Source organism: Megascapheus bottae, chromosome 10 (assembly GCF_031878675.1).
Source record: "Megascapheus bottae isolate mThoBot1 chromosome 10, mThoBot2.hap1, whole genome shotgun sequence".
NCBI lineage: Eukaryota > Metazoa > Chordata > Mammalia > Rodentia > Geomyidae > Megascapheus > Megascapheus bottae.
The window spans coordinates 58,351,380-58,421,958 of record NC_143518.1 but is presented as its reverse complement, the minus strand read 5'-3'; the positions used below and the strand labels follow the sequence as shown (position 1 = coordinate 58,421,958).

Below are 70,579 nucleotides of genomic sequence, written 5' to 3'. Positions count from 1 at the left end.
GGGAGCTGAGGGCGCCCCTCAAACAGAGGCCAAAGTGACCAAATGGGATCCTTGGCTGTGGCAGGGGGTGGGGGACTCTGGATCTCGGGGGAAAGGCCTTCCTCCCTCTGTCCCCTTCGTGCGGGAGAGAGGACGTGCCACAGGATAGAAGGCTGGAGTGTTTGGAGAAAGTCCATATAACAAGCCCACTTCCACAGGCAAGAAACACCGTCCATCTCCAAGACCTCAGCTCCTCCTTAAACGAAAGCCCCAGCTTGTCTACCGGTTTGGCTTCAGACGCTTACCTTGTTCAGTCCTGAGTCTCCTCACAGATGGTAGAGTGTGGGGACTGAGCTGAGGGCAGGCTATGAAAACTGTGGCCGAAGGCAACTGGCCAGTAAAAATAGAACAGCCGGGGCCCCTCTACGGCCCCTCCTCCCTGTGCCCTCCCCTCACACCCTTCCCAGGGCAGTGGGGCACTGCACACACACACGCACGCACACACATGCACACTCCTGTGCACACAGGCCACCAGCACCCACCTGGGGTGAAGGGGGGTGAACAGCCAGACCGGGTCATGAGGACTAAGCAGAGATGGGACACACAGGACGATGAAGGGAGCCTGGAGGAGCCCGTGGGGGTTGGGGTAATGAAGGGGTCGGGCTGACTCTGCCTCTCACGAGGAGACACAGAAATCAGGCTCCAAAACGTTCCAGAGGCAAAAGACTTCCCAGGATGACTTGTGGCTCTGGTGTTCAGAGGACAGAAGGAGGCTTAGGAACATATCCCACAGCCAGCAATCCAACAGGGCCACAGTCTGAGAAGCTGGAGGCACTCTACACCCCCTCCAGGTGGGCCTCCTGGAATCCAGGTTCCGCATCAGCCCATGTCTGGAACTCAGAGAGACTTAACTCACCTCTCCCTGCCTAATCTTCCTCTCTCGCCAAAGGCCAGCTGACTGCAGGAGGCTGGGGCCACACCTGTTTGCTGAGTATTTTTAGGACTGTTGATGAACACATAATACCCAGCCTATAGTCAGAGAAAGACAATGCCTGCTATGTTAATCCTGTGGCTATTATAGTCGGTCATGTCATGGGCCAGGATCCCAGGCTGGAGCAGGCCAGGCAGAACACTGACCCCTCCGGGAGGTCAGGAAGGGGCCTCACAAGCCTCAGGACATGAGGAACACTGACCACACTCTCTGGTGGGGAGGGAGAGAGCTAGTAGACGGGGTGACACATCCCCAGTGCCCACAGAGGGAAAAAGACCAGATGGACATTGCCGTTCTACTGCCTAGTAGAGGTGGCTCCAATCCCGTTCTGGTCTTGGTGCCTGGAGACTGCCAGGGAAAAGGATGGGGTCCAGGAAGAACCTGGGGTCAAAGGAGGAATCTGGGGGCTGAGGGATATGTCTACTGGAGTTTACTACATTGGCTTTGTAGGGTTATACTATATATAGTAACTTTCTTATAAGACTTTAACATATTCCTAGGACAAATTGCCTATATGAATTGTCCTTTTTGAAAAGGAAAAGAAATTATATTGGTAAATAAAAGCTCAAAAAAGTCAAGGCAGCTGGGTGCTGATGGCTCATGCCTGTAATCATAGCTACTCAGGAGACTGAGATCTGAGAATCACAGTTGGAAGACTGGCCAGGCAAGCAAGCCCATGAGACTCTTATCTAATTAACCACCCAAAAGCCAGAAGTAGAGCCGTGGGTCAAGTAGTAAAGTGCTAATCTTGAGCAAAAGAACTCAGGGACAGTACCCAAGCACTGAGTTCAAACTCCATCACAAAAAAAAATAATTTAAATACACACACACACACACACACACACACACACACACACACACACTGGTGTGAGAACTCAGTAAGAAAAAAAAGCAACTCAGGAGGCTTAATATCTGAGGATCATGGTTCAAAGCTAGTCCAGGCACTAAAAAGTCCGTGAGACGCTTATCTCCAATTAATCACCAGAAAACCAGAAGCGACACTGTGGCTCAAGGAGTAGGGACAACGCCCAGGCTCAGAGTTCAAGTCCCATGACCAACAAAAAAAAAAAAAGAGGAGGCGGGGGGGGGGGGGGGAGGAAGGAACGAACGAAGGAACAAAGGGTCAAAGGAGACCTAAAAATTAGGTGACCAATGTTCACAACTTCATTTGGAAAGCAGTCCACCCAGGGGACCCTACTCTCTGCAGAAACCGTGAGGCCTTGAACTTCAAGGTGAGGCTCATCCTCAGATTGAGCAGAGTGAAGCCTGGATCCCTTGTCCTGGGCTCCACAGTGTCCTGGTTCCACACTCCTTCAAAAGCCCAGCTCCCCACCTTCCAATCTATTTAGACTCGTGCTTCTAGTTAAGCGCAGCGGAAAGGATGGCTTTGCCACAGGTATGCTGACTTCTCCAAAACCTCTGTTCAGCTGATGCTTAGAGCGGCCTTCAAAAATAGTACGATCACACCCTGTTACCTTAAACCCATGCATTCCCCACTTCCCCTGTGTCTGTGGAGAAAGTAAAGCGCCTCCAGAGCCATCTGCAGGCCCTGTGGTCTCTGGATCCAGCCGAGGGCCACCACTGGATGGTTTTACTCCTCAACCATGCTCACTCTTCCTCCTCAGTGTGCCTCTGGGCAATTTCTCCTGTCTTTCCTCCTCCTGTGGGCACATCTGTCCAGTCACCAGGTCATCACATTCCATTCTGTCTGCAGAGCAGGGGCAGCTGTCCTGGAGCTCTGAAGCTATGTCTGCACATAAGCCAAGGAGGACCTTTCAAAGACATGGAGCCAGAAGCAATGTTCATGCCTCTGTTAGGGGCCCAGAAAGAAACCTTTGTGGTCAGTGGATGATGGACCCCCAAAGATGCCCAGATCCTGAGGAAACTAGTGACTATGGAGTCTTGTGTAGCTCAAGAAGCCATGGTAGAGATGATTAAATTAAGGAGGAAGGACTTCCCTGGATTATCTGGATGGGCCCAATTGAATCCCAAGAGCTGTTGTAAAACTAAAGTAGGAGTTCAATGTGGGTAGAAGATCTGGAGAAGGAAGCAGAGATCAAAGAGGAGAGAAAATGCTGTGATACTGGCCTTCAAGGTGGAATAAGGAACAAGGAATACAGACAGCCTCTAAGAGCTGGGGGGTGGGGGGCAAGGAAAGATCTCCTCCACCAGGCCTACCTATGCCTCATCTTTCAGCCTTAACCCTCCAGAACTATAAGATAATAAACTTGCATGGTTTTGAAGTGCTGAGTGTGTAGTGTCTGTTACAGCAGCAATAAGAAACAAATCCTCTCTCCAATGCCTTCCTGGGCCCCAGACCTCAAGCCAAGAAATCAGTCGGCATGACAAGGCAGAGCCCACACTTTCCGATGAGACTCCCAGCTTGCCAGAGTATGAAGATCCTCCATTCGCTCCTAGTTGTGTGCCCAGGGGATGAGGCTGCAAAGTAAGTGTCTCAAGTGTCCCCGCCCTGGGTCTGCCATGCTGCCCCGAAGCCAACATTTCCCTGACTTTTATGTTAGTCTACTTCTAATTCCCTCCTATCCCTCTTTCTAATCCTAACATAACCTTGTCCCTGCTTTTAACCCTAATAGAGACACTGAGGCTGGCAGGCGACATTGCAAATCTCAGAGGACAGCGCCCCCTGCTGGTGGGCTCAGCCCTTTAGACGCAAGGCAGCCCCTTCCCTGCACTGTAGGGAAATGGACCGTGCACTCACCCAAAACCCTGTGCTAACCTAGAACCTTCAGCTTTCTGACCTCTACCATCCCTCTCTCTGTTATCCTGAGGTGTTTTCCCTCTTTCAGTTCTCTTTTCACACCACACACAAAATACTAAATAAAACGGATCTTTAAGACGGGCAAGGTGGCTCACGCCTGTAATCCTAGCTACTCAGCGTTAGGTCCACCTGGAAGAAATGACTTCTTCCCTTGGCTCTCTCCCCCTGCACCCTGGAAATCCCTGCCCAGCACCTGTAACCCTGGCAACTGGCATGCCTGGGGGCAGTGGGAGGTCCCCCAAACTGAGGCATTTCCCCGTCCTCAGAGATCACATCCACTTCTGCTGTGGCCCCACCCTTCCCCCTATATAATCTCTCACTTTCTGCCTTAAGCTCTCTTGCTCCGCCCAACTCCATCTCCAGTGGCAGGAGGTCTGCTGTTTCCTCACACTATAAACTCTCTTCTCCTGAACTGCGTGGAGTTTCCTTTCGGCAGACCTTACACTCAGGAGGCTGAGATCTGAGGATTGCAGTTCAAAGCCAGCGTAGTCATGAAAGTCTGTGAGACTCTTATCTCCAGTTAACCGCCAGAAAACTGGAAGCATTGCTGTGGCTCAAGTGGTAGAGTGATAGCTTTGTGCTGAAGACCTGAGGGACAGCATCCAGGCCCAGAGTTCAAGCCCCATGAACAAACAATCAAACAAAAAACTGCTCTTGTTCTAATGTCTAATCCAGGTTTATCACCATTCCCCCTGTTCTATTCTGAACCAGTAAGCCAAAGCCTAGTTCATCTCTGCCTCCAACCCCTGTACCAGCATTATCCCTGACCCCAGTGCAGACGTAGGTCCTCACCTAAATGCAGCTGCACAGCAAAATGGATGCAGCTCTGCCACATCTTCTGGGAACACGGGCTTCTTTTGTAAGTAGGGTTAAGATGTGACCCAAGGCTGAGTCTGGCCTCAAAGGGGCAAAGTGGTAGGCTACTCTCATCCTCTTTCTAAAGGTCTACAGAGATCTAGGTGTCGGTGACTCACTCTTGTACTCCGAGCTACACAGGAGGCTGATATCTGAGGATCACAGTTCAAAGCCAGCCCAGGCAAGAAAATCCATGCAACTCTTATCACCAATTAATCACCAAAAAGCTGAAAGTGGAGGTTGGCTCGTTATACATTTAAGCAACAGGTCGAGAATTTGGCCTAGTGGTAGAGTGCTTGCCTAGCATGCATGAAGACCCAGGTTCGATTCCTCGGTACCACATACATAGAAAAAAGCTGGAAATGGTGCTATAGCTCAAGTGGTAGAGCGTTAGCCTTGAGAAAGCCCAAGACAGCACTCAGGCCCTGAGTTCAAGACCCAAGACTGGCAAAAAAAAAAAAAGCTCACAAACAGCATTCAGACCCTTAATTCAAGCCAAGGGCTGGTGTGCATGCACGTGTACACACACTCAAAAGTCCAGGGAGAATCAGAGGTAGGTTTGACCAGATGTTGGGTCAAGGAGCGACCTCTCTGTTGGAGCTTCTGTGTCTGCCCAGCTCCAAGGGAAATTATGGGCCCGTTTCCAAAAAGAAAGCATCAGCATGAGCGGGGGTCACCCAGGACCGCCATATGCCAATCCAATCCCAGGGGAAGGGGCAAGTCTAGGATGTCAGGATGGAATTGGTCCTGTCACTGGCCGTTTGTGTCGCCCTTGTCCCTCTCAGGATTTGAAAGGCCACAGGACCCAAGAAAGAAGTCTGTGGCCAGAAGAGTTAAGCCTTGTAAGGCCATAAATTGTGGAGCCAGGACAGTCACTTCAGTGGCTGCCACCTGTCAGGCCTGACATTATTTGGGAAGCAGAGAGGCCCAAATTAGCAAGTGACAAGGCCCAGTCCATCAGACACTCCAGGCCATCGCCCAGTGCGCTGCCTCAGTGACACAAGCCCCTCGCATCTCTCCCCCATCCCTGCATCAAGCCCATGGATTGTTCCAGGGCCATTTGTCTATGGCTGCCCCAAAGGAAGAGGGGAGGGAAGAGACAGAAGAGGCTAGGACAGAGGAAGCTAAAACCTTGGATTTTCTGCCACAAATCAACCTGGCCACAAAGGTCAGGGGAGTGGAGACACAGCCCAGTGCACTGAGTCAATGCTCACTCTTAGAAGCCGGCAACTCTGCCATCTACTAGGAGCGTGCTCTGGTGTCACCTGAGCAGTTGGATCCATTCAAGACTCCATTTCCTGGTCTGTGAAATGGAGATAATACTAGTGCATAGCTCAGAGAGTGCTGAGTCTTCCGGTGTACGAAAGGCTTGGTGGAGGTCTGGCTGGTGGCAAATGCGTTACATCACATGTTGTCATTGGAGTCATGGGGTCAGTCTAAGGAAAGCCCTGCAGCACCTCATTCATCAAAGTGGGATTGGGGCTCCCCAACACCCCGCAGCAAGATGAGGCACCTGGGTCCCTGGTGATAGCCTAAGCGTAGCACATAGCAAGTGTTCAAAAAGTGTGTTATGTTTATTACTTAAATATTGTCATCTTCAGCTTCTACCAGGAATTCAGTATGGACCAGACTTAGGTCTCCAAAGCTCCATCATTCCAAAATGTGTACGTATGTGTATGTGTGTGTGTGTGCCCACAAGTACTAGGGCTTGAGCTCGTGGCCTGGGCACTTGGCCCTTAGCCTTTTCTCTCAAGGATGGTACTTTACCACTTGAGCCATGGCTCCGCGTGTAGCTTTTTGGTGAGTATTTAGAGATAAGAGTCTCGCGGACTGGCTCCATCTTCAGATCTCAGCCTCCTGAGTGGCTAGGGCAGAGGCGTGAACCACGGGCATCTGAATCTTAGCCACTGTTTTCAGCAGTGAGAAAGTAGGAGGCCCTTCCTCAGCCTTCTGGAGACCTGGAGAAGAGAAAGGAGGCCAGCACCCCCTGCCCTGGCCCGGCAGGGCCCATGGCCTTCAGCCCCACTCGCTGCTCGGCCTTCCACTCCCACGCCTCTTCCCACTCCCACTTCCCAAACCTGCTCTTGCTCCTCAGCAGTTCCCTGCTCTGAAGTCGGCCCCCCTCACTACCCCCCCAATCCTCCTCCAGCCCCTCTGTGGGCTTTTTCCCCCCAGAAGTATCCTGCCATGGATAGGGGCACCCAAGGACAACCCCTCTTCCCCAGCTCTCCCTGCCCCCCCCCCCAGACTTCCATGCCAAGCCTGAGGCTAGGCCAGCCACGCCTCCACACATCCCTGCAGAACCAGCCGCCTCAGCCAGAAGCCTCCAGCAGTAGGTGAGGTCTGGGGCTGCCCCTGGGACCCCAGAGGGGACATGTGGGACACAGAGATGGAGAGAGCTAGCAAATCAGGCAGACCTCACCCTAAATCAACAAGAAGTTTGCATGCCTGGGAACTGGCACACCCAGCCATTGACTACCATTGGTGATGGATCCTACCCACTTCCCTGCCCACTGCACCCCAAGTCCTCTCCTGTCCTACCCTCTACCCTGGCCCCATGATTCTACTGACTCATGTGTGTGTGTTTGGTGCTGGGGCTTGAACTTAGGCCCCCCTACCCTCCTTTGCCTTTTTCCTTCAAGGCTAATGCTTTAGCACTCAAGCCACCTCCACTCCTGGCTTTTTGATGGTTAATTGGAGGTAACTTTCCTGGCTTTGAACCACAATCTCAGCTCTCAATCTCGGGCAGAGGGAGGTTTGCAGGCTGTAATCCCATTATCAGAGTTGAGTTCTTGCTAGGAGGAGCTAGATAGTGAGCAGGAGCAGAGGAGGGTCCCAGCCTGCTGTCCCATCCTGCTTCTCCTGCTTGAGCCACACCAGCACCTACCCCTGCTCTGAGCCACGGCCACCATCTTTGTTCAGACTCCCAAGCCCCCTCCCCGACCTCCATCCCACAGCCTGCGGCCTGAACTATCTCCAGAAAAAGACTATAATAGCAAAGACACAATTCAGTTTTCAAGGCTTGCTGAGCCTCCAGCCCCAGAAAGGACCCGGGCCTTTCTTCAGGGTCCTGGGATAGCTTCCCATTCAGAGCCAAGGGCAGAAGGAAAGGCAGACTGGGAAGCCATCTTGGTACCAACTGTGCCCTCCTGTGGGGGGAGCAGCAGTCCCAACCTCTTTCTGCCCTTGACATAGAGGATGACCCCATCTCCCCTCCAACAATGTGCCTGGGCAAACAAAGAAACAACAGCTGGCAGCTAGGCCTTTGTTAAACTTAGCTCCTCAACAATGACACCCCCCCCACCCCAGGCAAGCCTGGCCAAGCAGGGGTCAGCCAACAAGGAGCAAGTGCCAGGGAGGTGAAGATCCCTGGCTTGTGGCTACTGACCACTCAGCCTCTCTCCCATCTCCTGCTCCCTCCCCTGATCCCCTCCAAACCAGAGGACCCCAAAGATCTCAGTCCTTTTCTGAGCCTCTGGCCCAGCTCCATGAAGGAACTGCAGGGGCCTTGGGAAAAAGACTGGCCGGAGGAGCTTCCTTGGTAGGTGGGGCTAACAAAGTTCCTTCTCAAGACCCCAGCCGGCATGGGAGAGCCTCTCCTGAACCCCAAATCTCCTCCAAGGGGGGTCCCACACTTTCCAAGCAATGCAGAGTGGGGAGGAAGCTGATAACACTCTTCACAGCTCAAGATAAAAGAGGCCATGGCCCTTTCCTCCTACAGACCCCGCCACACCCTCCCCAACGGCTCACCTCCTCTCCCCACAGCCCCTGAGCTGCTGAGAACTGCCTGCTGTCAGTGGCTGATGCAGACAGAATACACGCATCCAGGTCACTGCTAGAACAAAGGCAAGAAAGAGGGGCTAGGATGGTGAAATTAATTCTCCTAGCCAAGATGGGCATGGAGTCAGTGTTGGGTCTGTTCCCCAGCAGTCCAGGGCAGCGCTCCTGCTGGTGTGTAAGACTTGCTTTTGCTGGAGTTGGGCCTGATGTGGTGCAAACCATGGGGGAATTTTCACTCAGCAAGGCAGTGGTGTCTAAGAAGGCTAGAAACTGCTGTGTTCTTCCTCTGCAGGAAAGCCAGTTCTCCTTAAGAGAGTTGCTGTCTCCAATCAAGTTTACGGAAGCCTTGAGGCACACCGGCTCACAGCTGTCTTCCATCACCAAGTTTTGTTGTGACTTGGAGAACCTTCCACACTGGGAAAGATCTTCTCCCAAGCTAGCAAGCTTAAGGCCAGCACTTTGAAGAACGCAGGTGAGAAGATGTGTTGCCCATTATCAAATGCAAGCTTCCAATCCAAACTTGGAATCTTGGGAAACTTTTTATCAGCCAATGTAAGCCAGACTGAAGTCAGTGGGGATGTGAAGGTGTGGGGTTTCGTTTTGCTGTTTTCTTGTGATGCTGGAAGTGCAACAAACCCAGAGCCTTGCACATGCTAGATAAGTGCTCTACTTCTGAGCTTCATTCCTAGCCCCAAGGATGGGACTGTTAAAATTGCTGTGTAATATATGAAATCATATTCAGAAGATCGAAGGGACTCAGAATCTCCTATCTTCCAAATGACCCATTCAAAATGTTATGGAGTCACTGCTGGGTTAAATATCCACTCAAAGTGCAAACACAAACTAATGGAATTTTATGTAACAGATGATGAAAAATTCCACTCCTATGTTTTAAGGTTGTGTATGGTAGTTCACCTTTTAGAACTACCCATGGAAGCTGGGTACTGGCGGCTAACACCTGCAATCCTAGCAACTCAGGGGGCTGAGACCTGAAGACCAAGGTCTGATGACAAATCCATGAGACTCTTATTTCTAATTAACCAACAAAAAGCCAGAAATGAGGTATGGCTCAAGTGGTTAAGTACCAGCCTTGGACAGAAAAATCCCTGCGGGCGTAAGAAGTTCGTGCTTAAGTGAGAAGCCCTGAGTTCAAGCCCACTAATGGCATAAAAGAGAAACACCCGTGGGTGAATTTCAGTGTAGCGCCTAACAACAGCCATGCTTTTCTGAAGTGGCTGTTAAAATACCTCTCTCTTTTCCAATTATATTTCTGTATAACACTGGGTATTCTTTTGTGAATTTCAGCAAAATTATAGTGCAACAAACAGACTGCAGAGCAGACATGAGAATCCAACTGTCTTCTTCAAAATCAGATTAAAAGGGTTGGAAAAATATAAAAACCATGCTTCCTCCCTCCGTAGGTATTTTGGAGTGTTTTTCAAAGAGGAGTTTGTTTCTTTGGTTTGGGATGGGTTTTTTGGTTGGGGGGAGCTCTGGAGCTTGGACTCCTTGGAGAGGGACTTTTTGAGGAGAGGATTTAAAAAGGAAACAAAGTCTCATCATACAGCCAAGGCTGGCCTTGAACTCTCAGTCCTCCTGCTTAAAATTCTTAACTGTTGAGATTACAAGTGTATACCACCATACCCAGCATGGTATATTCATTTTGTAATTTCTTGCCACCAGAGGGAGCACTGGAGGAGACACACCAGAACAGGGGGATATAGAGACAAAGTGTCAGAGAGAATGCCTGTCACCTGTGACCTGCTGACTGTGTATTGAGTTCATGCAACCAAAAACTTTCAGAATGGCCATCCACATGAGAATGTCCTATCTCCCATGCCAACCCTTCCTCCTCCTCCTCCTCCTCCTCCTCCTCCTCCTCCTCCTCCTCCTCCTCCTCCTCTTTCGCCTCCTCCTCTCCCTGCTCCTCCTCCTCCTTTTCCAGAAAACAAGCACGGCCTCTGATCCACCATCACTCTCTGAGATTTCCTTGTTCACAACTAGGTCACCTGGGTCCACACCAGGTCAAAAGCTTGGAGTGGAACCGATGCAGGTCCTCAGACAGAGGCAGCTGCAATGTGTATCTGATCACCCCAAGCTAGCCACTTGGAAAACGTTTATCTTTCCAATCCAGGAGTTCCCTTGAGGCACTAGTGACCATGCAGTAACTATTGGAGAGAAGACTAAAACTTGCTTGGAAACGTTGGAAATCCATGAACATTCACGTGCATCATTTTTTGACAGGCATGAGCCTCAAATTCCAGGGGGCTCAGAGATCCTCTGAGACCCATTCAAGGACATTCATGGGGGCATTATTATGTGTGCAGCTGTCATCAAGGGCTGAGAAGGCCTTTATCTGGAAAAAGAGACACCTACAGCAGCCCCTGCAGATACAGGGTGATTCTGAAGAATGGCGCTGAAGAACCAAGCGCTTGTAGAGAATACTGCAGACAGTAGAGGGCAGTGTCGAGCAGGGAGGGAGTGGACAGTTTCCTGACTCCTTAGCAGCAGCGTTCTGAACCGAGTTCTTGCTACTGTTTCCAAAACTTAAGGATATGGAAGCTCCCAGAGGAGCTGTGGAATCCAGAGCACCAAGGGTTTCACAACCTGTAACAAAATAGCAACCACTCTCACCATCATCTACGCCTCCAGATACAGTCACCTCCAAATAATTCCAGCCATTCAGCCTGGAGTGAAATTCACCTCCTATTCCTTCCCCCAACTGTGACAAATGCTACTTCTTTGTGAGTCAGAATAAAATCTAGGTGAAAGAGAAGCTGCTGCTTTGCCATCCACAGGACTGTACAAGTTTTCCCAAGCATCTATAATACATGCAATAGCCTATGTGCTTTACTGTATTCTTAAGAAGGAAGTGATAGCTGGGTGCAGATATGAACACCTGTCATCCCTGACCCTGGTAGGCTGAGATGGGAAGATCTTGAGTTGGAAGCCAGCCTGGGCTATGAAGCACTGCCTTTAAAAACACAAGGCTGAAGCTGGATGCCAGTGGCTCATGCCTGTAGTCCTACCTATTTGTGAGACTGAGATCTGAGGATCACGGTTCAAAGTCAGTCCAGGCAGGAAAGCCCATGAGACTTTGTGTCCAATAAACTACTTAGCAAAAGCCGGAAGTGATGCTGTGGCTCAAGTGGTAGAACACAGCTGTGAGCACAAAGAGGCTCAAGGACAGTGCCCAGGCCCTAAGTTCAAGCCCCAGGACTGGCTAAATAACTAAGTAAATGGAAAATAAAATCCAGGCCCTGGTGGCTGATGCTTATAGTCCTAGCTACTCAAGAGGCTGAAATCTGAGCATCACGGTTTGAAGCCAGCCCAGGAAAGTCTATGAGACTATTATTTCCACATAACTACCCAAAAGCTGAACTGGAGCTGTGGCTTTAGTAGCTTTTAATGGAAATGCTAAGGGACAGCACCCAGGTCTTGAGTTCAAGCCCCAGTACCAACACACACAGACACAGACACACACACACACACACACACACACACACGTACGCACACGCACACACAATCAAGGCTGAGATTGTAAACTTAGTGATAAAGCAACTGCCTAACATATGCAAAGCCCTGGGTTCAATACCCAGCACTGGAGTGGGAAAGGAGGAATTTTTTTTAAGGAAACAAATTTTCTAAGAGGGAACACACTAGACACTTCATAGAGAACACATTCTTACACTAGGTCTTGTAAGAACTAAAAGAGTTTGTCAGGCAAGCAAGAAAAAAGGGTCCCATAGATCCAAGGAACTGACAGTGGCACGAGAAAGCCCAGGACATGGCGGAATGCAGGTGGCTTGCTCTTAATAGAGTGTGAAGGACTAGCCTGAGGACAAGAAGCAGGTGAGAAAGCTGAGAGTGCTATAGAGGTAGTGGTGGTTATGGTCTTCATGCCAGGTGTCACAGACCCTGGACCTCTGCTTTTATTTGGGGTCCACTATAGACTGGTCAGCCAGTGACATTGTCAGACATGAATTTTAGGCAGTTCATGTAGTCGGGCTGGATTAGTGGGTGCAAGAATTAGAAACTACAGGATCAGTAAAGACAATTCAACACAGACTTTGTCCATTTTGTTCTGATGGAACAGAATGCCTAGGCCTGAGTGTTTATTCTGCTTATTTACTGCATTCAACCAGTTGACCTTTCAGAGCAGGGCTTTCCTGTCCCAATCACCCCCTAAAGATGCCACTTGTTCCGTTACACATTGGCAATGACACTTTAGCCTGGCATGGGAGGGGACATTCCAGCCATCCTTATCAAATACAATGAAAATGTGTTAGGCATAGCATACATGCATAATAAAAATAATAATGGGGTGGGGGGAGGGAAATGGGGGCAAAAACATGAGAAGGGGGTATCAATGCGTGAGAAATAATACACCTTCTATCTGGTGAATATAATTGTAACTCCTCTATTAATTACAATAAAGGTAATAAAAAAATTAAAAATAACAATAAAGGGTGGCCAGGGCCAAGGATGTAGCTCTGTAGTAAAGCACTTGCCGAGTGTACACGAGGCCTGGGTTTTCTTCCCAAGTTTCTGAAAGAATGTTGGCGAAGTACTCGCTAAATATACCCAAATTACTGAAAATGATCGACTAACATACAGCATGTACATGTTAAGACTATAGAGATATAGATAGACTTTTAAGATTGAAAAAATTGGTCTAAAACTACAAGTTTGGCCTGGTGCTGGTGGCTCATGCCTATGATCCTACTATTCAAGAGGCTGAGATCTGAGGATCATGGTTCAAAGCCAGACTGGGAAAGAAAATCTATGAGACTCTTTATCTCCAATTAATCACAGAAAACTGGAAATGGTGCTGTGGCTAGAATCATAGAGCGCTAGCCTGGAGCAAAAGAGCTCAGGGACGGTGCCCAGGCCTTGAGTTTAAGCTCTGTGACCAACAAAACAAAGCAGTAGCAACACCAACAACAAAAACTTCAAGTTTGATTCTTATTTCAGCTTCTGGGATAATACTGTATAAGGTGCCGTGATTAGCATTCACATTTCTTAGAGAAGGCAGATTAAGCTAGAATTTTAGTTGTGAATTGCATTATGTTCTGTTGTACAAAGGAGTTACCATTCAACAGAGCAGTTTGTGAGTAGAGAGCATCTTGACCAATATTGCTCCTTTCAACATTCTCCCCCCTCCCACATCACCCCTTCACTTGCTTTTCTTAATCTTTAGGATATGTACCAAGCTTTTTGCCATTTAACAAAGCAGTTTATGTGTACAATGTATCTTGATCCGTGTCTTCCCGTCAACATCTTCACCCCGGTAAGATATAACTTTTAAATAGAGATAATTTACTAAGGCCTCTTCTTTGGCAATCAAGAGGAAGATTGAGATTAGGAAGAGAAGGGGAAGTAGAAGGGAGAGGGGGAGAGGGAGAAGCAGAGGAGGAAGAAAAGGAAGAGCAGGAGGAGGAGAAAGAGAGGAAGTAGAGGAAGAGGAGAAGAAAGAAAAGGAGAGGAGGAAAGGAAGAAGGGAAGGTAGAGGAGGAGAAGAGAAGAGGAAGAGGAGGAGAAGGGATAGGAGAGAAAGGAGGAAGAAGAAAAGGAGAAGGAGAAGAGAGAGGGGAGGGGAGGGGAGAGGGAGGGGAGAAGAAAGGAGGAAGAAGGAGAGAAGGAAGAGGAGGAGAAGGAGGAGGATGAGGAGGAGGAGGAGGAGGAGACAAAGGGAAGATTAGCTTCGATGGGGAAAGGGATGTAGTGCTGGAGAAGGGAAGGAGGGAAACAATATTCATGGGAATCAGAAATGAGGGGCATTCATGTCCCAAAGCCTGGGCTTTCTGGGAAAGGAAACAGTTGCCATACTGGCTGACATGGAAGTGAAGAGGGCTGAGTAGAAATGGGGTGTTAGGCTGTGCCCCAAACTCCTCCCAGGCCTAACTTGGGGCTCCTCTGGCTTAGGGTCATGAGGAGATTATGGGGAAAGGCAGGATTCCTATCCTGCTCTTTTCAACGTATTTAAATTTTGACAGTTCTGGGCTTTAGGTCTTGCTAAACAGGTGCTCTACCTCTGAGCCACGCCTCCAGCAGAGTGGGGTATGGGGAAGTATTTGGGTCATGAGTCCAGAAGCCTTGTACATGGGATTGAGACCTTTAGAAGAAGACATGAGAAATTTGATTTTTCTCTTCCCTGTGTGAGTGTACAACCAGGAAGCAGGCACCTGAACAGTAGAAAGTGAACCCTCGCCACGCCTGGAATCAGGGAGCCATAGATCTTGGGATTTTTACTTCCAGACAGGTTTGTGTTTTAAACCTCCCATGTTATGGGGTGGCTTGGGGGAGGTTGGGGTTTTCTTTGTTTTGTTTTTTCATTGGTGCCAGTACTAGAGTTTCAGCTCAGGGCCTGGCACCATTCCTTAATTTTTTTTTGCTCATGGTTGATGTTCTACCACTTGGCTCACAGCTCCACTTCTGTTTGTTTATTTGTTTTTTATTTATTTTTTTGTTTTGGCGGTTAATTGGTGATAAGGGATTCATGGACTTTCTAGCAAAAGTTGGTTTTGAACCATGATCCACAGATTTCAGTCTCCTGAGTAGCTCGAATTGCAGTACAAACCTCTTGCACAGAGATTTATGAGTTGTGATAGCTGTCTGACAGAAAGAACAGGAACAAAAATGTAGAGAGGAAAGAGGAGCAGCCAGGGAGGGAGTTCTGGGACAGTGTTGGACAGCCAACGTTTAAGGGACTGGTAGGATGGAGCAAGCAGGTGGAGCAGGCTGGGGTTATGGGAGAGAGACTTTGAATACTGGAAAAGCAGTGTGGGCCCCTCCCATGAGCAAAGGCATCCTCTGATTGCTCTTCTGGGATGCAGAATCCTGGGATGTGATTTGTAGGAGAGCAGGAACTTCTGGCTGCCCACACAGACAGAAGACAGGAGAGGTCAGGGTGGTTCACAGCCCGCTGCCTGAGCCCTGGCTCTGGGCAGAGGCAGAAGCTGAGAAGTGGGTGGTGAGATAGTTATCACTCACCTGCTCTCAGCCAATTTCCTTGAGGACCTCAATGCACTCATTCACATTAAGCTGTGAATGACAAGATCTCACTCTTCGCATCCCCAGAGCATTTCTGTTTTACCCTGGAAGAGCCTCCTGGTAGAAATCCAGTGGGACTGGAAGCTTCCTGGCTCATTCCTAGGCCTCTGTGAACTTCAGGCTCATCCTGAAAATGGGAGCCAGGGTGTCGGCTCCACACAATCGTGGGGAAGATCTAATGAGATCATGGCAGTGGAGAGAGCCTTTGTGAGTCACAAAGAGCTGCGGCTTTGAATGAAACCAAATGAATGAAGTGTTGATGGTTAAAATCCAGGGCAGGAGTGGCAAAGCCTAGGCAGATGATGCTTCTAGGGGTGCACCCTGGGAGACCCCACCTCCATGATGGAGGTCTCCAGAGAAAGAGAGGTGCACACATGCATTGGGAGAGGTAATAATCCCAGCATATGGAGTCATCATTGACATGTTCAAGCTTTACAGAAAGGCTATGAGTAGAGCGGGCGAGTCTTGCTGTCCACCACGGTGACATTCTACAGTTACCCTGAACACAGAATGAGCAAATACGGGCCGATTGCCCCTTAGGGAAATGCAAGGTTGAGTTCCCATGAGCCTCTGATCCCAATCTGCCAGTCAACTAATGGATTTATGACCTCGTATTGGGTGTATTTCTGCTTAAAGACTGCTAACTGTGTATTGGTGATTTATATGACAACTCACTCGTACATGAAAATTATCTCACATATACACTTTTTCATAAGACATATTAAACTGTCTGATACTTAGGAATCCAAGACAGTGCTTTTACTCTATACTTGGTGACAATTTGTAAAAATGCTAGCAAAAAGCACAAATATAAAAAATGGGAAGAGAAGGAAGGAAAGAAGGAAGGAAGGAAAAAGAAATGTGGCCAGGCCTTGGTGACTCATACCTATGATCTTAGCTACTCAGGAGAATGAAATCTAAGAGTCATGGTTCAAAACCTGGCAGGAAAGTCTTATGAAACTCTTATTTCCAATTAACCATCCAGATTCTGGAAGTAGAGCTGTGATTCAAGTGCTAGAGTGCTAACCTTGTGCAAAAAAAAAAAAAAAAAAAAAAGCTTAGGAACAGTGCCCAGACCTGAGCTCAAACCCCAAGACCAGCACAAAATAAAATAACAGCAAAAAAGTGACACTAACTAAAAAGAAAAGAAAGAAAGAAAGAAAGAAAGAAAGAAAGAAAGAAAGAAAGAAAGAAGAGAGGGAGGGAAGGAAGAAAGGAAATAAGGAAGGAAAAGATGCTACTTACACAGAATAAGAGCAGCAATGAGAGGTTAAAGCCTTACCTTATTTGACCTCAACTACTATGTATATTGAACAACTCCAAATTTTTCAAACATCCCCCATGGCATTTGCAAACAACCCCAGGCCCCATGAGAATTTATCTGAAGGGTTACAACAAATTTGTGCATAAGAAATAACAAGGCTCAACTATAGTTTTATTGCTACTTTGCACTGTAAAAAGGCTAAGCTTGGGGCCAGGAGTTTGGCCTAGTGGTAGAGTGCTTGCCAACCATGCACGAAGGCCCGGGTTCAATTCCTCGGTACCACATAAATAGAAAAAAGCTGGAAGTGGTGCTAAGGCTCAAGTGGTAGAGCTCTAGCCTTGAGAAAGTCCAAGGACAGGGCTCAGGCCCTGAGCTCAAGCCCAGGACTGGCAAAAAAAAAAAAAAATAGATTAAGCTTGTCTGGTCAACAGCTAGTCCCCAGCTAGTAAGTGGCATAGCCAGGATGCATACGTCATCAGAGAGGATGCCATGGGAAGAATCGTGATATTACACACTGTTCTCCAAACCATGTTTGTCATTTTATAGATAAGACCCTGGGCGTCAAAAGTAACATAGGTATTGGGGTAGTTCATGGGCAAACCCCAGGCTCTGGACAGATGGGCTATCTCTTTTTTTCCAGAACAGCATTTTAGAAGCCTGATCTGCTTTGCTGTATTGTGTATGCCTTCTTGGCTTCTATAATATTTCTCTCCAGCTTCTACCCAGAACCTCTGAGGGATTATGGAAGACAAGAGTCAGGTGGGGTATGCTAAGAGCAGAAGGGCATTTGCAGATTAAGCCACCAGGGGACGCTCCTCCCTCTCCTCCCACCCACCCCCTAAAACTCAAAGAGTGGTCCAGGAAAAGGCAAAAGAAACAATGGGGTGATTGATGCAAATGCACCATGAAAGACAAATTGTTCTGATGAAGCACATTCCGGGTTCCTGCCAAACGCCCAGGGTGTGTGGAATTTCAAGGAAAAGCTGAGTAGATTGGGGCAGCCCTGTGGGCCTCTGGGCCTCCCTCACCCAGCTTCCCGCACCTCCCTTCCCTGGAATGTTGCAGGCTTGGCCTGGGCTCCCAGAGGCCTGCCCTGGCAGAAGCCAGAGAAAGGCAATGGGTGACAAGGTGGAGTAATAGGCAGAAGGCTCTGCTGCAGAATAAGATTCCCCGACTCTCACCACAGAACAGGCCCTGGCTCCCTGGCTGCCTGGGGCTTCAGAAACCACAGAGCCCAGTACACCCGGATTCCCAGTGCTGTGTGATCCTGCAGCCTCCTCCCACTCCCCAGAGAAAGCCTTCCATGCTTCTACATCTGCGTTTCCATCTGTGAAGTGGGAGTGATCATCTTTTAAATGTGTCTGCCACCCTTGGTTGTGTGAGGAACAAATGAGAAAGTTCTGAAAACCTCAGCATCTCTGCTCCTTTCTTTCCCAAGAAGGCCACCAACCCCTACCCATCTCCCCCAGACTGCAGAAACAAAATCCATGCTACCTGCCACACCCTGGGCTCCCTGGAGACGTCCAGGAAGGCAATCCCAGCTCCAGTGCCTCCCTCCTCCCTCCCACACCAGGGCCTGAACTTCCTACTAAGGCCAGAGAGGGTGGGGCAGGATCTGAAGCTGAGGTCTGCATAAGGGCCCCCTTGTCTTGCTGGAAAGCCTGGCACTGGCTGTCCCCATCCTGAGGAGGCTCTCTGGGACTATTGTCATTGTCTTGTGTCTGGGGGAGGGAGAACATGGCACCACTGGGTGGGACCAGGCCCACTGGCTCATGCCCAGCCATCTCCTGGTGGGCTGAGACCTTAGGTTTTTATTTTTCCAGTATGGGATGAATGGAACTCAAGATGGTGCAAGTGCTCTGCCACTCAGTCCTGCCTGTAAGTCTTAACTCCCCCCTTCTCCAGGTGGGACAGTGATTTGCCCAGATATCGGCCAGATTTGTTCTGCATGTACCACTGTTGATCAAAATGCCTTTGTACAGCTCACAGCCTCTCGCCCTCCTTCTTTTACTGCCCCAGAATGGTAATTATTAGTAATTCGTGCTGTCGTGCCCAGCATTACCAGCTCCCAGGTAATATTCAATAACATTCTATTACTGCCTGGCTACACCCTAAGCCACACACTGCAGGAATTAAAACCCCTAAGCCTGCAGGGCGCCAGTGGCTCATGCCTGTAATCCTAGCTTCTCAGGAGACTGAGATCAGAGGGTTATGGTTCAAAGCCAGACCAGGCAGCAAAGTCCATGAGATTCTTTTCTCCAACTAACCACTAAAAAGCTGGAAGTGGAGCTGTGGTTCATGTGGTAGAGTACCAGCCTTGAGTGAAAAAGCTCAGGGACAGAACTCAGACTCTGAGTTCAAGCCCTAGCACGGGCACAAAGCAACATAGTAATGTACATACCCAAAAGCAAGTTTTTGTTCTGGGTCCCACATTCTGGCTTTTGTCCTCCTTCCCTCCCACCGGCTCTGCTTCAACATAATAGGTGATTAAGGAAGGTACAGAACTTCTCTGTACTTTTACCTTCTTTCTCCACCAAGAAAGGTTCACCTGCACTCCAACTGGTGGGAAGATCAGACAAGACAATGGTCAGAGAAACCTCATAAAAACGTCTTAGCAGGCACATGGCAGGGAGGTGAGGAGAATGGCTTCCCCCTCTTCCAGCTTCTTGGAGACTCTAATAGTAATTCCCCTGCGATGCACCATGTCCTAACTTTGCAGTGTGTTTTCTAACCCTTGGAACCATTAGACTTTTCTAAGACAGATCGGATAGCAGAAGAGGTATAAAGGGAGAGTAAGGAGTGGGGATGTTCTGTGTAAGTCTGGCTCCTCCCTGGGATCTCAGTACTTGGGAGAAAGTAGGATTGAGAATCTTCCATCAGCCTGACTGCATAGTAAGTTCCAGGCCATACTGAGACTACATAGAAAGACATTGTTTGGAAAAGGAGGAAGAAGGAAAGGAAAGGAGGGGGGGGGAGGGAGGATAATTTTGGACAGCTGGAACAATCTAGCATCCACCAAATCATTTATAGAGTACTATCTTCCAAAGATAAGCAAGGTCCTTGCCCCACCAAAGAGGAGAGGAGACCCCAGACTGGGATGCTCTGGCTCTGAACAAAGTCCTTCTGGATGCTAAGGATGACCACAGAGGAACACAGATCCCAGGCCTGGCCAGCTACCGCAGGGGTGACCACACCCAGCCCTTCCTGACATCTCCTCAATAAACAACCTAGGGCCATTGGCCACCACATGAGTAGAAATCATTGTGTCCCAAAAGGGCTTCACCCCATCCCTGCTCAAGGGAGGTGGGCCCAGGGCCTGGAAGGGCTCAGAGCCTGGATGTGCCTGGGATCCAGCTGTTTCCATGGACAGCGGGAGATTGACAGCACTTCAGGGAGACCCAGCCTGGACTGGTGGGGAAAGATGTGTCTCTTCCTCTCTCTCTCTAGGGACAGGGATAAAAAAGAGTCCTTGCTCTGAGACCAGACTCCCCTGTCCCATGGCCAGGGCCTCCCACGCTGGCGCCAGTGGAAAGGAGGGGGCAGGGCAGAGGAGCCAGGAGCCAGGAAACGGCAGCCCTGACTCCAGACACCAAGTGGTCAAGGCTGGCTGGCCCTGTCAGCTTCTTGTCACGTGCGATCAATGCTGGTGGCGGCAAAGGGAGTCTGGGAGTTGCAGCTTTAGACTTCAGAGGAAAAGATGGTGTCGGCTCAGTGCCAGTAGCTCATGCTTGTACTCTTAACTGCACATGAGGCTGAGATCTGAGGATCACAGTTGGAGCCAGACTAGGCAGGAAAGTCCTTGAGACCACCAAATTAACCACCAAAAAAGGCTGGAAGTGGAGCTGTGGCTTAAGTGGTGAGTGCCCATGCCCCGAGTTCAATCAAGTCCCAGTACATACACACACACACACACACACACACACACACACACACACACACACACTCCAGCAGACAAGATGACAAGATGATATGTATTTCTGTGTCTCCCTCTTATGTATTTCTGTCTCTCCCTCTGACTACCCTTTGGGCCCTGAAGCATTCATGTTCTGGAGCCTGGAAATGTTCCCACATAGAGCCCAGACTTTCCATGTAAGGACCTGTGATGGTGAGAAGATTCCGGATGACCCAGAAGGGCTGTGAGCATGGAGGCAGGTCAAGGAGTGCCAAGCAGCCACCAGGAGGCTGAGAGGCAATGTGGCTTCTACCTAAGGAGGGAGGAGACAAGTAAGGGCACCTTTAAGGTGCCAGCTGGAGTGAGTTCTCATCTGTTGCTGGTAAATTTTTCACCCTCAGCTCTCTGCCAAGGAGACTTTCCTTCCATGGCATTTGCCTCACCAAAAATGAGCAAGGCAGGGTGTCCAAATGAGCCTCGTGGGAGTGGCGATCCTGGACTCTCACTGAGGAGGTGGCATCCACTCTACTCTGGTTAGAAGGAAGTCACCAAGCCAGAAGGAAGGAACTCCGTCATCCCAGGCAGAGCTGGCAGGAGCAGAGCTGGCAGGAGGAGGCAGGGCCAAATGTTGCCTGCCACCTGGAGTCCAGACCCCATGGAATCTTGGAGCCACAGTTGGGAGGAGCCCAGGTGAAGGGGTAGACAGAGGCTGAGGGAGAGTGTGGAGATCCATGATGCATGAAACATAGGAAACACCAGGCAGAAAGGGTTGCTAGGACAGAGCCGGGCTGCAGAGATCACGGGCGATACGCCTGTGTGCAGCTGGCAGTAGTCTCCTTCATAAGATGATGCACTACATGCAGTTCTATGTATGGTGTGGAGGTGAATGGGTGGGGACTGTACTTTCTATCCTTCATGTGTGAAAACGGAGGTCCAAAAGAGTTTGACCGAGACCAGGGTCCTATTGTCCCGGAAGCCTCCCTTCTCCAGGAGGTATTTAGACACTGGCAGGACCTGAGCAAGTAACGCAAAAGGTGAACCACATTGCAAGGAAGACAGAGCAAAGAAAGGAATGAGATTATTCTTGTTACCAGATGGCACAACTAGGCCCCAGCACAGAAAACCAAATGGATGGAATAAAATCCATTCAATAAACTGCAGCAAGCACGTGGGCCCATACCCCAGAGCCCAGTAGCTCAGCCTTGATGTTTCTGTGCCCAGAGCTCTTGATGAAAGTCACTGACTACCAGAGTCCTTGAGCTGACAACTCAGATAGCTGGGGGTCCCTGGGTTCTAGATCCATAACTAGTGCTCTGCTTCTGTTTTGGGTGAGGAAGTCAGGTCGGCATAAAGCCTTCTACTAGGTCAGAGATGGGTGATGGTGCAGCCTCAAGAAGGACCCAGAAAGGCAGCCTCCAGTTCCAGATGAGCAGCTTAGCCCCTCTGGTGTCAAGTGTGGCTCACCTGAAATATGTACCTGCCCAACTTCTTCCAGGGTCTACTTGTTTGAAGTGTGCAAGGAACAAGTGCAGACACACATACACACACCTACACAGTCCATGTGCATAGTTCTTTTCTGAGCACTTACCACCTGCCTACCAGCCTAGCCACGAGCTGGAGAAACCAGCAGAGAGAACAATTAGGAGACACTGGGCCCTCATCCAAAGTGCTTGCCATTCAGGGACCAACCAGGGGCTTCCAGCCCACTGCAGCAGTGGGCTCTGCCCAGGCCAAGCACAGCTGCTGTTGGAGAGGTGCTACGACCACCAAGGCTCTGCCACGGCCTCCTGTGTCCTCTCAGGCATCTCTAGACCGACCTCAGTGCCTGTTGAACATGTCTCAGTGTGGGCAGTGAGTACATAAGCCCCCCAAACCCCACAGAGGCCCAGGGGAAAGAGCTAGAGCCATCTCCTGCAGATCTCCTAGGTGGCAGGGGGGTCATCCAGGCCACACAGCCGACAGCAGAGGCCCTGGATGGGGACACTTGCCTTTGTGATTCCAGACTGGACATTGGGTTATGGACACTATGACCCAACCAGAGTGAGGATACAACACTCCCTGAATATGAGGTTGTATTGGATTGTCAGTCATGAGACTTGAACACAGGGCTTTTTAGCTCAAGGTTGGCACTCTACCACTTTGAGACATGGATCCACTTCCAGTTTTCCTGCCTGGGCTGGCTTTGAATCACAATCCTCAGATCTCAGCCTCCTGAGTAGCTAGGATTATAGGCATGAGCCACCAATACCAGGCTTGAACAGGCTTGTGGTTTACATGGCCACAAGTAAGGCCACCATAGGGCTCTGTGACAATATGACCAGGGGACATCTGAAGGGACTCAGACTCTGAGCCCTGGTAGAGGTCCAGGTGCAATGAAGATAATATGATAAAGAAGGAGGTTCATACCTACAACCCTATTTACTCAGGAGGCTGAGATCTAAGGATCACAGTTTGAAGCCAGCTCAGGCAGAAAACTCCATGAGCCATGAGACCTTTTTTTTCTTTGCCAGTCCCAGGGCTTGAACTCAGGGCCTGAGCACTATCCTTGGGCTTTTTAAGGTTAGAACTCTACCACTTGAATCACAACACCATTTCTGGCTTTTTTTCTGTGTATGTGGTACCAAGAAATCGAACCCGGGTCATTGTACATGCTAGTCAAGCAGTCTTATCAGTAGGCCAAACTCCCAGTTCCCCCGTGAGACTCCATTTAACCAGCAAAACAGAAAACCAGAAGTAGAGCTGTGGCTCAAGTGGTCGAGTACCAACCTTGAACAAAGAAAAAGTGAAGCACAAAGGAACATAGGCTCAATGGTTTCCCTCATTTGTCATAATCAGTAGAAATCTTGGGTTCTCCTAGCAGAGATTTACAATAGAACAAAACCTAGATACATAAGGCCATATAGTATGACGCTAAATGTAAGGACCTCCAGGATAGTGAAACAAAAGCCATATCATGAGTGATTGTTGTCCTTGATGTACTATGTTATCATCTCTTTTGCTGTCCCTTGGCTATCTCATATTGTTACAGTATTTCACCTGGTTATCTGATATATTGTATATATGTGTATTTGGTTATTTGAAGTTGGATAGGGAAAGGAAGAAAACAAGATGAGGGGTGGGGGTGGGGGGAAGGAAATGGGGACCAAGACATGAGAAAGGGTATCAATGTTTGTGAAGTAATGCACCTTCTATCTGGTGAATATGATGTAACCCTTCTATTAATTACAATAAAAAATATATGAATAAAAGAGAAGGAAACAATAAGTTGGGCCTTCCTGAGACCTTGCTGGGAGAGGCCCGTGTCTCCTCCCACTGGAGCAATCCACTGGTGGAACTTGCGTGGGTTCCACACAGACATCGGACAGGGCTAGTGGCCACGTGATTCGAAGTGGGGTGAGCACAGAGTGCCTTGAAATGCCCTCTGCATAAGGAACTGGAAACTCCAAGCCAGCCCTGACCACACCCGGTGAAGATAATTCATGCGTGCGGGCAGTGCCACCAGTCTGCTGGGCTCACAGCCCTTCTGTCTGTTCTGGCTTGGTCAGCAAGGGCCCTCATCCCTCACCACAAGGAGCCAGCCAAGGCTTCCCACGGCTGACCCCAGCCCTTCTCCTCCTGGCTTGGTCTGAGACGTGCCTTGGGAACTCAGACAGGTCATGGGTCTTGCCACCTCTTCCCTGGCAGGGGGACCAGAGTGGGGCATGCTTGATGTGTGTAAATGGCACAGCTGGTACGGGATAATGACAGTGCAGCCCAACCTGCTGACAAAGGGACCTGGATAGAGCCATGCCTGTTCTCTGCCCTCAACTCTAATAAGGAAGCTGGAACACTAGGAGGGAGGCATAGGACCCTGAGCCAGGAGGCCTGAGTCCACTGTGAGCCACTGCCGGGGCCGGAAGATCCTCTCATCAGCCTCCTTATCCACAGGAGGGTCAGCTTGAAGGGTAGGAAGTCCAGCACAGAGTCTGACACTTAGAACCACAGTCCATGGAGGCTTAAGCATTGATAGTAGGTAAATGCACTCAGCAAGTGTTGCTAATTTAGGTTGTTAATTACCTGCCTTTTTAAAAAGTGGATATTAGGCAAAGCATCGTTGCTAGGAGGATTATTACGCTCCTATAAAAACAAACATGCAGTGTGTGTGTTATCTGGGTGCTTTATCTACTGACAGGCATCCTCTCAATTACTTCTCACAGTGATCCTAGAAAGTACAGCTGCTCACCACTGCTTTCAGCGAGGGCCAAGTCACCACTGCCTGAGCCCCAGGGCTAAGGTGAGACTGGGGGAAGATTCACAGAAACACTGCTGGGTGCGATGTACCAGCCCACAGTGGACTTTGACAAACCATCCTTGGTCTTACCATGGTCCTACACCTTCCTTTTCCACTCCCGGGTCTTCAAACCCACATCACCTCAACTCCTGCCTTTCCTGCTGCCAGCACCTCCTTCTCTGTCCTAATGGACCCAACTGAGCTCCATCCTGAGCACAACGTTCAGCTCATGCCTCCAGCCTTCTCTCCTAACACCACCAGAGACTTACATACATCTCAACCTGACATGCCATGTTGACAAATTAAGAGGACATGAGGCCCAGAGAAGAAGGCCAGGCTTGTGGGGCTAAAGAAGAGTAAATAGCATAGAGGCCAATAAAGAAGTGTTTTCATATTAAGTGAAGTAAGCCAGACTCAAAGGAACTTAGGCTCAATGGTTTCCCTCATTCGTCATATTCAGTAGAAACCTTGGGCTCTACTAGCAGAGATCTGCAATAGAGCAAAACCTTGATACATACGGCCATATAATGTGAAGCTAATTGAAAGGACCTCCAGGATATTGAAACAAAAGCCATATAATGAATGATTGTTGTCCTTAATGTACTATGTTGTCTCTCATCTCCTTTGCTGTCCCTTGGTTATCTCATATTGGTATAGTATCTCACTTTGTTATCTGATATATTGAATTTATTTGTATTTGGATATTTGAAATTTGATAGGGAAGGGGGGAAAACCAAGACGGGTGGGGGGTGTAGGGGGGGGAAATGGGTACCAAGACATGTGAAAGGGTATCAATGTATGTGAATTAATGCACCTTCTATCTGGCAAATATCATGTAACCCTTTTACTAATTACAATAAAAAATATATAAAAAATAAAAAAAATAAAAAAATAAAAAAGAAGTGTTTTCACAGCTGAAGTCCTATTCACTCTGCTATGTCCTCCTCCCTAGGTATTTTCCTATTCTTAGGAACATTTCCTTGTTCAAGTGTTGTTCTGTTTGGTCTTCCTGAGGGTTTTGTTTTGCTTTGTTTTGTTTTTGGTAGTAGCTGTGGTAGTATGGGTTTTGAACTCAGCACCTTGTGTTTACTAGACACATGCTCTACCACTGAGCCATGCCTCCAGGCCCCTTGGGTTTTTTTATACTGGTTATTTTAAGATATGGTCTTGCTTTTGCCAGGACCCACAGCTGGTTCACAGTCCTCCTACTTTAGGCTTCCTGTGGCAGCTGGGATGGCAGGCATGGTATTACAGCTTTTCCTGTTGAGATGGAGTCTCACAGACTTTACTGCCCAAGCTGGCCTGGAACCTTGATTGTCTTTATCTCAGCTAAGATTATAGGCATGCGTCACTAGCACCTGGCTTGATTTGGTCTTTTGAGACAAATTCATTACCTACCCTAGGCTGACCTCAAACTCTCCATCCTCTTGCCTCTGCTACTTTCTGCTGAGATGATCAGTTTTTACCATCATGCCTGACTAGACCTCACCCTTCTTTGGAGGCCCGTTTTCAGTCACCTTCGCCATGAGATTCTTGTCCACAGATGTCCTTTTCTCTGCCCTAATGCATTACCTTCTCCCCAGTGCCTAGTCTTGTTGTCTAGCCACTGGATTCTTTTTCCGCAGCCAATTGTAGAATCTTTTATTCATCCATTCATTTGCTCATGCAACAAGGCAATCTATTTGATGTAGAATCTCACTGTGACCATATTGATTCCGAGCTCCACCTCTTACTAGCAGCTATGTGACTCTAAGCAAGTCACTTCTCTGAGCCTCATTTTCTTAATGTAAGATATGAGCTATAATGATAGCCCCTACTTCATAGAGTTGGAGAGTCACTTGGTTTAACACTGTACACCTTATTGTCTAGCTCTTGGATGGATGCCGAACAGAGTAAATACACAAACAATATGAAGTATGCAAATACACCACACATTTATAGTTTATCACTATTGTTATTAAAAATCCTGTGTGGCCTGTAATCCTAGTTACTCAGAAGGCTGAGATCTGAGGATTATAGTTCAAAGTCAGCCTGGGCACTAAAGTCCGTGAGACTCATCTCCAATTAACCACCAGAAAACTGGAAGTGGTGCTGTGGCTTAAGTGGTAGAGTGCTGGCCTTGAGCTGAAGAGCTCAGTGACAGAGCCCAGGCCCAGAGTTCAAGCCCCATAACCAACCAAAAAAAAAAAAATCCTCTGTGTGCCAGGTTTTCTGAGCATAAGAAATCCAAGAACTGATCAATCTAATGCCAATTTCATGGCACAGGCAGATACATAAACCAGCAATTGCCATGCAGTGTGACTAATGGAGGTGTGGCCACACACAAGAAAGGAGAGAGTGATTATTATGGCTGCTCTGCAGTCAGCGCAGGCAGGACAGGCCTCTGGGAAGTAGTGACAGGAGAGAGTTGAGCCAATGAAACCAAAATGTGCAGGAGAGGAGGTAGAAAGCCTGGAGATGTGTGTCCGCCTTCGCCAAGGCTGGCACATGCCCTGGCTGTGAGGACAGGCTGCAGGGCCTCACCCGCAGCAATGGAGAAGTGGCCGATGGTGTCGGCAGAATGCACTGCATTCTGATCAGACTGCTTTGATGGACTACAGTAGGCAGACAGGAGGAGACTGGAGGAGGCCCACTGTCTGTGAAGCCTCAGGGCAGCATGGCATCTAGCCAGCTGATCTTCCAGTATCTTTGGGTCCTAGCCTTGGTGGAATAGCTGCCCACGATGCCTTAAACATCTGCTCCAGATTCTCAACTGACAGTCCATCATGCCCTATAGATCCACCCTCACTCCTTCCTGCTGCAGTTCCTGCTCTGGATTCTCACTGTCTCATCTCAGTTCTCTCCCTGGCAACAGACTCGCTCTTGCCAAAGCCTTAGCTCGGAGCCCAGCTGGCTGCGACCAGCATGAGCCCATCCCTTTCTCTTCAGCCTCCCCACCCCACCTCTCGGGACTCCAGTTGCTTGGCTGAGACTTGCCCTGTCCCATTTTCCCATCGATGACTCATGGATCGGGCGGGGGCGAGGCCAGGGCTGCCAGGACCAGGGCAATCAGTGATGAGGGCCCCTCCCTGGCCACACAGCGTCCTCTGGCACAACTGAACAAAGTTTTTCCATCTCATGCACGCTGCTGCCACTGTCTGGGCCTGTCGGTGACCCCAAAAGGACCCTGGCCTTACTCTGCAGTCCAGCCACGCATTCCAGCGGCAAGGGCCTTTGTTCCTTCAAGACCCAGAGTCACAAAATTCAGAAAAGGGGGGGGGGGTACCCCTGACTCCAGAAAGCAGACTACTCCCCTTATCCATCAAAGAGGCAAAGATGTCCCAATTTTCCCCCTGGTCTGGGTGCCCCAGGCCTCTGTGCAAGTGGGTGCTGAGAATCCTCATGCAGCCATCAACTCAAACATATGACAGCTGGCAGTGGGCACCAGTGGCTCATGCCTGTAATCCTACCTCCTCAGGGGGGCTGAGATCTGAAGGCAAAGGTTCAAAGCCAGCCCAGGCAGGAAAATATGAGTTTCCAATTAATCGCCAAAAAACTGAAATGGTGGCTCAATTGGTAGGAGTGCCAACCTTGAGTGAAAAAGTCACAAGAGGTTCTGAGTTCAAGTTCCACTATTGGCACAACAGATAGATGATAGACAGATTTTTGCACCAACTACTGCCAGGGTCTCTATTACAGCAGTGTTTTGGATTTCTATTAGAGAGCTTTGGTCGCTTTTAGCAAGGGGAAAGAAAACCTGGCTTTGGGCAAGAACCAAAGCTTACATGGATCTAATGGTGCTGAGTGATCCACAAAAGTCAGGAATGCCAGAAACCAGAGCCTGCCTCCAATCTCCCTCTCCACCTGCCCTCTGCCTTGAACTCTCCACTGGCGGTGCCCAGCTGCCCTGCTGAGGGCCACACAGCACTGGATGCAGCACCGTCTGCTTCCCTGGACCCTGTGGCCCGCTCCACTGGCAGCAGCTGGGATGGGTTGCGCTCTACACTAGGGTCAGATGAGATCATGTCTCTATTTTCCCAGGAGGAGAGCCTGTGCCCTAAGAGGCACTACTCAGTTTGTGAATGATTGTACCAAATCACATCTGCTCAAACACACCCTCATTTCGGAGGGCCTGGTTGCCTCTCTTCTGAGTTCCCATCAGTCACTCTCCCATTTGCTTGCAATAGCAAGGATCCTGTTCTAGAATGCCTTATAGAAGGATGGAGAAGCCAGCTGTTGCCATTAACATAGCTTGCATCAAGGAAGGGGTGGAAGCCACCTTTCCTCCATCCCCCACCCTGTGTAAGCAATGCCATTCTCCCCACCTTGGCTCCCAAAGCCCACGGCAGACATCACCAATTGAACACAGCACTCTGGTTTAGCCCAGTTCGTTCTCAGTACTGATCCAGGTCCACACAGAAGATGATGCTTATTTGCTGGGGTGGAATAAAGCTATCTATAGGATGGTCAAGTACATCCTTAATGAGACAAGACACAAGAACTCTAAGAGATCCTTTGTGAATTAGAAATTCATGTCCAACAATGAAGTGCAGTTCACATCTCAGTGAAAAATATTTGAGGACACAGAGGCAGGGAACTCTTGATTAGAAGGCAAAAAAAAAATCCGAAGGGGTAAACTGAGAGAGATTATTAGATTTCAAATTGTTTGATGGGCCCCTTGGCCTCTACTCTTGGTGACTGAAGAAGTCCACTGTCCTGTAGCAGGCAAGGTCCACCACGGCAAGTGACAGAGAAAAGAAGAGTGAATTGCCAGCTAGCATCAGGCAGGGTCCCAGGTACCCAGTCAAGTTTCAGTCTAACTCAGGACTGTATTTCAGTTTCTCCCATGATTCATTTTCAACCATCAGGAAAGATTTACTCTCTCAAGATAGGCCTGAGGATATAAGTAACACAGATAAGACTCTTCCCAGAAGACTGGGCCACCTCTATCATGGCAGGGGTAAAGTCACTTTCTACAGAAGAGGTATCCATGGGGCCTGAATGACCACTGTGGTCTTCTTATCCCATTGAGGTCCCAGTCAACTGGCCCTGCAGGACTTCCCCTTAACAGGCTAGAAATTTCAGAATAGAGAATGGACCAGAAACCCTTGGCCATAATGGACAAAGAAATTCAGTCAGCACAGAGTGTGATTACCGCCCTATGCCAGGCATCTTCATTTGGGAAATAGGCATGAAATGGTAATGGCCAACCCCCCTCCCCACCCCCACCACCTCCAGGCCCTGCACCACTGTGGGGAAAGATGGGTAGAGGTGGGGGAAGAAGTGTGCAAAGAGAGGGCCTGGATCAGTGGGGGTCCCAAAAGGACATAAGCAGCAGGAGACCCCCACCGCAAGTGTGGGCCTCAGGCCTAGTAGCTCCCCCTCCTCAAGCTGAGTCCAAAAGCTGTTCAAGGACGTTTGTTCTCTGGATGCCAGGCTGCCCTCCTGAATCTTGAGGCATTGGCTTGGCACCCCACAAGGGACAAGGCACAAAGCTGGGGGTTAACAGCAGTGTACAGGACCGACAGAGAACTACCAGAGAGGAGCTCTGATGACAGCTCTCCGCCATGGTGTATGATATCTAGGGTCCACCACTGGGAGCCCCAGAGCTGGGGACACGAGTCTTGAATGTCCAGAAGCTGAATCTTCATCCTCAGCCTCTCAAGGTCTTCCTCCCTTTTCTCCTTCAGCTCCCACGCCTCGTCCATGGCCACAGCTGCGCCCGACACATGGACCAGTCAGGTCCCCACCAGCCCAAGTGGGCACAGAAACTAAGGAGAAAGAAGAGCAATTAGGCAGGGGTATCACTGAATATCAGCTAGGGCCTGGGGGCATCACAAGGGACTTCCCCCAGGACAACAAGGAAAAAATAATACAGCCATCTGTCATTATCACAGAGACTGGTGTCGGGATGGTCCCACAGCCACCCAAATCTCGATGCACAGGCATTTTATATAAAGTGGCACAGTCCCAGGCATTGGTGACTCACACCTGTAATCCTAGCTACCCAGGAGGCTGAGATCTGAAGACCGAGGTTCAAAGTCAGCTTGAGCTGGCTTACCTCCAATTAACCAATAACAAAAAAAGCCAGAAGTGAAGGTATGGCTCAACTGGTAGAGCACCAGCCTCAAGCAAAAGAGACAAGCAAGAACACAAGCAAACACACACACACACACACACATACACACACACGAATTAGAAATATATGTCTATATTATACATATACAGTCTTTGCATATAACCTATGCATGCCTTCCATATCAATCATCTCTTTATTACTCGTTATACTTAATGTAATGTAAATGGCATGTAAATAGTTGCCCTATGAAAGAGGTCTGCACATGTTTATTCTAACCTTTTTTTTTTTTTCTAACCCTTTTCAGTCTCCAGAGTTGTTGGTTGAATCCACAGATGCAGAACTGGGAACACAGAAAGCCAAGGGTATTTGTGCACCTTGCTCTGGTCAGTAGCAACTGCTTCCTCCCAGCCCCCACTCCCCAGACCTCCAGGGAATCAAGGGAGATCCACTCAGCTAGAGGGTCTGCTCTACACCCTGCCTCTTGGCCAAGCCTCACCACCGTGTGGGAGGAAATGACAGGAGGATCAAAGGGACTGGGTATTAACTGGGCCCCAGGCTCAACAGGACTCTAGTTGTTGGGGCAAGAAAGTGCAAGGTAAGGCGCTCCAGGTGCTGTGGGAGTGGAGTGAGGGTGCGGGGGTTGCAGGAGTCTGCTGCAGCAGTGGTATCAAGTCTTCCTCAACCCAGCTCCTAGTTCCCACGGGGAGGGAATGGCATCTAGGGAAGAGGGCACAGGGCTGGTGCCAGAGCCTCTATGTCCTTCCTCTGAGCTGCCCTGACTACAAATTGACCCCCACCCTCTGCCCTGCTGCTCAAGGAGGATTAAGAAAGACATCACAGATACCAACACATGATCCCCATCCTGTCCTCATGCACCCAGCAGGCCCCACACCCTCTTCCAGCTTTTCCTCTGGTCCCTGGGACTTAGGGGCCACGCCTGGGCAGGCAGACAGGCCCATTCCCCTTGGTACTGGTGTCCTGGTCACAGTCTGCCTGGTGCAGTCCCAGCTCTCCTGCCTTCCCAACAACGCATCCCAACAGCCTCACTCCACAATAGCAGTGGCTTTCCAGGCCAGTCCAGACCTCCACTGAGCCCTACCCTAGGGCTGGGGCTCCCTCACCAACTGAAGGATACTTGTTGTATTCTTTCTGCCTCAGTTCAATGCTCAAACTCCATGGTGAACGGTCACCCTAGCCAATGGAAGGCAGGTTAATCTCCCAGCCTGGGCTCTCCCCAGATCCCACAAAGCCACAGTCCAGGCCGGGGGCGGGAGGGTGCCAAGAGGCCCAGGGCCTGAGGAACATGCGCTGCCTAGCTGCCTCCGTCTCACTCCAGAGTCATATTCAGGACCCTTCTGCCCGGGCCCCGGAAAAAGGCCAGCTAGGCTGTGGTGGCTACCAGCCTCAAGGGCTCCTATTCTACTGGCCCCAGAACTTTCCCTGGGATTGTCTGGCTTTAAGAGGAAGGTTGGTCCCTGGTTCTGTCCGTAGGGGAGGGACAAGAAGGAGGGGAGACAGAGGGCTTACCTGCCATGACCTCTTGGCACCTCATTGGTGAGGAGCATGAAGGTGAGGTGGGATCCTGGTGGTTTAGGACACGAGGGTCCCGGTCCCCAGGCTCTGCCGGGCCCGCACGGTCTGGATGGCCTGTTGGTTCTTGAACTTGACCAGGCCCAGAGTGATCTGGGCATTCCAGCCGGGGTCTTCGAGGGGGCAACGGAAGTCGATCTCACCGCCGCCCTCGGTGACCAGGGTGAAGTAGATGTGGCGCCCGGTGCTCTCCACGCACTCCACGGCCTTGATGCGGGCGAAGCTGAGCTCCTTGGGCCGCCCGCCGGCGCCCTTGGCCTCGAAGAGCTGCAGCCCGCGCTCGGTGAGCACGCAGCGCTTGCGTTTCCACAGCTGCAGCAGCCCGCCGCTGCGCTTCTCCAGCACGCCCTCCTTCAGCACCGCCGCCGCCGTCATGGGCGCCCGCGGGTCCGAGGAAGCCGGAGGCTGCGGCGGGGGCGGCGCCCCTCCCGGCTCGGCGGCGCGGGACTCCGGCCCCCCAAAGCCCAAGCCGGCTGGCTGTGAGCCCCAATGGCCCTGCGCGCTCCACCTGCGCCCCCGATGGCCGCGCGCGCTCCACCTGCGCCCCCGATGGCCCTGCGCGCTCCACCTGCGCCCCGATGGCCCTGCGCGCTCTCGGGACACCGCTGCCCGGGCAGTGCCCTCCCGGTGACCACCGCTTACTTCACTTCGATCGCTGTCCTCCCCGCCGAGCCTCCTGGGTCCTCGCGCCCCGCCTTCCGCGGGCTCGATCGCTTCCCGGGGCTCGGCGTGCGCGCAGGGCCGCAGCTCGCGGGATATGTCCTTACATGTTCCGCCGCCCGCCCGCCCTCCCGCCGCGCATTCCAGCCTCCGGGCCCTCCCCCCCCCCCGGAGCCGGCACGGCCGGGGCAGGGCCCCGGGGGCGGGGCGCAGCGGGGCCGGGCCCAGAGGGGGTGCTTATCCTACAGCCCAGCCTTTGGCCCCCACACTCCGCCCCCCCCCAGCCTCCCCTCCGGTCCTGAATGAAAGAGTGGGGGAGCGGGGAGGGGCGCGAGGTCGCTGCTGGCGGGGGCGGGGCGGCGCGGAGGTCGCCACGGCACCCGGTGCCTGGTGGGCGGAAGACAGCTGCTGGCTGCTTCCTGGGCCTCACGGCCGTGTTGGATTCCCCATCGACAGATTTTTCTGTGCCTGGACCTAGAGAGGCTGTCCACAGCTGTCTACAGCCTGCACAACCCACCCCCCTACCCTTCTTACCCCATCCACTGCAGTGGAGAGGGCAGCCGGTGGGCACGGAGGAGAGATGGGTCTGGTGTCACTAAGGGCCGCCCTCAGCAGCGGGGAGAAAGGACTTCAGCCAGGACCTAGGAGGCCCATATGCCCCAGTCCTCTCCTGGCATGCCTGTGGCTTCCTTTCTGTGGATTCTCTTTGCCCCTATGCAGTGAATGGGCTTTTTTCCCCTCTGGGCACCAAGCTGAAAAGAAGGGAAAGACTTCTCTTTACTGACCAAAGAGCTCTGTGTGGCACCCAGGGCCTGGCAGGGGCTCCAGCCGCACTCCCACCTTGATTGCCTCCATTTCCTTATCTGTCATGGAGATGCCGTGGTGAATAAGGTAGAGAACACATAAGAAATGCTCAGGAGAAGGCCTGGCAATTCCCTGGGCAGATTCTCCAGGCCAAGGTTCCATAAAACTCTGTTCATTGTCAGGTTGTTGTTTTTTTTTTTTTGGGGGGGGGAGGCAGTACTAGGACTCGAACTCAGGGCCTGGCTCTTGCAAGGCAGGCACTGTACTGCTGAGCCAAGCCTCCAGCACTTATTTAATTCTGGTTATTTTTGAGATAGGGTCTGGCTTCCAGCACTGGGCTGGGAGATGGTGATCTCCTCTTTTAGGGTCCCCATAGCACCTGGGGTGACATGTGTGTTCCACCATGCTTAGTTCCTTCCATTGAGATGGCGTCTGAAAGACTTTTCTGTGCAAGCTAGCCTCTAACCATGATCCTTCCTATCTCAGCCTCTCAAGGTATAGAATTACAGGCCTGAGCCACGTGTGTTACTGACATGTTAAGAATAGATTTTTCTGGGCATAATAAGTCCTAATGACAGTAAGACGCTTTCTTTTCACTTACAATCTGTGTTTCCGTCCTTGATGAGCAGAAAGTAACGGGATATCTAGGTGTTGGCCAAGGGCTGCCTTCCCCAAAAGCACAAGGCCCAGGGGTGGAGGAAGGCAGCCATGGGTTTCCCATACTTGATGCTTCCCTTGAACATACACACACATACATAGCTAACTCCATGCTCCCAGAATGCCCCTCTAGGAAAGAGGTACACAGAACCATAATGGAGAAGAAACAAGCAAGATGGGTGTCTGTCTTAGAAGCCCCAGTCATGCCCTGTTGTGGCGCACACAGCCCCATCTTTCCATGGGAATCTCCTGCATATATCACGTGGCAGAGTCCTGTCAGGACCCACTTTCCCTCCTTGAGAACGTGGGCTATAGGCCAGGTGCTGGTGGCTCACACCTATAATTCTAGAGACCCCAAAGGTGGAAATCTGAGGTGAGGATGGCGGTTCAGAGCCAGGACAGGCAGGAAAGTCTGAGACTCTTATCTCTAATTAATCACCAGAAAATGAGAAATAGTACTGTGGCTCAAAGCAGTAGAGCATTAGCCTTGAGCTCGGGGATAGCACCCAGGCACTGAGTTCAAGCCCCTAAACAAAAACAAACAAATAAATAAATAAAAATAAAGGAAGTGTACCATAGGCCAGCCCTGTCCCCTCCCCCATAATCCTAGTGTCTATCTCTGCCTCCTCTCCCCACACTCTCCCCACACAGCCTCATTCATGTCTCCCCAGTTCTGTGTTAATTCACAGGTTCAAAGGTTTCCAGAACCCTCTCATATTTTAGATTGCCACGATGGATGGATATTAATTATTTTGCTCCTTTTTCTGATCAGAAAGAGTGAGACAGGAGGACAGGTAACCAGAGTGGAGCTGCAGAGTGAAAGCTTTGTAGATGAGAAGCCTAGGCTGAGAATGAGGGGCTCAGAGGACCCATCTTATGTAGACGCTTTCATTTCTATCTAACCCTCTCAGCGCCTCAGAGGTGACCCAGCCGCTGTGCTCTTCAACTACTGAGGGCTGAAGGATCTTGGACCCAGAGGACTGGGGAAAGGCAGTGGAGCACTGGTATATGGGCAAAGAGGGGGCACTGGTGGAACCCCAGCAGGGCATACTCTACTGCTGGGAGGATTGTTGCCAACTAGATATTTGGTTTCCAGCACCACCACGTCTTCCTAGTAGCCTGGGTTGGTCCCTGGAACCTGAGAGTCCTGTCCTCCAGTCTCATGACCTCCTGGGCCTAGAGGAGATGACTCATTGCCCACAATTGGCATCTTGTCTAATAGCTCCATGTGGGAGACACTGGGCTCAGGTTGGATTATTTGGGTATCTGGGGAAGTAGGAGGAGAGAGTGTCCAGGAGCCGGTGCCTGCACCCCTCCCGAGAAACAAAAGCTCTAACCGGGCCTACTTGGATCACCTGGCTGGGGAGGTGTTGGGCTCTGGAGATTCTTACCCCGTTCTTATTGACTTGTTGATTCTGTTAGACAGATGGACAGAATGTTCTCTGTTTGCTGCCGAGAGTTGGCTCCTCCCTCTTTGCACTCGGAAGGGAAAGCTGATCTACCCTGTCAGTCAGTCAGAGACAACTGGAACTGACTGGCAAGGCTCTAAAATGGCACCAGGGAAGACTGAGCTGGGTGGGAATGGCTCTGGCTAGGGTAGATCACCTCACCCTGTAGGAGGAAGAAGGGGACCACCTGAAGAAGGGTTCAAGTGGAAGAAAAATGGGAAAAGGTGGGGTGACCCAGAAAAACAAAGCTTCTGTATTCTGCAATATAAAATCTTAATGTAAATTATGTTTCAGAGTAATAACATCGATTGACAAGCAAAAGAAAAAGCACTGGAGCCTTGAAATGAACCAGAGAGTAAGGTGGGAGAGAGCCACTGTGCCAGACAATGCGAAGGCAAGTGCAAAGGCCCCGAAGGAGGAAGTTGGCAGGTCAAGGGTTGGTGAGAAGTATGTGTGAGCAGGGCAGGGAGGGGAGAGTGGAGGACATGGGAAGTAAGGGCCTCTATTGGAAGGCCCTGCAGATGACATAACTGATATTTGATTTACTCAGAATGCTGTGAGAAGACTCTGGTGGATTTTGAGTAAGGAAGTCACATCCTCTTGCTTTGGTTTTAATGGTGTTGTTTTATTTGTTTGTTTATTGTGTGCATATATTTTATTCTATTTTCTTAAAGTTACCTTCAGTATTTTAACTAGTCTGGGTACTGTCTCTTAGCTCTTTTGTTCAAGGCTAATATTCTACCACTTGAGCCATAGCTCCAATTCTGGCTTTTATTTTGAGGGGGCGGGGATTAATTGGAGATAAGAGTCTCGTATATTTTCCTGCCCAGGCTGGTAGGCTGGTTTAGAACCATGATCTTATACCTCTTGAGTAGCTAGGATTACAGTTATGAGCCAGCAGCGACCAGGACCCAGTGCTAGCGAGGGAACACACTGACTACTGAAGGAGAGTTCTCAGTGAGGAGATGGCATGCTCTAGTAACAGCAGTCATAACCAGGACATCTTGGAAAACCACTTCCCTGCTCTGATCTCAGTTTCCTCATCTATCTTGCAATTTCAGTGTGGACTTCCAGGAAAGCCTGGTTTAAGTTCATGTGGCCCAAGAGTACCCCATATAGGCAAGAAAAGAGCTTCTAAGTTCATCAGGCCAGGTAGCCCCTCCTTGCCTCGATAGGGTAGGAAAATAGTTCTCCTGCTTCCATTCAGTGTCATAGCACCGCCACCCCGCATCCACAGTTCCCTCCCTGACCTCCTCTCCCACCCCTAGCTTCCTAAAACATCTCCCAACCCGTTCATACCACTTTGATGTATAGCTCTTTGTTCTGATACTTTAGAGTTTTCTCCAATCTCTGTTTTTCTAAAAACGAACCCAAGTCTCAAGTCTCATGGCTTGGATTTTATGAGCACCAATTGCGACAGACCTCAAGTGGGCAGAGCCTCTTCAGCTGACCAGCCCGGGCCTGCTCCTGGGCTTGGCTCTCTCCCTGGAAATCCCCTCCCACGCTCAGCCTTTTAATCACTTTCCAACCCAATAACTTTCCTGATTCACTAGGGAGCCCTTTCGTCTTGAGAGCGCCCACTGCCCCTCTCTGATGGGGCTGCGTCTGGGCTTGAAGGCATTTGATCCCAGCTTGGGTCTGACGGAGATTGGATTTGTGGGCTCGGGGTTCAGGTTGAGGCCTGTAGAATTTTTCCTTTTCCCATGCCATCTTGGTAGCTGGGTGTCCATGTTGCTGGAGGCTAAGGGGTTGCCCCAGGATAACCTTCAAGGACACTGGAAGGAGACTTACTGGGGCCCAAGGAACGAAGTGGCCCTTCTCCAATCTTCTAGGAATAGCTGAACAACACTTACCATGTCAGCTCTTCCGTTTCATAGCATGCTCTCTGTCTCTCTCTCTCTCTCTCTCTCTCTCTCTCTCTCTCTCTCTCTCTCTCTCTCTCTCTCTCTCTCTCTCTCTCCACCCCCTTCCCCCCAACCCCAATCCTATACTGGGATTTGAGCTACTCAGGACATCATCATTGCTAGGCAGGAACCCTACCATGTGAACCATGCCCTCAGCCCTGTTTCCTTTATTTTACTAAGAGGGTCTGTTTATGCTTTAGCCCAGCCTGGACTGTGATCCTCTTGTTTATGCTTCCTGAATATCTGAGATGACAGACACATGCTGTCACACCCAAGTTTTATTGGTTGAGATGGGAGAGGCTCCTCAAAGATTTGCTCAGGCTGACCTCGAACTGTGATCCTCCTGATCTCTCCCTACTGAGAAGGATTATAGGTGTGAGCCACCAGCAGCCAGCTTTTCTTTACAGTTAATAATAATATTATAAACATAAACGATGCATTCACACAGGATAGAGGCACGTTCAGCAATGTGTGATAGTAGGTGTTAGATTTTGTTATCTGTGCACATCGCAGCGTGCATATACACAAACCTGGACTGTGTGCATCAGCCACGAGACACAACCATGAGATACAGGAGGCTGCTGGTGAAGCATTGCAGTGTGCTGCGTTGTGGTGAAAGTACTATCTGAAATAACAGACATGCTGGGCGCAGAGGCTCACTCCTGTAATCCTAGCTACTCAAGAGGCTGAGATCTCGGTTCAAAGCCATCCTGGGCACTAAGGACCATGAGACTCTCATCTCCAGTTAACCACTAGCAAACTGGAAGTGGCGCTGCAGCTCAAGGGGTAGGGCGGTAGCCTTGAGCTGAAGAGCTCAGGGACAGTGCCCAGGCCCAACGTTCAAGCCCCATGACTGACAAAATAAACAAACAAACAAACAGACATATAGCATATGTGCTGATGGCTCACGCCTGGAATCCTAGCTACACAAAAATGTCAGGAGGCTGACATTTTTAAAGCCAGTGTGGACAAAAAAAAAAAAAGTCTATTAATTTATTTTTTTCCAATTAACGAGTAAAAAGCTAAGTGGCTTATATGGTAGAGCTCAAGCTTTGACTGAAAAGTCCAGCAAAAGAGTAAGGCCCTAAGTCCAAGCCCTAGTACTAGCAGGGGAAAAGAAAAAAAAAAGCATACTTTAGTATAATCTTAGTCATTTAGTCATTTATTACCATCATCAAGTATTACCCCGGGACATAAATGCACTTCCACACACACAACAGAGTTTATTTGCTCCATGACCACAACCAAGAGAGTAATGAATTGTGCCCACAGTGCTAGGGGGACTGTGACAAACCCAGGTGACAGGAGCTCCTCATCCTTGTCACAATCAGTTTGCATACTGACACCAACTAATGTGTTATGTGGTGCATGACTTACTTAAATGCATTTTTATTGCAAACGATTGAAAACATGACAGCGTATTTCTGCCTCCTAGTCACCTCAGCCAAGGAGGGATGACACCTCAGTTTGATGGGGTCTTTGCTTCTCATACATTTGCACCCTAAAGAATATATAGCAGCATTCTCCTTGTAAGGTGTGCTGCCACTTCATGCACTTGAATGTGGCTTTTTCCTCTTGTCCTAGCAAGCAGACCTTCACAGCAGCCTCCTAAAACTCCAAGGATCAGGAGAAGCAGAGAAAGAAAGAAAGAATAAAAGCAAAGAACAATGCTGGCTGCAGGTGGCTCATGCCTGTAATCCTAGCTACTCAGGAGGGCCATGGTTCAAAGCCAGGCCAGGCATGAAAGTCCATAAGACTCTTAACTACAATTAACACCAGAAAACTAGCTATGGCTCAAAGTGGTAGAGCAGCTAGCCTTGAGCAAAAAACTCAGGGACAGCCCCCAGGGCCTGAGTTCAAGTCTCATGACAGATAAAAAGAAAATGAAAGAGAGGGCCCGAAGTTTGGCCTGGTGGCACAGTGCTTGCCTAGCATGCACGAAAGCGTGGGTTCGATTCCTTGGGATCACATACATAGAAAAAAGCTGGAAGTGGTGCAGTGGCTCAAGTGGTAGAGCTCTAGCTTTGAGAAAAGACCAAGGACAGTGCTCAGGACCTGAGCTCAAGCCCCACGACTGGCAAAAAAAGAAAGAAAATGAAAGAGGGAAGAAGGAGGGAGGGAGAGAGGGAGGGAGGAAAGGAAGGGGAAAGCAGCCTCCATAGTAATTTCTTCCAGGTCAGAGACAGGATGATTTTTTCTGGCTTCTGATATGCAAATGCTTCATGGTGATGCTCATGGATATTTATGAATATGAAGTTCCTATGTAGTACCAACCTTTATAATCAGGCAGAGAAAGAGGCTCAATTGAAAGTCAAGGAGAAATTAGCAATGGCTGGAGGCTGAGGCAGTAGGGGAGTTCATGCAACATTTTTGGAAGAGATCTAGCAGTAGATTCATGAAAAGCAGCTTCAGAATATGTCCTACTGTGTGTGTGTGTGTGTGTGTGTGTGTGTGTGTGTGTGTGTGTGTGCGCGCGCACGCGCACACATGCAAATGTTAAGTGTTCTGTAAGCCAGGGTCTGGTCTAGACTGAAGGTGAATGGTAAAATGGGGGTGAGGCTGTCCATATTTACCCAGTGAAGAAGGCCCAGCAAAAAGCCTTAGATCTTCCATGATACTGCCTTTGGAATCTGGCCTCTAAAGAGGTACCCGCATCAGGGCTGACACTGGCATATACTTCTCAGGATGGGCTGTTATGCTAAACCCAATAGCTTACTCAGCAAAGGACTCACCACTCAGGCTCATGTCCTATTCAGACTGTCTAGGAGGTTCTGCTCACTGTGAGACACACTGGCCTGGCTTAATGGTGATTCCAGGTAGATGCCAACACCCACCCTCATTTCAAGGACAAAGGAAATGAGGATTTTCATGACATCTGTACAATCCTGTAATCCCAGCACTCATGAGGCAGGAGGGTCTGGAATTGGAGGCCTGCCTGAGCCATATGTGTCTCCAACACACCAACAAACAGCGCTATACAAAAGCAACATGAGTGGCTTAGCTAAGAACATGAGATGTCTGTGCTCATACTTGTAAATCCTAGTCACTCAGGAAGCTGAGCTCTGAGGATTGCTCTTTGAAGGCAGCCTGGGGAAGACAAATCCAAGAGACTTCTATCCCCAATTAACCAGCAAGAAAGCTGGAAATGAAGGAGTGGCTCAAGCAATAAAATGTCAAACCCTGAGCAAAAAAAGCAAAATGAGAGCATGAGGCCTTGAGTTCAAGCCCCATTCCTGGCACCAAATAAATAAATAAATAAATGTAATACAAGTCACTGTGACTTCAGTGTAGACACGAGACAAAGTTACATTGCCACATCTAACTTCAAAGGAGGAAGAGGAAGAGCACCTTGACTGAGCCCAGAGATTGAAATATCTAACCCTAAAGAACTAGTCAGCCTGGCTTCCTGGAATAAGTGGGTTCCCCCAGGGGTCAGGGGTTACAGGGATTCCTCTTCACACCTCTTGTAGGGAGCAAGAACTCCCTCAGGTCCAAATTCAAGCCCTCTGGGGAAGTGAGGCTGAGGTCAAAGGTTAGATGTACACAGGGCCCAGGGGCAGATGCTTTAGAAAAGTCATCAAGGGCTTGTCCAGGCCTGGAGAATGCCCACTAAGAGCTTTATTCAGCCCAATCTACTTCCAGACTTTTCATGGCCTTTGGGGCGAGTCTTCCTAGGCTTGTAAACTTAGAACATCAGAGTTGGGCAGGCCCCGGAGCCTGGCTGTATCGGTGTGGTCCCACAGTCGTCTGCAGCATCAGCACCACCTACCCCTGGGAGCTGGTGAGAGACATCCGGTCTCAGGCCCCACCCAAGCACTGCTGAACCGAATCTGCCCTTTACAAGATCCTGGGGAGATGAGTTTGCACATCAGAAGCTTCACCGCGACTAATGTAGGCCAGCATTTTCATTTCAAAATGGGTCGCTGACACCCAGAGGGGAGGAGACGGGCCGAAGTCACACAGCTGGTTCTCATCCTGGCACCACTGCTGGTCAGTGAGTTTTGAGTGAATCCCTTTAACACTCATCGAATCCCCGCTGCTCAAGCCTGCAATCTTAGCTACTCAGGAGACTAAGATCTAAAGATCAGGGTTCAAAACCAGGCAGGAAACTCTAGATAACTACCAAAAAGCTGGAAGTGGAGCTGTGTCTTAAGTGGAAGAGCACCAGTCTTTAGCAAACAGGCTCTGAGTTCAAATTCTAACATACACAAAGCATACATGCACATGGGTGACTCAGACAAAACCACTGAAGCTCACTTTTCTCTGCTAATTCTCCAACCACCTCCTAGTTCTCCTGCAGGCACCAAATAAAGACAACACCTAGATCAATGGCTAGGTATCTGTTGACACTTCCTAAAGTCTAGCTCACTGTTCTAAGTCCAGTCTTCATATCTTCTAGCCAGTGCATGTCAGTTTCTTTACAGTGTTGAGCCCAGTCGTGAGAGACAAGACTCAGACCTAGCCATCTTTCCTACCATTTGACCGCACGTTAGTTCCTCAGCTGTTTTTTGGTTCCTGGTTTTCATTTTGATTATTTGTAAATAAGTGGTTTAATACTGTCTTCTTATAAGGTTACTGTGAGCATAAAGTGAGTGAAGTCTTTGAACAGTCTATGGCAGAGTAAACCCACAAGATGACTGACACAGGTCTCCTACCTGCTCTAGAGAATGAGGCAAGGTGGGGAGGGGTGGGGGCGGGACTCATCAGGATACAATGATAAATAGGCAGAAAAGTCATGGCGAGACCTTCCCAGTCTAATTAGCATATACTAATAAAAATTAAATCAGGGCCGGTAGAGTGCTCAACTAACATGCATGAAGCCCTGGGTTCCATTCCTCAGTACCACATACACAGAAACAGCCAGAAGTGGTAGCCTTGAGCAAAAGAAGCTCAGGGACAGTACTCAGGCTCTGAGTTCAAGGCCCAGTACCAGCACACACACACACACACACACACACACACACACACACACACACACACACACAATAATTGAATTAAAAAGGAAGAAAAGAGTTATGAAGTCAAGCCCCAGGCAAGGTATACGTCCTTTCCAGAAAATGCTTCTGTGTATATCATCTATATTGTGCTCAAGCTCTCTCTCCCCACACCCCTCTCTGAGAGAATCAAGAGCCTCACACATGCCACCCAAGTGTTCCACAACAGAGCCACACCTCTCCCAGCCCCACATACTTTTTTTTTTCTCAATTGATGACAGGGACCCCAAGGCCAGGGATGTCTGTGTCAAAGAGGACTCAGGCAGCTGTCTTCAGATCTGCATCACTGTCAAGCAAGAGAAGATTAGACTTGTGGATAACTCCAGGGGACAGAGATGGAAAGCTCTCTCCAGTCGTGAGAACTGTGTGGAGGTAGAACTGGCATCCAGGTAGGGCGGGAGCTGGGCAGCCCAGGGTCACCCGGTCAGGTAGGTGAGCTGTGGGGTGGAGACCTTGATGGCTGGGAAGCTGAACTAGCCCATGGGTTCTCAGGCCTGGAAGCCTGAACTTCACAATCATCTCAGGTACTTTTCAAATATCCATTCCCATCCCCACCCAGGCTGATCAGAATCTCTAGGGTTAGGGTTGGAAATCCACTTTTGATTTTTTTCCTTTTCAGTACTAAGGCTTGAACACAGTGCTTTGCCCTTGGCTCTGCCACTTGAACCATGCCTGCAGTCCTTTTTTGTTTAGTTTCCTTTTAGGGTAACTATTTTTTAGAGTCTACCATTTTGCCCTAGCTGGCATTGATTCACAGCTAATCTTCTGATCTCCACTTTTAGAGTAGCTGGGATTACAGAAATGTGCCACTTAACTCTCCCAGGAACTCACTTGAAAACCTACCCTCCTCTCTATGATTCTCATAACAAGGGAGGAGGTTGGAAGGTAAGATTAGAGGGTAAGGGAGGAGGGAGCCAGAATCATCTAGAGATTGATCTCCAAGCTTCCTCACTCTGTTCCATTCACCACCACCATCCTTACCCCGTGGGTTTGGGGACTTCGGGGGCTCTAGCCTCACTCTCAGAGTGCCTCTGTTTTTTATTTTGTTTTTGTGAGTCTGGGCCTTGGCGCTGTCCTGAGCTCTTCAGCTCAAGGCTATTGCCCTACCCCTTAGCCACAGCCCAGCTTCCTGTTTCTGATGATTAATTGGAGATAAGAGTCTCACAGTCTTTAGTGCTGGGCTGGCTTTGAACAGTGATCCTCAGATCTCAGCCTCATGTCTGGGTAGCTAGGTTACAGGTGTGAGCCATCACCAGCACTGCTGTCTGTCTGTCTGTCTGTCTGTCTGTCTCTCTCTCTCTCTCTCTCTCTCTCTCTCTCTCTCTCTCTCTCTCTCTCTCTCTCTCTCTCTCTCTCTCTCTCTCTCTCTCTCTCTCTCTCTCTGCCCAGGCTGGCCTTGAACTCACAGTCTTCATCTTCCTGCCTCTCCATCTGTTGCTCCAATTCAGTCTGGCTCCTTGTGTCTCTCCTCTACCCCTCAGGCTCTTGGTGGAGGGAGCTAGTGAGGGTGTCGGTCTGCCTCCAACACATGGGGTAGAATGGCTGGGCCTGAATCCTGCCGCTGGCTGAAGCTCCCAGGCAGTCTGCAGAGAACGCCTTCCACCCAGGCCTAGCTGCGATCGGATAGAGGAAACACCTCACAGACACAAAGATCTTTGCCCACCCTAGGCCTTTGGATCAGTCCCCAGAGCTGGGGTGCCCGGGGGAGGGGGGCACCAGGAATGCACAAATCCCCAGGGAGACGCTGCGGTCTAGATGAGATAGATGCGACCTCCAGGAGGGGGTGGGGTACCGACCCCACAGGGGGGAGGGGGATCCCAGGAGAAGGGGTGCTGTGGACTCCGGCGAGGGGGCGGCACCCCAGGAAAAGGGAGCGGGGAGGGGTGCGGTTTACCTGGGCCTCGGCTGCCTTCGAGCCTGGCTCCACAGCGCCCCCTGGCGTCTTCTAGACACAGCGCAGGCGCCTCGCGGGCCGATGCTCAGGCCTCTCCGGGTCTGCAGGCGACTCTGCGGGCCCGCGGTGCACCCCTCTCACCCCCCTCCCCACCACACGCCGCCCCAGTGCTCCCCTTCCCAGAGCCCACCCTGAACCGACGAGCCGCCTCCCCGCCAGCCCCAGCTTCCACGACGCACCCGCTGTGGCTCACAGTCCTCGGTTCGCTCCCCGCGGAGGCGCCCGCGCAGCCAGCAGAGGGCAGCGTGGCTCCACGCGCTCCTCTCTGGCTCTCCCCTGTGACTGGGGAGCTGGGGGCACACTGGAGCGCTGGCTTCTGCATAATGTATGCGCAAGACCTTGTTGTTCAAGCTTCTGCTCATAGTTTGAAGGCTCAATGCGGACAATTTTCAGGAAGAACTGAAGTACAGAAAGCCCCAGAACACATAGGTTATCTACAGAATGAGGAACTCTGCAGTCTCAAGCACCTGTTCCCTAAAGTCTGGTCTGAAAAGGTGGCAGCTTTGCCTGGTCCCTCCGCCCCCTCTTAACCAGGCAGAAGTGAGCTTTCTGCGTTTGACTTGAAAGTTCCTCAGACTGAGTTTCCCTCTGAGGCTGGGCTTTCCAAACTGGGAGATGTTCTGAGTAGTTAAGGGGGTCTAGATGAGCCCCTCAAAGGCAAAGGTCCATGTAGTTCCCATGCCCAGATGTGGGGGCCAGGCAGTGACATTGGGTTGGTAAAACCACTCAAGTTGCACGGGTCACTTAGAAAGGAAGTTGAAGCCAGTGGACTTTAGAAAAAGCTGGAGTGGATTCCGATTCATTCCCACCTTCCTGCTAATGTGGATGCTTCTGATCCAGTTCCCTTGCCAGTCCCAAGGGTGTGGAGTGGTCAAGCCTGGAAGATACAGGGTCAGGACACCAGAGTTCTGTTCTACACAGCTTTATTGACCAGATGGGAAATCAGCTTGAACACAGCCTACATCTGCAGACAGTGTGCTGTCAGTGACTGGAAACACCGCCCCTTCCTCTTCCTGTGAGCCTGGGGCTATAGGGCCAGCAAAGGTGCCCAGGGATGGAGGTGCAAGGGGAGGTGTGAGGAGTGGGCACAGAGGGAAGGAAGGCTGAGGCTCTCTGCTTCCCTCCACATCCAGCGAACAATCAGAGCACTGGCTTGGGCTGCGCTGGAGCAGGGAGGAGCTGCCCACTGCAGCCTCTAGACCCATGGTTAGGGCAGGTGCCAACTTCCCTAAGATTTGGACCAGTAATAAACTCAAATGTGCATTGGACTATTTCACTAGGATTCCCTAAACCAGGAACCACATGCAGAAGGGGGTCAGACAACGTCCCGAATTTGAATCCTCGAGTCCTAAATGGGAGAACACCAGTTCCACCCAGCTCTGACCCCGGCCAGAGAAGCAAGGGCAAGGCCATGCCTGTACACGTCTCTGCCTTCCACAGTGACTCCCAGGGGACTCAGACTTAATCTTAGGGACAGCAGCAGCCGACCCTCTACCCCAGGGGAATCCCTAAGACCTAGTAAGTCACTGTCTTCCACTTCCTCTTCCTGGGCCTGCTTCCTTCTCTCCAATGGCCTACTGCTACTGTTCCTCCTCTGGGCTTCAAGATGTGGGCCTCAGCGGTGCCCTGGCCAGTTGCTGTTCAACACTGAGCCCACAAAGCCAAGAGCACAGGTATGTGGGGTGAAGTGTGGGGAAAGGGCGTCTGGGCCCACTTAGACTAAAAAGACATGTGTCTCCTACTAGTGGTAGTAACAGAGGACAGGCAGGGGGAGCTCCTTAGTGACGTGGGAGCTCAGGCAGAACCCCCAAACCAAAGGGAGCCAGATGCCCAAGTTCAAGTCATTAGTGGCAGGGCTGGGTGAGAGAGGTCCTGGGGTCTCCAAGGCTGCTGGGAGAGGGGTGGTGATGAGAAGCGCAGGAGTGGGCAGGTGCAGCGGGCAACAGCAGCCTCATTCTGAGTGGACCAAGGCTCCAGCTCCTTGTCCAAAGCCGAAGCCCTTGGGCCCAAAGTTTTTAGCATAGCATCCTGCAGAGAGAGGACAGAGGTAAGAACATTTTGCTCTCTGCTTAGCAGCACCCTCCCACCAGCCCGTGACCACCAGCTCTCCCCACAGCTACAGCAATTGTCCAGCTCAGGTGTGAGAGGAACCATTTCCTGTAAGGACTGAAGATCAGCTGATGGGGAATTCGGAATCCAGCAGAATCCACTGCCATCAGACTAATCAAGGCCTTTCCTCCCTCTGGATTTGTTTCCCCATCCATGACAGGAGAGTGGCTCCCAGATAGCAAGGCCAGGAACTTATTAACATTCAGAATATGGATAGCTTCTGTATCCCTCCTACCTCAAGCCTCCTAATCCTCAGTAAGAAATAAAATTACTTCCAGGCCCCAGTGGGTCATGCCTGTAACCCCAGCTACTCAGGAGGCTGAGATGTGAGAATACAGTTCCGAGTCAGCCTGGACAGGAAAGTCCATGAGATTCTTATTTCCAGTTAACTGGCAAAAAGCCAAAAGTGGTACTGTGGCTCAAGTGGTAGACAATAGCTAGCCTTGAGCAAAATAAAGCCCACAGACCATACCCAGGCCCTGAGTTCAAATTCTAGAACTGACAGCAAAGGAAAAAAAGGAGGAGGAGGAGGAGGAGGAGGAAGAGGAGTTACCGACCTTTGCAATAGATCTCTCCATCCTTGTCTGCCAGGGTGGTGGACTCCAGGCCTTTCCCACACTTGGCACACCGGAAGCAGGACTTATGCCAGGACTAGGTAAGGAAGGAAACAGTTAATGCCATTTATTGGCAGTAACCAGGATACTCCCGCCCTCTTTGAAAGCCAGGATGGAAAGACCCTACTGAGTGGGGGCTGCTGGGAGGTGACTCAGGGTAGAGGGCCCTTGGGGAGTCGGGCAGGACCAGACCTCAACCATTCTCACCCCATCTCCAAATGCATGCTGCAATGAAATAGTGCAATAGCTTAATGAAAGTGGCACCTGGTACACCACAAAAAGCAGGCGAGGGACTGAGGCCATACCAGACAGCTGCTTCTACATCAGCAACCAGACAAGCCTTCCCCACACCCATTCCGCCTATAGACTAGGCCTCTGGACTCCTGGAACTGCACACTAGCTGAATAGCCTCTCTAGTGCTGTCTCGTGGGAGACCTCTGCCTGACTGGCAGAGGGACTTGAGGACTCCCTTTCTGGATGTCTGATGTCTGGCCACACAGCACAAGCATTTGTCTTTGTTCTTTTGTGCCGCTTACAGGGCTTGAATTAGGAGCCTGGATTCTGTCCTTTAGCTTTCTCTCTCAAGGCTGGCACTCTACCACTTGACCTCCAGGTCCACTGTTAATTGAAGATAAGAATCTTATGGACTCTCCTGCCCAGGCTGGCTTTGAACTAGGATTCTCAGATCTCAGCTTCCTGAGTAGCTAGGATTATAGGCATGAGCCACCAGCACATGGACCATCACAGGCATTTGTAAACAGGATTTTTCCAGAAGAGCCCATCTGTTGAGGTTCTGGAACTCAGTTCTTACTTCAGCTCTGGGAGTGGTCTGGCTGTACCTCCCTCACCAGGTAGCAGTGAGCTCTAAATGGCAGGGCAGATGCCCTGGGGCAATGTTGTCTGGTGGGACTGAGGAAGAAGCACAGGGCTGCCACCCAGGCACGCGAGCGCGCGCACGCGCGCGCACGCACACACACACACACACACACACACACGCCCTGCAGCACAGTCAGTATGACTGCTTTGACAGCTGGCTCCCATCAACAACAGCTGAGCACACTGAGAGGCTGCTATGTAGACTGCACTGTTAAACGAAAGAAAATCAAGGGGCAGGCAGCAGTTGGACAGGAAAAACAATGCCTTTTAAGGACAGACAGACCTTAGCACAGCCACCGGTGTCCAGGTTGGAGGGAGAGGAAGCTGGGTGCTTTCAGATCTCCTGGCCACTAGACCTCGCCCATTGGCTTCTTCTGTTGTTTAAGGGAGAGCAGCAGGGTCTGGGGGGGCTGAGATGGGGATTCTAGGCCTCCCTCAGTGTCTCTGGCAACTTCACCCAGCCTTTGTTTCCTCCTCTGTAAAGCAGAGGCTGCTACTCTAGCTCTCCATGGTGGGGACTGTGTCACAACTGGACCACCATCCACCTCACATTTCCAAACCAGCTGCCTCCATGGAGCTGGACTCTGCTTGGTCCCACAGAACATAAAAGTATGTCCTGCTCCCCAGCATTATTTCCTGGGCTGATCTTCTCCCTGCCTTTTCTTCTTTAACATGTATTTGCTTCTCTGATCCTTGGTACGACCTTGTTTTTCCCTTATGCCTATCTATGTCATGGAACAGTAATTCTTAGGTGCTTTTTAATTGTTTGTTGTGACTTTTTTTTTCTTTTGCCTGTCCTGGGGCTTGAACTCAGGGCCTGGGCACCGTCCCTGAGCCTTTTTGGCTTAAGGTTAACACTCTTCTATCACTTGAGCCACAGTGCCACTTCTAGCATTTTCTGTTTCTGTGGTACTGAGGAATTGAACCCAAGGCTTCATGCCTACTAGGCAAGTACTCTACCACTAAGCTACATTCCCATACTCGGGTATCTTTTCAAAAATACTTTTCTATTTCATACTGCACAAAGCAAGCAAGGAGAAAAGCAAGATGATCACAAGCAGAGATAAGGTCACCGTTTGCAAAGTGCAGTGGCCTGTGTTTCTGGAAGGTGTCCCCTTCCCACAGCAACTCATGCTCACTAGTGCCTTACCTTCCCGGCACCAATCACCTTCTCTGCTGCATAGACTGCCTGGCTACACCGAGGGCAGCGCTCCGAGCCACCGATCTTCTGGGCAAACTTGGATGCATTGGGGTTAGTGGTAGGCCTGTGGCCAGGGGCTCTGCATGGAGGAAGAAGGTGTGAGCAAATGACTTCCAGTAATGAGGAAGGATTAGCCTTACATGAACAAGATCCACAAACAAAAGGGCCATCACCCATGCTACCGATAGACAGAGCAAGGCTCGGCGCCATGTTATTTCCATGGACACTTCATACGCTCTTCCAGCACCCAGTGAAAACCTCAGAATCATTTAACACCTCATTTGCTAAAAATCCCCTCCTCAGCTCCTCATTTCTGCAGCTGGTCTAGTCTTAGATTCTTTCCAGAAATCTGCTAACAGATCATTCCCAAAGGGGAATGACCTTGGCTGAAATGCAATAACTCGCCCATCATCTCTTCCTGTTTCCCTCTGGCCAGGCTGACAGACAACAGTCCCCCACACCAGCAGGTCAAGGGCCAGGGAGACCCAGTGTCACTCTGTGGCATGTCCAAAGCAAAGAAATGATTTTCCCTCATGGGGTGACAGCAAGGCTGGCATGGAGGCACTGCTCCCAAACCCTGGGCTGGGTCAGAAACTCACTTGTAGAAGCTCTCCTGGATTTTCTCATCTTTTTTTTTTTTTTTTTGCCAGTCCTGGGCTTGAGCTCAGGGCCTGAGCACTGTCCTTGGACTTTCTCAAGGCTAGAGCTCTACCACCTGAGTCTCAGCACCACTTCCGGCTTTTTTTTCTATGTATGTGGTACCCAGGAATCGAACCCAGGTCTTCGTGCATGCTAGGCAAGCACTCTACCACTAGGCCAAACTCCCAGCCCCGGATTTTCTCATCTTTAAAATGAGGAAGCTGGACTAAGTATTTGTTGGGGCTCCTCACAGCTCCGACAATGTTTATAGAAATAAACAATGCATGCTCAGTGCCAAGAACTGTTGCATTCCTGGCTGAGTCCTTGGCTGTTGTATGACTCCCTTTTTTTTTTTTAAATTGTATTTGTTTATACATTTTTGTTTTGTTTTTGAGACAGGATCTCCCTCTGTATAGCCTAAGTTGGCCTTAAACTTGGCAATCCTTCTATTTGAGGCTCCAGAGTACTACAATTGTAGGAAGTGCCACCATGCCTAGTTTTCTTGTTTTTTTGTTTTTCCAGTACTGGAGCTTGAACTCAGGCCTCAGGCTTGGTTAACTAGCCTGCTCAGCTGGTGCTTCACCATTTGAGCCTGGATCTTTGCTAATTATTTTAGAGATGTACCCCCTGAGGATTTTTTTTTGTCCAGACTGGTTTAAAATCATTATCCTCTGGATCTCAGCTTCCTAAGGGGCTAGGAGGCTGAGAACTAAGGATCATGATTCAAAGTCAGACTGGGCAGGAAAGTCCGTGAGACTCGAGTCTTCAGTTAACCACCAGAAACTGGAAGTGGAGGTGTGGCCTATTCTCTCTCTCTCTCTCTCTCTCTCTCTCTCTGTCTCTCTCTCTCTCTCTCTCTCTCTCTGTCTCTCTCTCTCTCTCTGTCTCTCTCTGTCTCTCTCTCTCTCTCTCTCTCACACACACACACACACACACACCACGTGTAGAACAAGAAATCCTTGGGTTTTTTTGTTTTTTGTTTTTTTTTACTTGTTTTTGTGGCCTTACAGGTTAAACTACAACCTCTGGGCTCACAAAATGCACATGCGCTCTACCTCTTGAGCCATGAGGCAGTCCTTAGCTTTCCCTTTTATTTATTTATTTTTATTTTTATTTTTTTGCCAGTCCTGGTCTGAGTACTGTCCTTGGACTTTCTCAAGCCTAGAGCTCTACCACTTGAGCCTCAGCACCATTTCCGGCTTTTTTTTTCTATATGTGGTACCGAGGAATCGAACCCGGGTCTTCATGCATGCTAGGCAAGCACTTTAACTACTAGGCCAAACTCCCAACCCACTTGCTCTCCCTTTTAGATCAATGGCTTTCTGAGTCTTCTAGTGCTTAGCCAAAAGTAGCTGAAAGTGCACTAATTCAGGGTAAGATAAAGAACTCCAGAAAAGGTGGGAGAAGATCTGGTACTTACTCCTCATGCTTGATGCCCAGCGACTCCCCTTTGTCAGTGCTCAGCGTCCCTGCGCCCTGCCCGTAGCCATAGCCTTTTGGCCCATACTTCTTGCCGTAGCAGGACTTGCAGTAGATCTCCTCCCCATGCACAGCCACAGTGGTGCTGTCCAGATTCTTCTTACAGACCACTATAGGGGGACACAGGACTGGTGAGCCATAGCCAGCTTGTTCCCTGCAAGAACCCTGCATCTGAAGCATTCAGGGCATTTTGCATATGTTATCCTGCCCTCTTATGAGCTGTGTAGAAATGGCTCATAGACTCAGCAGGCTGAGATTTGAGGATTGCAATTTGAAGCCAGCCCAGGTAAGAAATATCATGACACTTATTTCCAATTAACCACCAGAAAACCAGAAGCTGGAACTATAGCTCCAAGTGGTAGAGTGCTAGCCTTGAACAAAAAAGCTCTAGGACAGTACCCAGGCCCTGAGTTCAAGCCTCATGACTAACAAAGCAAATGAAAGGAAGGGAGGGAGGGAGGAAGAAATCAAAAAGAAATGGAGGACAGTGAGGTGGCCAGTGCTCTGGGGGCACAGGATGGGAAATGTACCTCCCCACCTCCCCAAACACTTAGAGGAATCCATGTTTTCCCTGCCCTTGCACTACCCCAGGGATCACAGCCTAAACTAACTCTAGGCTACAGGGCATCAAATGAAGCTCTTCACTTCCTTGACAAAGAGGCCATGTGTTCCAACATGGAAGAAGAAAGTAGAAAAGAAGAAAGGCAGGAGTTTCCTGCTCCAATAATGGAACTGGGAGATGTTCTGTGCCCAGCAATGGAGCTGAGAGGGGGTATGCTGGTGAAATGGAGAAAAGTAGAATGTGTATGGGTACTGAGCTGAAGAAAAGTAGAACATGTATTAAGTACCCAATATGGTAGGCTTTGAAGTAAGACATATCACACTAATCAAGGCAATAGGATTTGCAGTTTCTAGTCTCAGAAATCACTGTGTCTTGGGGAAAAGCGAGATCAGACTCTGAGAAAAATTTCTTGGTCCCCAGGAGAGAGATAGGAATAGGGTCAGTGAGAAAACCAGTGGGCCTCTTCCACCTTCCAGCAAAAGCCGGTCCAGAGCTAGAACCAGAGTCCATCTTTCCTTTCAAGCTGCGGCTTGAATTTGAGTTTGTAGCCTCCATGGCCTCATTTGTAAATACAGGTGATTGTGTCTGCCCCACAACTGAGATCTTATCTGCAACACACTGCTCACGGTACCCAGTTTACAAGAAGAACGTAATGAACATTGGCTACTCTATATGATAATCTACAAAGCTGCCCCACTGGGAGACAGAAAAGGCAGGGGTCAGCCACAGGCCTCAAGAGATCACAAACTTTTCCAACTATTTTTTTTTCACAAGACTTAACTTCATTTTGTATCTCTAAATCCCATGTGTAATCCTAATTTGGTTATGCAATGGCTCCTAAATACTGGGATTTGGTGTGCCTGAATGAAACCAGAAGCCAAAGAATACCCCTGAAGAGGCCAGGCCTCTTGTTCCCTCAGAGAAGGAGATAAAAGATCAATTTAATGGATAGCACCTTGTTCTTGCCTTTAAAGGGTCCAGTCCACCACCAGAAAATCTCATCCTGAGCCTCAGGTTGGAGGCTTCAGACTAAATAAGGACCTCGCATCCTGCCTGGAGATCTCCACCTCATTCCTATAATCTGGGCCACCCAAATATGGAACCTCCCATCACTTCCCTTGGGGAAAAAGGCAGGGAACACAAGGCTAAAGGCTCCAACATTCCCTTCTAGGGTGAGGAGTCAAGAAACTGGCCTGGAATTATTTCCCACCAGACCTAAACTGAACTGGAAATTCCAAGATCTGAGGGGAAGGCAGAAAGCAGGAACCAGGCATCTTTGGCTGGTGTTACCAGCAAGAGGCCCAAGACCTCAGTGCAGAAGACACATCAGGGTCTGCATGTTGCTACCTTCAAGAGGGCTGCCCTGCTGTGATACTCAGGGAAAGCCCTCTGCCTGTGGTTTCTTTTCTTTTACTGTCCACCCTGGCCTACCCTCTACCTCTCCCCAGGATCTCTTGTCCCCTTGTCTTCCAAGTTTCATGGTAGGCAATTTGACTCTTTTGTAAGATCTAAGGAAAGGTTTGGAACATCTTTTATGAATAATCATTTCTACCAAATCATACTAAGAAAATAAAAAATAAAAAGCTCATGCCTATAATCTTTTTTTTTTTTTTGCCAGTCCTGGGCTTGAACTCAGGGCCTGAGCATTATCCTTGAACTTTCTCAGGGCTAGATAGAGCTCTACCACTTGAAACTCAGTACCATTTCTAGCCTTTTTCTATTTATGTGGTACCGAGGAATCAAACCCAGGTCTTCGTACATCCTAGGCAATCACTCTACCACTAGGCCAAACTCCCAGCCCTCCTCTTATCAAGAGGCTAAAATCTGGAGAATTATGGTTTGAGGTTAGGCTAGGTAGAAATATGCTAGACCCCCATCTTCATAATGACCAGCAAAATGCAGGGTCACAGGTGGTGGAGCTAGCTGAAAACCTTGAAGCTCTGAGTTCAAACACAGTATTACCAAAACGAAAAGAAAAAAACAAAACAAAACAATTGGCTTAGAGTATTTGTTGGGGAAAGTTTACTTCTAGATACCACCTGGCTGGGTGGGGCTTGCAATGCCATTTGGATATACAAGGAAGTGGCAGTCACCTTACTCCAGCCAAGGACAGAGTCATTTTCTCTAGAAGGAAAACAAAACAACAACAAAACAGTTCTCGCTCATATAACCAGAGGCAGGGCAAGGCCAGACCCTGGCCCTTGATTTCCACTGCTGGCTCTCTGCCCACTCAATGCTCCCCTAGAGTAGGTCAAGCAGTAAGAGCAGAAGGGTGAAAACTGACCCTCAACCTCACTGTGAAGGTCAGAGGGCACGTTCTGGCTTCTGTGAGCTTCCTCTGTGCTCTAGGCCTCTGGGGAACAGCAGAGGACCAGTCTGCAGACATCAGCTTTCCTGGCCTCCACCATTAGGCTAGAACTCATAGGTCCTTCTTGCCCACAAGGTGGCTACTCATAATAACTTGCCCCTGGTTGCAGGTAAGAGATGGGCACTGAGCCTCAGGCAGGCTCCAAGCCAAAGCTGAGCTTTCCTCTCAGGCCTCAATCTTCCATTAGTGGGAACCTCCTACCCTACTGAGACTACAGGGATACAGTACCACCTCAGTGCTCAGCTAGGTACTTGTTCCCCAAGTCCTGGGAAAATGCTTAGTACATCACCCAGTCTTCTTATGCCCCTCCCAGCCCTCTAGGAAAGGCAATGTGGGCACCAAGCTGGACTGAACCCAGAGCTAAGAACTTCACTGATCAAAATTTATTTTGGGCAGGGCGCAGGTGACTCAGACCTGTAATCCTAGCACTTAGGAGGCTGAGATCCGAGGATTAGGGTTCAAAGCCAGCCTAGGCTTTGAACCACAAGACTTATCTTCAATTAACCAACAGAAAACCAGAAGTGGAGCTGTGGCTCAAGTAATAGACTGCTAACCTTGAGCACAAAAATCTCAGGAACAGTACCAACTAACCACAAAAAGAAAAGAAAAGGAAAGACTTCTTTGGGACTTTGCTGGGCCCAGCCAGCAACGGGGATGACTTTTGTGCTCCATGCCAACCAAGTCCGGCCTCTGCCAGCCTCTCCCTTCCTTAGGACATAAAGTCCCTTGATCCTAAAGTTAAGCTGGACACTGACCAATAAATCCACTTGACCAATCCAATCCATTGGCGAATAGAGAAATTCCTAAGCAAGTCTTAGAGGGCTGGTGGCATTGCGCTAGCTGTTCGGGATAAGTCAGAGGGTGATGTCCCAGAGTGCTGGGCATAGCCAGTGCCCTGACACCCAGGAAGAGCTGCCCAGGGCCCTGAGACCCCCCCAGAGACACACTCCACCATTTCCTTCCTTTGCATAACACCCTCCCTCACCCTTCTCCCCAGTCTGGCTTTCTGTTTCTGGCAACTGTTCCTAATCCCTGCCACCCCCTCACACCCACCCTCTGCATGGCCCCAAGCCCTGCTCCTTCTTTCCTTTGCCACCCCCTGAATTCCTGACCTCCCTCCACAGCAGGACTGTAGGCTGGAGCTCAGGGGCACAGCTGGCTCCTTTTCATCCATGATTAAGTAACATGAGAGCAGAGGCCCTTTGGACCCCCCTGCAGTCTTGAGCCTCTTCCCAGCCAGGGCCAAGGCCTCCTTGATTCTCTTGGGGGGTGGCGGGGGTGGGTGGGGAGAAGCAATAGCTGGAAAATCTGAGTAATGAGCTGCAATAACCAGATAGGACTACAGACCGGAAGCCAACAAAGCTGCCCTGGAACTTGGTGTCACAGGAATCCTAGGGCGGGTTCCCGGTCCAGGTGGCTTCTGGATGGATAAAGATGTGGACAATATCGAGTGAATGGGTAACCCTTGGTCTACATAGATTCTACTGGGGAGTCCAGTCCACTGGGGAACAATGGAACCTCAGATCTCTCCACTGTCTCACACAATGCGTGATGGACAGGCCATTTTGCCTCTGGAGCATCCAAAGAAGCTGGGATATCAAATCCTGGTGAGCTCTCCTCTCTGTCACGCTACATGGCTGTGGATCCCAGAGCAGTAAACATGGTGTATATGTGTACACACATGCATGCATATGCACCAATGCAGTGTCACTTACAGTGGCTTTAATGCTTTTTGTGTGTGTGCCAGTACTGAGACTTGAATTCAAGGCCTGGGTGACATTGTCCCTTAGTTTTTTTGACCTGGGCATTATCCTTTTAGGTTTTTGCTCAAAGCTAGTACTCTACCACTTGAGCTCCAAGTCTCACAGATTTTCCTGCTCACATTGGCTTTGAACTAGGATCCCCAGAGCTCAGCCTCCTGAGTAGCTAGGATTTCAAGTGAGAGCCACCAGTACCTGGCAAGTACTTTGTTTTACAAATTCCTTTCAGTTCTCACAGCAGTCTCATAAAATGTTGAAGGGAAACATTCAACCAGAGAAAAACTGATAAACTTGTCCATCATCAAAACAGATGATTCAACTGTGTTTCTAAAACACATCTGTGGTATGCAACTCTTCGTGAGAGCCTTTCTGCTCTGATCGCGTCAAATCAATCATTTAGAAATCAGAAGAGAGGTTCCTCCAAGTTGACACTTTCTGGAAACTTCATCTGGACCAGGCAGCACCAGAGCAGCATCAAGGAATCATGGTTTCTGGTAGACCTGGCTCGCAGTGGCTAGGCATCCTGTGTCTGATTTCTTTTTTTTTTTTTTTGCTAATCCTGGGCCTTGAACTCAGGACCTGGGCACTGTCCTTGGGCTTTCTCAAGGCTAGCACTCTACCACTTGAGCCATAGCACCACTTCTGGCTTTTTCTGTGTATGTGGTACCGAGGAATTGAACCCAGGGCTTCATGCGTGCTAGGCAAGCACTCTACCGCTAGGCCATGCTCCCAGCCCCTGTGCCTGATTTCTTACTCCTCCAGATTTGTAAATACAGTAACTCTCATTGTAGATTTGTAGGAGTGGACAGCTACAAATTCTGAGCCCCATCTCCTTCTCCTCACAGGAGAGGAGTAGGAATGAGATGCAGAAAGTGGATGAACTGGCTTGAAGGAGCTGAGCAAGGGAAAGCCTCACCTTCCTCTACACTGACTCTCATCAGAAAGGTGTGGCCTTCTCTTGCCTAGCACGCGTGAAACCCCGGGTCTGATTCCTCAGTACCATATAGACAGAAAAAAACCCAGAAGTGGTGCTAACCTTGAGAAAAACTCAAAGACAGTGCCCAGGCCCTGAGTTCAAGCCCCGGGACTGGCAAAAAAAGAAAGAAAGAAAGAAAGAAAGAAAGAAAGAAAGAGAGAGAGAGAGAGAGAGAGAGAGAGAGAGAGAGAGAGAGAGAGAGAGAGAGGAGAGAGAGAGAATGTTGTGGCCTTCTCACAAGGGATAGATAATTGGGATCCAAAGGCTAGTAGTAATATTTTGCACTAAAAGTGCCCTCTTCTACTGAGTGGCCCACACCTGCAACACTAACCACTCAGGAGGCTGAGATCTGAGAACTGTTGTTCAAAGCCAGACTGGGCAGGAAAGAACATGAAATTCTTTCCTCCAACGAACTAGCAAGAATCCCGAAGTAGCCAGAAGTGGTTCAAGAGGTACAGCACCAGCCTCAAAGGAAAAAGCTAAGGGACAGTATATAAGCCTTGAGTTTATGCCTTAGTATCAGCATGTGCACACGCACACGCATGCACACACCCATGCACGCACATACACACACAGTTTCCTCCTCTGAAATGATGGAACTGTGGCTGGGAGAAAGGACAAAAGTGAGAGAAAAGAGAGTAGAAAAAGAGAGTGGAAAGTTTTCCTAACCAAGTCTTTCCAGCTTGGCTTTCAGCCCCTGCACGCCTGCCACCCCCACCAGCCCTGGCCAGTTCACCCCTCAGAAAACAGCTTCTAAAGGGAACAAAGAGGCCCTTAAGTGTTTCCCCTCCCCAGCTGTGCTTGAGCCAAATGTCAAGCTGTTTACATCCCATGGGATCTGTTCCCTCCTTCCCTCGTGTGTTGACAGGCCCAGACTCTAGGTGCAGGCTGTCCGGCCTCGGCAGGACTTACTGCACAGGAAGCAGGATTTGTGGAAGCTGTTGCCTTCACACTGGACCTCCTCAGCAAAGTAGACTGTCTTCTGGCACACCCCACATTTCTTGCCTCCTCCCCAGTTTGGCATTCTGAAAAAGGAACACAGAGATGGGAATTAAGTTCCCAGAGCAAGGAGAACAGATTTACCCATAGCAGAAAAGCACCAGGCAGAGACTGAGAAGCAAAGGGAAAAGTGGGATTCCTCTGAGGTCACCAGTCCTGCTGGATCACTTCCGGTTTTTTCTCAACACCACCTTGCAGCTTCTCCTCAGGGACACTCCCCCGATCCACTGCTATTTACCAAATAGCTACTGAGTTTTCAGCTCTGTTCCCAAGGAACTCCACAGGATATGAAAAAGCATAAGACACAGGTTTTACCAGGAAGGCTGCAGGGAATGCCCAGGTACCAGCCAGGTGGCACGCAGGTACCACCCACAAAGAAGAGGCTTGAAAGAACAGATCAGCCCAGCATTGCTGTTGGCGGCTCACCCCTCTAATTCTAGCAACTTGGGAAGCTGAAGTCTGAGATCAAGGTTAGAAGCCAGCAGCAAGTCTGTGAGAATCTTACCTCTAATCATCAAAAAAGCCAGAAGTACAGCTGCGGCTCAAGTGATAGAGCACCAGCCTTGAGCTTTAAAAAAAAAGCTCAGGGACCGCAGCACCCAGGCCCTGAGTTTAAGCCCCAGGATGGGTGTGAGACATGTGTGTACATGCACACATACGCACATGCATACATGGCATACATGCGCGCGTGCACGCGCACAAACACAAACACACACAGAGATCAAGCATAGTTCATAAAATGTCTGTTTGCTCACACATGAGCAAAACTCATATAGTCAAAAGATGAACATGGGGACAGACACATATCTTGTAAAGAAATGTCTTAAACGAGTTTCCTCTAAGACAGGAATAGAGCTGGGAGAATGCTGAGGCCCTAATCAGATTTGAGGATCCAGGGTCAAAACCCATTAACCAGCAAAAGGCCAGAAGTAGATGTGTGGCTCAAGTTGTAGACTGCCAGCTTTGAGTAAAATAAAATAAAAAAAAAAAACAGGGAAAGCTTAGGCTTTGAGTTCAAGTCCCAGTACTAGCACAAGTACCATCCTCAGATAGGAAGGCACATTAGAACCTGGTGGAGGGCTTTTATAAGACCAGGGTTAGTAGCTCCCGGCCAGACCAGACCACAACTGAAAAACCACAGCCTCTAAGAATGAGATATAGGACTTTTAATTTTTTTTTTTTGCTAGTACTGGAATTTAAACTCGGTTTTATGCTTGCTAGCTCTTGTGACATGAAGAGAGGGGGTTCTTGGGACATGAAGAGAGGGGGTTCTTCAAGGCTTCCTGACTTAGGATGCAAGATGGGTACCAGTATGGTCCGGGAGTTCGTGAGTGAAAGGGACACAGGGTGCTAGGAAAGGATGAGGCAGAGCCAGAGGAGATAAAGAAGCCTAAGGAGCAAGGTCTCCACGGCTTATGTGGGAGACTGGCTGCAAAACAAGAGGTGGTGTCTCAGACCTTTGTATCCTGATACCATGGTGCCAGAGTCAATGTCAAGGCTAATGGGAAACATGGTCTCCATCTCCGGAGAGCTTCTCAGTCAGTGACAGTGACATGGGCCTCAGCTCAAGACGAGGCTGCAGGTCATGTTCACATCAGGTCCCTGGTCTTGATATGTGGGTGTTCAATGAGTGATTGAGAAAGGGGTGCTTGATACTGAGTACTGCAGGTCACAGGGCTGGGCCATGGTCTGGGAACCTGCATGGAGTCCGGGACCCAGGAGGGAGGCTCAGTGAACCTGAGCAGGGCTGAAGGAGAAGGAACGGCATTGGTGATGCCAGCTTATCACCATCCCCAGTTACCGGGCCCACTATTACCAAGATGACAGGAGACTTCAGGAAAGGCTTGTCAGGCAGGGTCCATCTCTTCCCATTCTGTGCTCCCACAAAAAGACTATTACATTCCTGCAGGCACTCCCACAGACCTGAGGTCTCTCCTCTCCTCTCCTGAGCCCAGGCTATTCCGTCAACTTCTGCTTGGTGTTGATTTCAGGAGCCACCTAAACTCGCTACCTTCATTTTTCAGCCTTGTTCTTTTTCCCAACTTCACTTTTGCTATGGTACCACAACCATCCTCTCCCTCACTAAGGGAAGAGTGACGAGCCCTTCATCCTTCTCTGAGCTGCCTCCCACCCTGTCTCTTTTATCCACCCCTCCTGAAATTATACTCCAAGCCCTTTAGGGCCTCGCCTCCCCACTTCATCTAGAAGGTGACACAAGTCCTTCATTCTCTATCCTTAGCCACTAATGGCTTAGGACTGTGTGAGCCAGAAGGGAGCGGAAAGAATTTCTTGTGGCTCTAAAAGAAAAAATGTCCTGTCTTCTGAGACAGGTTCCTGGGGTCCAGCCTCCCACCATATACAGAAAGGGGATCAGGGGCTCTGGGGGTCTTGTTTCAGGGCTCAAGCAGTCTAGCACTGAGAGACAAAAGCAACTGCACCTTCAACACCATCATCACTGGCTTACGCCCTACTGAAGTTCTATCTGGCTCTGCACTCTGTTAGACAAAGCACCAAATCCCCCTAACTGTTTAGGCTGTCACTCTAAACAACTTGGTACACACTCCTGGAGTGGATTTCTGATTTCTTCATCTACCATTGCTCGACTAGCAGAGCTTCCCCTGGAGTAGCCCCTGCTCAGAAGACAAGGGCACTCCTGCCCCTTGGCACTGGTCATTCTCTGCTTGCCATGGGCAGGCTTGTCTCCTCTCACTTCACCTCAGTTATTAGGCCATTAACTGAACCCTGTGTTCAGCCCCCAGTATGCTTAGCCCAAGGCCTAAGAAGCCTCTGCCCCTCCCCCCCACCACACCCAGGCTCAGCACTGGGGCTGCTGAGCCTCAGCAGTGGGCTGAGCTTGCACCTGCTGTCCTCCCCCAGGGGGTCTGGCCAGACCCGTGCCCACTGCACAAGTCCAGTGTGTACCTCCCACCTCCTGTCCAGCCCCCCAGTTCTCACTGCCAACCTTTCATATCCCATAGGTCCTTCACCCCTTTCTTTCCTGAAGACTGGATGACAAATGCCTGTTCTGAGCTAAGGCTGGGGCTACAAAAGCATGCAGCCTGAAGGGCGACATCACAAGCAGGGCAACATATCTTACTGTCTGACCACGTGCCATTCTTCCCTTCTTGCTCAAGAATCCCAATTCTCTTTAAGGGAAGTGCCCAATCCTCACACCTGTCTGAGTATGGACAGAGCCTAAATCATCATAGCTGATTCTGTTCCCCTGCCAGAAGCTGGTCCGTTTCTGATAGTGAGCGAGGAGACAACTCCTAAGGCTTCAAAAGCTTTGGGGAGATGCGCTCAGCCACAAGGAACTAGGCAAGCACTCTGCCCACCCAGCCACCGACTACTGCACACCAGATGGTCAAGGGTATCATCCCATGAACACTGCCATCTGAAGATGAACAGCATATGCCCGTGTGGCAGATAAGAAAAGCAAGATTCAGGACTGGGAGCATGGCCCTGCCGTAGAGTGCTCACCTAGCATGCACAAACCCCTGGGTTCAATTCCTTGGTACCATATACACAGAAAAAGCTGGAAGTGGCATTCTGGCTCAAATGGTAGAGCACTAGCCTTGAGCTAAGTGCCCACAGACAGTGCCCTGGCCCTGAGTTCAAGCCCAAGGACTAGCAAAAAAGAAAACAGAAAGAAAGAAAAGAAAAGCAAGATTCAGGGACATTAGGCAAGTTGCTTGTAGTCTCTCAGCTGGCAGACGCAGAACTGGATTGTATTGCAGCTCGCTCTGTTTCCTTCCTCCATGACCCCCAGTCTCTATGTTGAACAGGACAAGCATGGAGTTCATTAAGGCTGGCTCTCGTGCTTGCCCCTTTCCTTCCTCTCCAGACCCCATAACCCTCAGGAGTCACCCTCATGTTCCCAGGGACACCCTTAAGGAAGGATCGTTCCCCTAACCACATGGTGGGGAGCCATGCCAAACATTGCTTTGTTCACAGACACAAGGCCCAGCTCCTGCTGGGGGAGACCCAAAGTTCCAGACAGGCCTCCCCTTGTTCTCCCTGGCCCCATGTCAGGGACCCACTTCCAACAGGGCCCCAGGGAATTGGGAACATAGGCAGAGAGATGGGTGAAGCCCAGGGACCAGTCAGATCTGCTCAGAATGCCTCTGGCCAGGCTGTTCTTTTGTGCCTGGGGTCTGGTTGGGGTTCTCTCCATAGGAGGATAGTTCTGGAATAGGGCTCCAAGCATGGAGAATGTCCATAGCCAGGAAGGGGCCCTGGCTCCCTCTGCCCAGATGAGGACCCCCTGTGACTCTGCACAGAATCCAGGCCACCTTCTTTCCCCCACTGGCTCCACCCAGCCTCTTGTTTCCAAAAGCCAAATTCTGCCAGTGGGAGGCTGGATTGCCTTAAATGGAAAGCTGTTTCTGTTTGTGGCCTAGAGGGGGACTTGGCTCTTCAATTGACTTCCTAGTCTGGGGGGGGGGGTGCAGGAAGAGGAGGGACTAAAGACCTGCTGTGGCAAAGAACTTCTCCCCATCCTTCACCACCCATAAAGTTCAGGCTATGCTGTTCAGAAGTTAGGAAAAAGGAAACTGGGGAGTCATCCCTTCCTAAAAATCAGTAGCAATTTACTTTCTGCTTTTAGCCCCTTTTGCCTAGCTCACAAAGAGACCTCTCCCTCTCTTGATGAAACCAGAATGTACAAAAGGGATGGCACCATGTCTTACACTCTTCTGATTACCACTAATAGACTGGCCTAGGCAAGTCAAGCCTTCACACCACCCAGCCAGATGCGCAGCCAGCGGGCTATGCTCCTTTCCAGCTAATGCACATCTGGAAGGAACAGCCCTGAGAAGTAACATGCCCAGATGGGAACTAGTAACTCCTGTCAACTAGCTAAAGAGTCTGGGACAAGCTATTTATTATCTCCTTTGGGGCTTAGCAACTCAGTTCTGTCTGACTACATGAGACCACAAGTTGGAGCCATGGCTCTGGAGATGAGGAATCATTGCTTTTTATAATCATCTACAGAGGTTTCTCTTCAGAGAGTTATATTCCTATTGGGAACTGCTGTCTGTGTTCTGATTTGTTCTCCTTCACTGTGTTGACAATCCCAAAAGATGAAAACTTGAATTTTCTTTACAGTGGCTGGGTAGATCCAATAGGGCGTTTATCTCAAAAGTCAGGATCTTCAAACCAGGTCAATGGTAAGACTCTTCTGACAAGCAAGTGACACAAGTTTTCTGCTCTTTCTTACTCATTTGTTCCATTAGAGCTGGACTCAAGGCTTCAACTTGACTTACAGGAGATCAGAGGTAAGAGTGAGTCTTTGCCTTTTCCACCTCTGCAGCTGTGAGGGCCACCATCTTTGATCTCTCCTCTCAGGATTGATGGATTCCACTGATCACCTTTCTCTTTTAAGGAACCACCTCAGGGGTGCATAACCCGGTGTCCAGGCCGGGGGGGGGGGAACCCATTCCACGTCTTTATTTTTTCCAGTGGAAAAACCCATCTCTCTTACTCCCTAATCCCTTGTTCCCTACAGCCAGCCAGAAGGATTACGTCTCCACCCTCTTGGTCCTGTAAAGACCTGTCAGGTGTTTATCTAGTTAGAAATGTGCTGCTCTGTGACTTGAGCTGTTTGGTATCTGCCAGGTCCACAGGAGTGCTTATTCCAGCTAAGCAGCTCAATGACTTTCTCCACACCCCCAGATCCACAGAGCAGCCAAGAACAGAAGAGAGGTGGTGTGATTCAAAGCTCATACCTAGAGTCCACATCCTACAGGGGACCCCCTCAGACCTCCTGTGAAGGCAACGGTCCCTCATGAAGGAATAGCAAAGGGAGAAATGCCGCAGGCACCTCCTCAGCTATATGGAGCCCACTATCTGGATTTCTTTGGAACTCTGAACTTGACTCTTAGATGTCAACCAGCTATGATGACTCCAGGTTCCGAAGAACTGTTTCAAACCCACACCCTATGGCTCTTGTGGATCGGGAGTGGCCAAGGGCAAAGTTCTATCTCTCCATTTCCCCTCCAGTCCCCCAGTTGCCTTTCGTAGCAGAAGAGTCTACCAGGAAAGTTCAGTTATCTGTAGGTCATGTGAAGGAGGAAATGGGGTAGAGGTACGACTCTTTGTGGCTGTTTTGAACTCATGTTTATAGGCAAGTGCTCTACCTCTTGAGCCAAGCCCATAGCCCTTTCAATTGTTTTATCTTATAAAAGCCAACATAAAAATGTTTGGTTTGGGGCTGGAAGCATAGCCTAGTGGTACAGTGCTTGCCTAGCATGCACAAAGCCTTAGGTTTGATTCCTTGGTACCAGGTACACAGAAAAAAACTACAAGTGGTGCTGTGGCTCAAGTGGTAGAGCTCTAGCCTTGAGAAAGCCCAAGGTCAGTGCCCAGGCCCTGAGTTCAAGCCCCAGGACTGGAAAAAACAAAAAAGTTTGGTTTTGTTTTCTTACTGTGCTGGTGCTGAAGCTTGAACCCAGAGCCTGCACACTATTCCTTAACACTTCTCTTCTTAAAGCTGGTATTTTCCCACTTGAGCCACAACTCTACTTCCGGCTTATTACGTGTAGTTAAAAATCTCATGAACTTTCCTGTGTGGGCTGGCTTCAAACTGAGATCTCCATCTCCTGAGTAGCAAGGACTATAGATATGAGTGCCAGGTGCCTAGCTTAAAAATGTGTTTTTTCTTTTTTTTGTTTTTGCTTTTTTGGCTAGGCCTGTGAGTTAACTACATAAAGCTAGATACTATCTATCACCCATCCTCACTCTGTCCTTTGATCTGAGTCATTTTCTCTTGCAGTCACTTTACAACCACTTTAGGCCCCAGGAAGAACAGATTCACCCATAAGCATCTTACAACAGTCGGCAAACTACCCCTCAACAGGCATGCCATCTTGTCATCGGGAAGAAAACAGTCCAAAGCTACCGGCTACCTGCCAGGAATCCAGTCAAAGACCAAACTAATGGGTGCTGATGCTCGTAGCGCTTCTTATACCCTCTCCCCTCAAGTCTCCCCATTCAATCTGTGGCTGACGGAAGATGGACAGGAAGTGCTGGAAGTTTTCCCATGGCTGCCAAGCAATAAATCTTTCTCTGCCCCTTACTGTGTCTCTTTAATTTGGCATATGGATGGGAATGGCCAGACATAACAGGGGACCCCTGGACTTTGGGCCTGGCATCTAAAATCCCATTTCAGGTAGGCAGGCCTAGCACTCCAATCCCCCTGCTGAGCGCTCCTGTCATAGGAATTTCAGGTGTGTGTCCCTGCTACATTTTTTTTTGGGGGGGGGTGCTGAGGTGCTGAATCCCAGTGCTTCACAAATACAAAGCAAGTATTCTAGCAAGTGTTCTACCACTTCTTCTATGCATCTTGAAAGTAACAAGAATAACAGGAAATTCCATATTATCATAAGGCTTCACAGACAGTTAACTAATTGGATTTCTTGCGTCTGGGATGATATCATCTAGAATGGTAACAATTGGCTAGCCCACTCCCTTAAACAAAAAGGCCTGTATGGTTTTGCTTTGATGAATTTTTTAAGAGTAAAAACAAAGGAGCACTTAGCCTCTATAAACACAGGTTGCCAGCAGCTGGCATGTCAAGGAAGCTCCATCCCACACCACCCCCCTAGAGAGAATGCCCAAGGGAAGAGGGGCCACCTGGTTGGGCCAGGCTCCAGCTGCAAACCTTCTGTTCCTTCCTCCTTCACTGTAGAGGAACCAGACGCTGCCTTCTGGAAATGCCAGAGTCTGGAAACATAGTCTCTCCATTACACACTTTACCATACATGGGAATTACCCCATGCTGACGTCAGACACATTCCTGGGGAACTGTGTGGTTACAAGCCACGTCATTACCATATAAATTCCAGACAACTGGAAACAGCAGGAGACTGACGGCCAGCCTATCTGGATTATGGGTAGCTTCATTCCCTTTCCCCCAGCAGCAGCAACAGTAGCTCTCCCTCCCGCTCCCTCCGCCCCCACCTCTGGCTCTTTCTTGCTCTTTTCCAGGTTTTTTTCTGCAAATCTGGCCCCCGAATTCAAACACGCATCAGATCTTCTGGAAGCCCATCTGGCAACTGACTAGCAGGGCTCCTTCTCCTGCCCAGCCACATTGCAGAGTTGAAAAACTAACGACTGGGTTTGCTAACTGACCCCATCCATGCCCATACCACTAAGCTCTATTTGTCTTTACATCATCAGTCAGCCACTACAGAGCGGGCTTGTAAAGCTAATGTTTCACAAATGACAGCCATTTCCTGAGTGTGCTGACCTGGAAAGAAAAGAAAAAAAAGAGGGAGACAGTAAAGAAAACAATATCAGGCTGTCGGGAGCAGTTAGCCTCCACTTGAATGGGGACTGCATGAGGGACTGACTAGCTGCAGTCCTGAGGTCCCTCATCACCTCCCAGCTTTGTCTTCTTCATCTGATAGCGGCAAGCACCCACTCATCCCATCAATTGTCAAGACAATGCACATGAAGGGTTCAGCGCCTGCCCAGAACACAACTAGTGCCGATATCTCATACTATCATCTTCCAGAGAGACCAGTTCTCCATGGTTCATTTTTTTGTCTCTAGGTTATTTGCCACCGTGTCTGCATAATAGCAAACTACAGATGTGACAGGAAAGGTCCTTTGGTTGCTGGCATCTCTTTGGATCTCAAAAATGTTTAATGCACACATCTTTACAGGTTTCTAGCAAGTCAACTTCTCAGTCAGAGCCAGGCTTACGTAAACTAGCGACCCAAAGGAAAGCCTTCCCAATCGGGAAATCCACAATGAATAAAAGCTTTTTTTTCTCCTTTGCCTGCTTGTGATCACTACCCAAATGAAAATCTGGCTGGCAATTAGGAGGTAATTCAGCCTAATTTCCACCAATGTTCATTGGTTGATAATCTAAAAAAAAAAAAAATTTGTTAAATCCAGTCTCACTAGGTAACTCTGGCTGGCTTTGCACTTGCTCTGTAGCCCAAGCTAGATCTGAACCAGTATCTAACTTCCTGGGACGGACTCACAAGCATGATACCTGGCTTTATTCACCGTGTTCACTAATCACCAATCAAATCTAACATTATTTAAGCTGCAATTCTGGCCCTGGGAAGACTGAATTACTAAAGAGAACACATGGGCTAGGAAGGCAGGTGCTAGGGCAGAACAAGCCAGGATACCCTTTTTGCATCTGTTTAGCGGGCAGGTCAAAGCTTGTGGGTCCACTCTTGTGCATTCTCCTGCATCCTCTCCACACTCTGGCCCCTCTCCCCACTCCCTAGGCATATAGGCCTGGGGAATAGTTCCTCTGGCTAAGGCCAACATCACACCCTTTCCTTTTCTGTCTGACTGTCTCCATCCCGACTATCCTCACCAAGGAGAGGGGTCCTTCATGGGGAAACTCAGAAGCTCTAGCCTGCACTCTGCAGTGCAGAAATTAAAATGCAAACAACAGCTGAGGGTTCAAGCTAGACTCTTGGAAGGTGTGGCCAGGCCTTGGAGGCAGCCGTTGAGTGAACACCGGGAAAACCCAGTCCCAGTTGCTGAATTCCACCTGTGGGCAATCCCCAGCCCATAGGAGGGAATTGAGGCCCCTAGATTTCAGTCAGAAAGGGGACGCTGGAGTATAGAAGAAGGAGGTTCTTGAGCGAGACCCTGTGGAAAGTCTTTTGTAATGTAAGCTGAGACCCTGAGAAGTTGTCACTAGTTCAAGATCACTGGTGTATTAAGGCAAATCGAAGAGTCAGAATTCAGGCTGCCAGTCTTCAAGACCCTCTGATTCAAGGTAGCTGCCTAAGGATAAAACTTTCTGCTGGACTTCTCGGAATTCCAGGACTGTGACCCCTGAGAAAGTAGTGGGACCTGCATATTCAATCACCCCACCCAGGGAGCAGGGGTTCAGCTTGGAACCCACCACTTTAGGGAGGACCAAAGTTTACACTCCTGCTCCCGCCTCCACGGGGAGGGAGGTGACCACAGCAGAGCCAGAAGTGTGCAGAATAAGGCCAGGTTTGAGACAGAAGGTGAAACAGCTGCTTCCTCACCACCAGGTGAAACACCTGTGTGGGAGAGTTGTTTGTCAACATAGTGCCATGGGCTATTTGTGCTCATTATGGGAGGCCTTCTCCACCCCAGCTTTCAGGGGCCAAAGCCACAGGCCAGTCCCTGTAGCCTCTTGCGTGTTTTCAGGAATGGGGTTCCCACCTGGTACCAAAACTTGTCTGGGAGAGGTGAACCCATGCAGTTTTTTTTTTTTTTTTTTTGCCAGTTCTGGGCTTGAGCTCAAGGCCTGAGCACTGCTCTTGGACTTTCTCAAGGCTAGAGCTCTACCACCTGAGCCACAGCACCACCTCTGGCTTTTTTCTATGTACGTGGTACCGAGGAATTGAACTCGGGTCCTCGTGCATGCGAGAAAAGCACTTTAACCACTAGGCCAAACTCCCAGCCCAGTTTGGTTGTTTTGTTTTTTGTTTTTTTTAAGAAAAGGAAAACTCGCACCTGCGCCCTGGGGCCGGCGCCTGATCACGCCCACAGAGCCAGATGTTTCCTCGGCCCTTCCCCCGCGCGGGCACGCTCCGCCGGGGAGCGGAGGGTCCGGGAGGGGGTGGCACGGATGCCCTCATCGCTCGGCCACACAAAGAGCGTCAGTGACCCGCAGAATCGCCGATTGTTCTGCCCGACCTGCAGGCAGTGGGGCGAGCCGGGTCGCGCTGGGTCAGGAGCCCGCGGACACCAACGGGGGTCCCGGAAGCCCCGGGGTGACGAGGGGCGCGGCGCTTCCTGGAAAGAGGGGAGCCGCCCGAGCCGGCCGCAGCCACTCCCCGCGGCTCCTCGGGGCGAGGTCCCCGCGGGAGACTTTTCCTCCAAACTTTTCTGGCAGCTGCCGGCGCCGCGAGCGAGCGGGACGGGCGCGGGCGCGGGAGCCCCGGGGAGCGCGCGGGGCCGGGGGCGCCCGGGAAGCGCGGTACGGCGGGCGGGGGGCGCACTCACCTGGCGGCGGCGGGGCGGCGGCGGAGGGCGCTCGGGAAGCCGGGGCTGGGTGCGCCCCGCCGCCCGCGCGCGCCGTTTTGTTCCGCTCGGGGAAGGCGTGTCCCGCGCCGCGCCAACCAGCGCGCTTTGCACACCGCCCTACTCAGGGCTGATGTCACGGCGCGGAGCCCCGCGGCCCGGTCCCCGCCCAGCGGCCGCGGGGACCCTGGTGGGGGGCGTGGGGCCCAGACACGGGCGGGAGACGCCACCTCCCGGGCTCACCCACGGCTACGGCTGCGCCCCAAAGCCGCCCAAGTCCAGGAGACGCGCGGGGGGCCAGATGGGAAGGTGGAGAGGGAATCTGGGAGCCCAGGCCCCATGATCAAGGCCCCTGAAGAAAAGGGCCAGGAGTCTCTTACTTGTCTGTCCTCGTGGCAGAACGTGAGGGCCGCACCTAAAGGTGCAAGTGAAGCCCTTATAAGGCAAGTCTCGTCCTCTCCCTCTGTCCCTTCTACTGAGTAGCTGAGCTGTGGGCCTGGACAGCCCCTGCTGGTCCCAGAGTCACCTGTGAAATGGTTACGAACCATCGCAGTGTGGGAGGTGGGGGTGTAAAATAAGCTCCGGAATGCTGGGGGACTGGTGACACATGCCTGTCATCCTAGGTTGAGATCTGAGGATCGGAAAGTTTGAAGCCAGTGAGGCAGACAAAGTCTTATTTCCAGTTTATCAGCACACGCACACACAATCAGAAATGGAGATGGAGCTCAAGGGGTAGAGCACCAGCCTTGAGTGAAAAAAAAAAAAAAAAAGTAACAGCAAGAGGCCCTGAGTTCAAGCTCCAGTACTGTCACAAAAATAAAATAGAAATAAAAACAATAGACCAGAAAACATTCCTCCTTTCCCAGCATAGACAGGCAATAAATAACGAAATACCTCTTCCTACAGCTCCTGTTGCCTCAAGCTTTCCCCACACTTTATAAAAGAGATGCCACATCACCCCCCACTCCCCCCCACACACACAAACACCCTAGGCATAGCTCTAGGAGGCTGAGGCAAGGGGATCTCAAGCTCAAGGCCAGTCTGAGCTATACTGACACAATCTAGGCTAGCCTAGAATAAGAAGGAAGACCCA

The 70,579-nt window shown here is 50.0% G+C and overlaps 2 protein-coding genes across 2 annotated transcripts; both read right to left on the bottom strand.

Moving 5' to 3' along the window:
- Positions 1-29,950: 29,950 nt before the first annotated feature.
- Positions 29,951-33,362, bottom strand: Phlda3 (pleckstrin homology like domain family A member 3). Its single transcript, XM_090341440.1, has 2 exons — positions 32,449-33,362; positions 29,951-30,613 (listed from the first exon to the last, which is right to left on the bottom strand). Exon 1 carries the CDS (start codon positions 32,884-32,886, stop codon positions 32,512-32,514), a length of 375 nt encoding a protein of 124 aa, XP_090197566.1. The 5' UTR covers positions 32,887-33,362; the 3' UTR covers positions 29,951-30,613; positions 32,449-32,511.
- Positions 33,363-45,838: 12,476 nt separating this feature from the next.
- Positions 45,839-69,554, bottom strand: Csrp1 (cysteine and glycine rich protein 1). Its single transcript, XM_090341439.1, has 6 exons — positions 69,469-69,554; positions 58,429-58,541; positions 51,792-51,960; positions 49,682-49,811; positions 47,599-47,692; positions 45,839-46,960 (listed from the first exon to the last, which is right to left on the bottom strand). The coding sequence occupies exons 2-6, from the start codon at positions 58,538-58,540 to the stop codon at positions 46,884-46,886; spliced, it is 582 nt and encodes a 193-aa protein (XP_090197565.1). The 5' UTR covers position 58,541; positions 69,469-69,554; the 3' UTR covers positions 45,839-46,883.
- Positions 69,555-70,579: the final 1,025 nt, after the last annotated feature.

Excerpts from the sequence above, each read along its gene's own strand:
- Phlda3 (XM_090341440.1), bottom strand. The coding sequence starts at position 32,886 with ATGACGGCGGCGGCGGTGCTGAAGGAGGGCGTGCTGGAGAAGCGCAGC.
- Csrp1 (XM_090341439.1), bottom strand. The coding sequence starts at position 58,540 with ATGCCAAACTGGGGAGGAGGCAAGAAATGTGGGGTGTGCCAGAAGACA. Across the intron at positions 49,812-51,791 it reads CTGGGCATCAAGCATGAGGA|AGCCCCTGGCCACAGGCCTA; the intron begins GTAAGTACCAGA and ends TCCTCCATGCAG. Across the intron at positions 47,693-49,681 it reads AGGTGATTGGTGCCGGGAAG|TCCTGGCATAAGTCCTGCTT; the intron begins GTAAGGCACTAG and ends TTCCTTACCTAG.